Raw genomic sequence first — 61,107 nt, 5'->3', positions numbered from 1 at the left:
TGATTTGTTTTATTTGTTTTTATTTTCTCTTTTTTAAAAAAAAAAAAAAAAAAAAAAAAAAAAAAAAAAAAAAAACCCGAGGCATTCTATAAATGATATAACTTACGACTACTATGTGAGTGTTTGTGAATCAGACTTCAGTCAGACTGTGTCACACATTATTTTTGTAGATTAGTTTCTTTTTTTTTTTGGCTTCATTAATACAAAATCTTTCACTATTACCTGTATGGAAAGGGCAAAATTTTTAAATAAACAGGCAATAAAGAGGTAGGTATGAAACCTATTTTGGGGTTTGATAGAATTTGAGGGGGAGGCTAAGACAAAGAGACAAAGAAAACTATGCAATATCGCAGGAATCCCGACTGAGGTCAGTGTTTCTCTCTTTAGTTCACTCACTCTCGGATAGTTGTCAGTACCTTAAATAGTGTAATATAACATTTCTTCAGTTATTCCGAGAAAGACTCACAGCACGTATTCAAAAGTCGGTTGTTAGTCTTATTTAATAAGCGAACTCCTCGTCCATTTGGAATATTACCGAGTCTCGTTCATAACAAAGAAACACGGAAGGGGGAGCGGCCCCTTTAACGCCGTTTTGGAATAATTAATGACGTCGCGCTGTAAACACGACTGACGCTCAGCTGCGTGGATGAAGCATCCTCAGAGCATCCAAGAGCCCAAGACCGTGCAGGCTGCCTTTGTTTATTTCACTACGGGACTGCTGTCCCTGTTTCTGCTACTGCGACGGGATAAAATAACTGACCCTCACCTCGACTCTCATATGCAGTCTCCAACACCAGCACGGCGGTGGTGTGCTTGTTCTACTAACTGCCATGGCTAGAAACACGGACACCCCATCTCCTTATCCTTACCATGGTGAGTTGGTTCGTCTTTGTTGTGAACGCTGTGGGGGTTTTTTGTACTGTGGAACGCTGTGACAGCGGGACGTAACGATATCCTTTTTTTTTACGCCTAAACTGCAATTGAATGTTACCTGTGCTTTTACGTGATGTTAGCTTATGTTATCAAATGCTAATTAAGAGATTGTAACGGTTGACATCTACTACGTAACGGCAGAATAACGTTTAAAACGCGGATAGTTTCATTGAAGTAGACAAGTAGCGTCTCCTCTCTCTTGCCTGTTTAAACTAGGCATTTAAACAACCGCGTCATTTGTCGCTGTAGTTTTGCACATTTATCCCTTTGTTTTGGTGAAAATTGTCTAGCAAAATATTACTTTCTGAAATTACTGCTTATATTATTTTGGGAAAATCAGTTGGTTATGAACGTCTGTAATTGTGAGACTCATTGATTAATCGATTGCACATAAGCCGAAACAACATTGACTTTAAAATGCACTAGTTAACTCTGGTGCAGCCACCACACCACTTTGCTTCCCTGCATTAAACCAGGGCTATTATTTACCTGATTGTCATAGTAGCTTGCCAAGGTTAAATATTTTCATCCAATTCAATTGAGTTGATTTATGTAAAGTTGGTTCACATTCACAACAAATATAATCTCAAAGCACAACAGATTTGATTAATATTAATTTATAACTATATTTCAGTCTGATAAATGCATTGAAATTCAATTATCTACTGTCCGATTTGATCATAGAACTAATCCAGTTCCTTGGAAAATGTAAATTTTGGTATTCATCAGTAAGAGTTTCATCCAGGTAGTGAGTTTGCAGCAATTTCACATTCCCATCACTGATGACAGTGGAAAGGAACAACTCTTTTAGTAGTATAAAATTTTCAGCAGGGCACCTTGGGCATGACTGGGGGTAGATTAGAACTACAATAAATAAAATATATTAATAAAACAAACAGGGATGTGCTTGTCCTGGGGTACTTTCTGTGGGAACATTTTTTCTGTGTTAAGGGATAAATTGCCTTTAACATGGAAGGACTGAGCCTTAGCACTATCTATGCGATGATGACAAAGAGTGCATATAATTCAAGCCCACAATGGCAACCTCAATTCTGGGCTGCCACCAACGAGTTTTTATTTAATTAATCTATTGATAAATATTGTAATTTCATCATTTTTTCCGAGCTTTTTTTTTTTCCCCATAAAAGCATAAAATTTTTAGTTTGTTTTACATCTCAGTAACATAAAATTTTAACCGATTGTACTTTACGGGATCATTTATGTGAATGAAGTGTTACCACTACAATTATGTATTTGGGGATAAAATGAAAGGCTTTTGAAGGTGTTTTGTGTTCACCACAAAGCAGAATATGTTTAAAAATCATCTTCATCCCATCCTGAAATGTTTCTGCTTGAGCTATTTGTAGTCACATCTGCGATGTGTCCTCCTGCTTCAGGCCCTAAATTGCCTTAAATTCAAGATTTTAATTGTTTCATGATCCTTGCGGAGTCTTGTGCTTCCAATACATATTGCATAAAGAAACATGCAGTGTTGTTTTAGGCTGAGTATAAATACTTCCACGTCATCTGTGTGCTTTCATGGAATTCACCCCACGTTTTCTAGTTGCAAAAGTTGTGATGAAAAGGATACCATTTTTTTTCAGTGGTCACACTTCCATCCAGCTTATTCCCATTAGAAAGTTCAAGAGAGCAATCCATTCTTTGACTACTGATTTTTAGATGGTTCAATACGTTACATCATCAATCATATATGGAATTGCATAATGGAAGTTTTGAAGGGCTGACTCAAAAGATTCCTTTTAAGTCCGAGATGTGCATTTTAAAATCACTTATCTAGTTAAAAAAAAAAATTCAACTATTGACGGACAGATTGTTATATATGTTTTTTACATTTGGTTTAAAATAAAATGTAGAGATTTTATATCTAAATTGAATCTCGAAATGATGATACTTGGCTTTTATCTTTTCATCTCGTAGATCTTACAATGCTAACAATATATTATTTTTCTAAGGATGATGAATGTTGAGGTGGTGTTTCTCTGTTTCTCACCATCTCATTACCATTGTACCCATTTACCTCCTGCATAATGTTTTAATATAATCTCAGTCTTGTTTTCACACCAGAAGAGTAGCAGCCACGTGTCCTATTTGGATTCTTTTTATTTCTTTATTGTCTTAGCACTGCTATCTGTATTGATGGGCAAGACAGTACTTTTTTTTAACACATTCAAAAGCAAAGGATTTATAATCTCTGTAAGTCTGTATTTGCGACTCTTAGCTCACAATGATAGATTTAGATATATTTAGGCCACATGTAGATTTTCTCTCCATTAATACACCTTCATAATTACCCAAGCAATGCAATCTTTTGTTTTTAGGCAGTAGTATCTTTCTAATGAAACCAAGCCAGAATAATTATTTTTTTTATTTTTTCCCAATAGCTGGTTTTCATTAAGTCCCCCTAGTTATGCTTAGGTGTGTCTCACGTGCACCAATATACGATATAGTATCAGCACAGTGATCTAGAGCAATAATTGCTAAATGATTATTGCTGTAACAAGTCTTTCACAGTGAACCTTCTTTCATAATGTAATGCGTCTTAGATTTAGAGTTTTGCTGGAATTTTATAAAGTTTTATTGCCTGTGATGACTGTTTGGGTGGGAAAAGTTTGTGATACACATCTTATGATGCTAGACATGTTTAAAGCACAGAGTATAGTGTTCAGAATCAACCACAGAAGCTCATGCAGAATGAAAAATCTGTGATTTAAAATCTGAATTTATTTGGTTATTTCAGTTAAGGAACAGAAACTAAGTTCATAGATAGCCAGTCCTTTGACGCCACTGATCCTGCTGAATGTACACATTTTTATCAGTAACTGATTTTTTATTTATTTTTTATTTATTTATTTATTTTTATCTATAATGCAACATATATTTGTACATTATTCATAGCAGTGGAAATCAACATGCTTCCCTGCTTAATTATCAAAGACACCAGAATGAGTACAGGATCTTGCAGGAACAAGTGTACGATGGAAAAGTTTAGGCTATCACAAAAACTGCAACATTTAACAGATGCATTGTCAAATCGGCCTCTGACGGATCCCCAGATGGGGATAGCTTCTGTGTCTTCCTGGCACCCACCCCCCAAATCCTGACACAGTTCTCCCCTTAGAGCTCATGACTCCAGCAATCTGCCAGTCAAGACTGCAGACTGTCAGCTGCAGTTGATCCTCTCTGTTCTCTGCAGACATGCAGCTCACCATGGGGGATGTCAGACTCTGTCTCTCCTCTTTCACAAGTTCAGCCTTATTCTCTATAATCTACAATGGATTTGACATTGGAGAACATTGTGTAAACTGTAGGTAAAGTAAGTCGTTACCCCACGGGTCATTTATCGTATGCCTATGTAATATACATTCTTTTTTATTTTATAGTATACATGCCTTACTCTGTCAGACAGGCTGAAGTGCTGCTTTCTAGAAAATGTGGGCGAGAATTTAGCTAGACATTATTATATAGTGCAGTGAAAATATATTTCCCCTAATTTATTCATTTTCTTTCGGTTTTTGCTATTTTGTCACTATTCAATGTTTAGACCATCAAACACATTTTACCGTCAAAGATCATCAGAGTAAATATAAAATGCAGTTTATAGAAACTCTCCAACCCAGCCTACTCTGGTGTGAAAAAGTTATGACCCCATAAACCTAATAAATGACCGTACCACCTATGGCTGTAGCCACTGCCATTAAGCATTACAGTAACTGGCAGTAAATCTTTGACATTGTTGTGGGTGGATTTTGGACTACTGTTCTTTGTGAAATAGTTTTAATTCTGTCATATTGAATAGTTTTGGGGCATGAAGGGCAGATTATGCCATTGGATCTCAGTTAGATTTAAATCTGTTTTTTTTTCTTCTTCTTTTAATTAGGTTTTATTATTATTATTATTCTGAGATGGTCTTACTTGAGATCATTCCCCTGCTGCATAGCTCAAGTGAATTTGTGTTCCAAGTACCTTTTACATCAGTATTTTTTGCTTGACAGGTGAATGCATGGCTCCATCAATAAGTGGTCTTGGTCCTGAAGCAGCACTGTGGTTCACAAGAGTCCCCAAACATAAGAATGGTTGGCTTTGTAACACTTTTCACAATGACAGATATTAGTGACTTGGTTTCTCATTATGCCTTTAGATCAAATAATGTCCTGCTTGTTGAGCCTACTTCTTATTGTCTATTTATGAATAAATAAATAACATACTTTGAGTTTATTTTTTATTAGACCTTTATTTATACAAGTTAAAATTGTGTTATAATGACTTTTGTTGCTTTTATGATCATATCTACACACAAATGATGTTTAAACGCTACATCATGTTGCAGTGTAATTCCCTCATCAAAAACACATACCTGGAGAGTTGTGTCGGAAAGAGAAGGAGCTTTGACACATGCCAATATCGATGGATCAAATGGCGCAAAGTCAGATTTCTTTCACGTTGAGTTTGATATACATTTTTCTAACTGAAGGTAACATATCTACTTGACTATGCTATAAAACAGCACTATGTGCCTTTAAGGTATATAATACTGCTTATAGATTGCCACCTGTAGTTTTAAAACAGTTTTGTTTTAGGACCGGACCACTTTGTCTATAGCCTTTTTATCACCCAGCAGCATGTCAGGGAGGAGCATGGCAGCGTTACTCAAAACTTCATAAAACCAGAGTGAATTCTGCTCACTCTGGCACTTTTCTGGAATCTCCTTAGAATAATTTAAATTGTAGAAATAGCAAGACCAAAAGTTTTTGCTGTTTCAAAAACCATTAAATAATACTTGGATACTCCGAGGGCCTTAGAAGGGGATATGGAACAGAAGCCGTCTGGGTCAGCTGCTTTAAGATTTAAGAAAGTACTAGGGATGATATTTTACTGGTGAAATGAAAGTTAATAATACAGTTGAAAATAATATGGTCTGGTAATTAGATTTTAAGGAATTCATTTCCCCTGCTTTTTTGAGATGGATATTGGAACGTTCACTACAAAGAGTTAACTTTTTAATTGTGGTAAATGTGGGTTATTGCTGCGGAATGATTAGAAAAACCAAAAATAATAATTAGGAGGGCGTTTCAAGGAAGAAAACCAAAAATACGAACAGTGCATCACAACTAGAGAAAGTAGCTGCTAGCCTGTTATTCATATTCAACCGTCATCCACTCCACATCCAGATTTAAATGTACCCCTGAGGGGAGTGTATTATATAACGTTTCTAACTTTGTAGCGAGGGCCCTGTGTGCATATATTGTCCTGGTGGAAATGCTCAGCCAGTCAGAAAAGTAGGAAAGTAGCTCATAATCATTCTGTAGCAGGTTTGTCCAGTGACAATGGAGATATGAGATCCATTCACCTCAGAAGTGTTGAGTTGGGCACCCTGTTAATTAACAAATTTCCCGCATGGGTAGCTTCCCTAAACACTGCATTGACAGGGCGCTGAGAGCAATGGTTTGGTATCGCAGCATTCTTAGTCTTTTACTATGCGTTGCAGTTTTAAAACGTGATGGCTTACAGGCAGAAAGAAGTATTGTTGTTCCCTCCCTTTAATACTACCGTCTCCTGCAAAAATCTTTGTCAGATAAACATTGCCGTGACAGTGATGAGCGAGTTTAGCTGGTAATATCATGTAGTTGTGGATTGGCTGCGTCACCTGCTGGCACACACCAAACCCACGACAGGTAAATGGCATTCTCTCCTAAATATCATCATCGTGCCTGCATTTCAATGGAACGCTTGAGGATATGAGTAGTTCCCCTTTATTTCTGGCATATTTCAATGTGTTTATCATCCTTAGTTTTAGTCTTAATACATCCTGATTTGAGCCATATGAGCCTGTCACTGATCTACTACAGAAGTAGTGGGACTCACTTTGCAAAAACTCAGCGCTATCACTTGCATGCCTGGAGGCTCCCACTGAAGTAACCAAGGTCACAAAGCCCCAGCCACAAAACTACTCTTTCTCAGCTCGGAGCAGAAGGCCTTGCTGTCAGCATTTGACACTGACGGTAATTCCACACTAGGGAGCTGAATCCCAGCCAAGATCCAACAGTCTTGTTATGTGAAGGAACGTCAGTTAACGCCGTATCATTACCACTGTCAGAAAACATGCTCGGGGAAAAAGTCATCATGCTCCAACAGGAGTTAACTGAGGGGGTTACTAAGTCATGTAACACATGAGGATATGAGTAGAACACGTTCATCCACTTTACTGGATCCCAAAGGACTTGGCTAGGTAAAACTACACTGAGATTTGGATGTTGTTGTCTTGTCCTAAAACATAGACAAGCACTTAATGATTGATCTGTCCTCCAGATGGGGGAGATGCACAAAAAGGCAGAAGGACGGAAAGAAGTCTGGACATTAACAAGCGATAGACAAAGGAGAAGGAAGAGAAGGTCTTGTTGCTGGATTGTTTGGGTTTTGATTTTTCCTGTTTGTTTTCAATCTTATGTTTCAGCATCTGGAGAATTTTTTAAATGCTTTAATCAAATAAAGTATAAAAAAATTCAAACTTATGTCCAATTGGGGGGGAGGGGCATTTGTGGTTTGAATGTACTGTTCTAGGATTTTTAGATAATTTAGATGTAGATTATTTATTTATTTATCTATTTATTTTTGTTGTAAGAGTGATTATTTTTATTTGTCTGTGGCCGTGGAGGTACCTAATTGAATCTGAAGCCTGACACTTTAATCACATTTAATATTAAGTAATTGTGTACATTTAGAAAAGGGAAACTTTACTGTTACTTTAATGTTATTCTGACACCTTTATAATATATTACTGGCACTTCCTTCAGGGTGTCTATTCCCATTCCCATAACAAAATAGATATGGTAGCTTGGGGGATAAATAATGAACAAAATAACAAGCAGCCAAAGACACTTAGCCAAGATTTCATTGTATGGTGTTCTGTGTCTCTCACAGGTCAACCAGTCATGCAGAGCTAATAGATAAAAATGGGGTTGTCTGCTTTTTTACAACACATCTTTTCATTGGAAAAAAATAATGCTGAAGTTAAACTTTTGCATGCATGTTTGTTTCATTGAACAATTGGCTGTCTTTTTTACCAGTGAGATGAGAGATTCTTTTCAACTAACTTGATTTGGACTGTCTTCCAAACAGACTTTGATAGCTGAGGATAAAACATCTGGTCCTATAAAGTTAATTTACTTCCATTCCAGAGTTTATTTATACTTAATTTACAATGATTTCACTATTGCCTCCAAATATATCAAGTTCAAAAATACAAAAACAACAGCAAAGAATTCTGTCTAGGGAGTAGTGTATGTAAAATTATCACAGCTAATATTACAAACTAGGGAGTTTTCCCCTTATAAGTTTTATAATAATATCGAAAAGTCTGTTGTATGAAAGTATAGTGAAAATATTCTTTTCCTTTTATTCTCATAGTACACACAGTTTATTGAAATACATTTACAAAGTTTCAAAAATGGATGTTTTATTTATGTATTTTAGAGCAACACTATGGAGTGTCTTGGCTGACCAATCAATATATTTTTAAAGGATTTTAGATAGGAGAGACTACTCACAGTCAAAGAAGGCAGCAAATAATGGAGCAATATTTTTAGGTGCTTTTTTTTCACCCTCTAGTAATTTCTTGTGGGGGATTTAGACGAAATTAACTTGAATCCAATTCTGTGCTTGAACATTAGTAACATGCCAACATTTCTCTACTGAAGCAATAAAAGAAACTTGCAACTATTTTTAGTGTCCATTTGCTGCCCATCTCTTTCCCAGAAGGACTGACTTCTGTGTCTGAACAAATAGAAGGTAAATTCACTTGTCAAAAGTGCCTCAGCTGCATCGTAAGAGCACAATCACCGTAATGTTCCCAAACCACCTTAATGGACAAGCGACCAGACAAAAGCCAGTTTTCAAATGTTCGCTGAAAACCTGCTGGGAGAGTGCTGAGCAGACCTTTTTTTGTTTCATCATGAACACCATTCCTGGAGACAAGCGTAGGGATTGCAGCATCAGAACATTTTTACAATTAAAATGATAAGACTCTGGCAAATTGGGAACCTTATGAATTGATAGAGTTTTGAAAAAGTGTTTGCTTCTTTCAGATTTTTTCTGTATTGCTTCCCTGATAGACTTTAAAGTTTCAGATCTTCGAGCAAATCAGACAGTAAATAGAAATTAAGCATTAAACTGGTGATTTCATTTATTAAAGCAAAGGCTTTCTAAACTAATCCGATACTACATCAGAAATTTGTTCGCTGCCTTAAACCAAATAACTTATTTTGCCACAGTTGACATTCGCGACTCCTGTAATAAGTATTTTATATCGCTGTGGGGGAGTTGTAGCCCACTTTTCTTTACAAAATTGTTTTAATTTAGCCATACTAGAATGTTTTTGAGCATGAACATTAAGGCCACTCGTCTCAATCGGATCCAAATAAAGACTTTGACTTTACGCCTTCAAAACCTTCATTTTGTCTTTTAAGAATTTCAAAAAGGGACTGGTCGGCAGTAGATGCCATTTATGCCTCTCTTTGTTTCACTGGGCTTCTTTTTAACCTTTTCCAATGAGCTGAAAGACGTCACAAATCCTGTTTGTTCTTCATTGTATGATGGGTTTTGATATCCATTAGCCTACTTTAAACTGACATGTTTTATTATAGTAATGTCTTTGTCCTGCAGGTCTGGTAGTCATCAAGCCTGTATACTGGAACGCATCAAAAAAATGTGGCTAATATTAGTTGTGTCATGATTTAGAGATTGGCGTAATTATATTTTCACGTAAGCCCAGGTTGGTCTGGATAGCTGTTTTTCCATAATAAATAAAAAGAGTGTGGAAAAAAGGCAAAGACAGGAAGGAGGAGGTGGGTGAGGGATACTTTCTCTCATCCCCGTAGTTCTGAAAAATGTTCAGTTCAGCGATACTTCACATTTTCTTTATTGTGGAAGTGTATGTAAACATAGTGAGTAGAAGCAACAAAAAACAGTCTTTTTGACCCTTTTGACCCAGGCCTTGCAGAGCACAGTTACTAGCACAGCTAGTAGTTAGTAGCACAGCTACTTGAGCTGTTTGCCTGACTACAGTATGAAAGAGGCCTGTGTTGGACAGTGGACCTCTAGGGGACACTGATGCCCGTGTCTGTGTGTGTGTTTATATATATATATATATATATATATATAAAATTCCCCTCTCACCCTCCGTGGGTGGTCTCTTTCATCCTCTGAGCTCGGGTCCTCTACCAGAGGCCTGGGAGCTTGAGGGTTCCTCCAGTATCTTGGCTGTGCCTAGAACTGCACATTTCTGGACTGAGATGTCTGATGTTGTTCCTGGGATCTGTTTGAGCCACTGCTCCAGCTTGGGGGTGACTGCCCCGAGGGCCCCGATGACCACAGGCACCACTGTGGTCTTCACCTTCCAGGCCTTCTCCAGTTCCTCTCTGAGTCACTGGTATTTCTCCAGTTGCTCCTTTTTCCTGATGTTGTGGTCACTTGGTATTGCTACATCCACCACAACGGCTTTCCTCTGTTCTTTATCCACCACCACAATGTCCGTTTGGTTTGCCATTAACATCTTGTCTGTCTGGATCTGGAAGTCCCACAGGATCTTAGCTCGGTCATTCTCCACCACCTTTGGGGGTGTTCCCCACTTCGATCTCCGGGCTTCCAGTCCATATTCTGCACAGATGTTCCTGTACACTATGCCCGCCACTTGGTTCCATGTATGCTTTCCCTGCCAGCATCTTGCACCCTGCTGTTATGTGCTGGACTGTCTCAGAGGCCTCCTTGCACAACCTACACCTTGGGTCTTGTCTGGTGTGGTAGATCTGAGCCTCTATTGCTCTGGTGTTTAGGGCCTGTTCCTAAATATATATATATATATATAAAATGGATGTGCGAGCATAAAATCAAGCTGGGAAAGGCTAGGAAGTGTGATTGTGGAAGGAGAACAAAGAAAGTGCAGAGCTTGTCAATGGATGGGGCGCTTTATGTTCGTCTGTCTGAATGCCACAAACGAAATAAAAATTTTAAAGATGGTCCGTCTTTCCATCTTCTTTGAGAAAAAATGACTTGAAGTAGTAACCTTTCTATGTTTTAAAGGTAATGAGGATGTTACACAATATAATTACTTTTCCTTTCTACAAAGTATTATTCAATGAAGACAATACTAAGGAATGCTTAGCTAAAAAAAAAAAGTCTTGTGCTGATTCTTCACTGTACACAGCTTTATTATATGAAGCCTTTTGTTTGTCACCATGAATTCTTATGCTTACATTCAGAAAAGGACACAGTGCCGTTGTCCAACTTAATGTCAATAGATTAAATGTTTGTGCTGCTAACAGCGATACTAGCTGTCACAGCGTTGCATGCCTGCCAGGCTTTTTCCGAGCAGTTCTGACTACAGACTCTTGTTCTGCCTGACTACAACCAGCAGCACACATACAGTCCACCCTGCAAAGGCAGACTGCAGTGCAGTCTAAACAGCCGTCATCTAATGCAGTGTCTGCTGGTGGCTCAGCATCGTTGATGATTTTCACCACGAGTTCGCGCTTAGCCCCTCCTTCATGTTCATTTTTTGGGTCAGAGAAAAGTACATCAGGCTTGTCTTAAGTAGTTAAGGTCATGAACAGGAATCGTAGCTTGTGCTAAATTTAGCTTTTAGTTGAATAAGCACCTCTGATTATGACTGTATCCGAGTAATGAGGAGTTGAAGTGATCCAAAATAGTTTGACTGAGTGTGAGTGAAATTTTAAAACTTTCCGCTGCTCAAGATCCCACTTGTAAATTCTTTTTGCAGAGCCACTTGAGTTAAACAGTCTCTTAGTCTGTGCTTTGCCAGTTTGTTCTTTTGATGATTTCTCTGCATTGCAACCTATTGACAAATACCTTATTGACTCATATCTCATACCGAATATTTTGTATTGGCAGCTTAAGTATCTCAAAGCTGCTGAGGAGTTCGGACACCACTGACACGACTGCATCCCCTGACATTTACTGTTCTGCACCACAATCTGTCCTCTCACCACTGGCTCCCCTTGATCTCAGTATGATTCAGCTTCCACTCACCATATGGGCAGATTTCTGTCACAACATTTCCTGAAGTTTGAAGACTGTAATGAGTGTTCAGATGGCTAAGATGACTGAATTTACCTTAAAAATATCCGTTTACAGCTAGCAAATGGCACATTTTGCTCAACCTAGCAATTGTTGTTTTGTTTTGTTTTGTTTTGTTTTTTAAATCATCTCTGGTTTCGGATAATCCAATATAATTGTCTGGTCACGGATCTGTGTCAACGACCAGTTATTAGGACATGGTCTACGGTCCAGAGATAACTTCCTCTTATTAATAAGCAAATGTGCTGAATTTACATAATCAGATTATTAAATGACCTATTTTACCTTGTCTGTGTGGGAAGTAAGGGAAAATACTTGCTTTGCTTTTCTGGAGGGGTATATTTTGACACATATTGTGATTGTTGATGAGTACTTTAAAACACAGGAATATTCTTAAATAAGCTAGTAGTTTTCCTGTTAAAGGAGCATAGATATTTGGGCCAAAACATCTTTCAGTCTGAAGCAGCTTTTCCCCTCTTTCCTATCTTGCCATGTATGTCGCCATGTCTAAAATCACATTTTTGTGGGCCTAAAGTAAGGAAAGTAAGTCTTTTTTTAAGCTAAACTTTTCCATCCAGTTGGGCTATGAAGTCTGTCTGTCCCTTTGATGAAACCCTCGTTTTGCATAGAGCATTCATATTGAAATGAGGGGTGATCTCAGTGTTTTACTCCATCAGGGGAAGATAAATTACTTTTGCCATGATGTCACCGTCTCATTCTTTTTTCCATACTTGTGTGCCAAAAGTTCACTGTTCCCCACACAGTCTGAGTCCCTTCAAGTGATGAAGTTGCTGAATTAATTAGAAAGGAGGTCATATTGTATTTGACATGGTGAGATAAGCGAGTATTCAGCAATGCGGACAAAGCTTTTGTGTAGCATAACATTAACCAATATCATTATTGGGTCATTACTAACACATTTGGAGTCACTTGTGTAAGTTTAGTCGCAGTGGTTCTATACATTTCATTGTGACACTCTGTCATGTCAAAAACATCCTTTGCATCCTGGCTTAGCTGCTAGCTAAAATTCCATAGGAAGGTGATGCAGGAGCACTGATTCCCCAAGGCACCATTTCTATGCTATTGAAACACAAAACAGGTGCACAATAGTTTGATGGGAAATTCGATATATAATGTGGCTACAGTAAATACACAATACCACCCTTTTAACAGGGCACATTTCAAATTTTTCCTCACAAATTGAAACTCAATACATCACCTGCAGTGCTTTAAGAAGGTGTTCTCAGTAACTTGTAACTTTTAATGCCTCCGTTAAGAGTGAGTCGAAGCAAAAAGAGAACAATGCTGCAAGTATATTTTTGGCCATGTGTTTTTCTTTTGTTGCTGACTGTGCAGCTGAAGGGCACCCCTTAAATTTAAAATAGCTGCTGAGCAGAGTTTTCGCACACCTGCTGAAGCACCCTGTTTTACTGTTGACCCATGTATTTAAAATTTCTGCCATTCATAGTTACTGCTTTAGATGCAGTTAAAGGTTATAGAAAGTGTTTGAAAGGCCACAACTAATGTTCACCGTATTGCAGCTGGTAGTTTTGTAGGTATAACTAACAGTCAGGCTTTGCCGGTCTTAGAAAATTATTGATAAATGTTGTTGATACACTCACAAGTCCTAATAAAAGCATTACATTATGAGCAAAAAGTAAATTTAGTTTAGCAGTTCCTTTAAGAAAACAAAAACTCTATATTATTTACAGTTTCTAAGAAACAGAATTGTGTCTTTCTTTGCTGTATGAAAATGAACAGAAATAAATTATTTAAGAATGTCTCTGTGTGTAATAAATGTTTCACTTTTGAGTTGAATTGCTGAAATAAACCTTCCAGTAATATCCATTCAACTGAGGTTGCTGCTATGTATAAGGGAATTTTATTGTAAGTTCCTTTATTCATTTAGAATACAGGTGTTTTAGAAGTCTGAACCAACAACCGAATTTTGCATTTCTCAGATTTTTTTTTCCCAATCAAATTTGATTTGTACATACACTGATTTGGGAATTGGGCAGATGGGAGAGACCCAGTCATGATGCCCCTAAGTCTGCCTCAGCTGCTCAGAAATATCACACCCCATGTGCAACGATTAATAAGGCATCAGAAACACGTCATATGTACTGTCAACTGCAGTTGAGACTGTTTTGGGACTAAAGAAGCAGTGATTAAATGCAAGTACATGTGCTCTGTTGCATTTGAAAGTGCGCACGTTAAAGAACTTAAGAGTTCTTTGGAAGTTGACTGGTGCTCATACACAGTAATGAGATGTTTTTCCAGCATCCCATCAGATCGATTTTTGAAGAAAAAGTTAACCCCCAGGGGCCCAAGAGAAACGTCTTTGTCGTCCAACGCTGTTGTTTGCGGATGTCGCTTTTGCATTAGATTTGTGCGTGTCAGTAACACGCGAATGATGTTCTGGGGCTGCGTTAACATTTTCAGCGTGTTAAAGTCGATGTAATTAATTAATAAAGATTAATGTGTTTGAACAGCACAGCGGCAGAGTTAGTAGTGCTGTTGCTTTCCAGCAAGAAGGTCTTGGATTCATGTCCTGGCCTCGGGTCTTTTTGAATGCAGTTTGCATGTTCTCCCTGTGCATGAGTAGCTTCTCTTCAGGTACTCCAGCTTCCTCCCAACGTCTAAAAACATGAGTGTCAGGTTAATTGAGCTCTCTAATTTTTCCTTAGGTGTGGGTGTGTGTGTGCGCATGATTGTTTGCCCTGTCTGTCTCTGCGTTACCCTGATATGGGCTTGGTGCAGGCGTCTACCGCTTCTCGCCCAATAACCGCTGGAGGCATCAGACCCCCTCACAACACTGCAACGATAAGGGTGTTCGAATAATGGATGGACGGATGGATGGAAATTAATGGCTTGGAGTTCCGGCCTTTGTTATTTATCATATTGATTAATTGTGATTGTATTTATTAATCCATGTCGCTGTTCTCTCTACAGGTGAACCAATCAAGTTTGACCCAAACTTCAGAGGGCCTGTTCAGAACAGGTAGATACTAATCTTTACCTAACCTGACATTCAACACGTGCACATTCTACAAAATATTAATACTCACTGGATATGATTTATATCAGAAACATGTATTTCCGTTGCACTTTATTGCAAAATAAGAAAAACTCTTTTTTTTTTCTTTTTCTTTTTGTAATTTAGACGACCTGACCCACTGCGTCTGAACCCTACTTGTGTATTGATTGTCCCTGTTGTGCTATCATTTTGGCACATACTTCTGTCACATTGTGATACATGGATTATTTTTCATGCAACAATAATGATAACTACTCTGGTCATACAACCACAGGGAATTATGGGCATAACAACATAGTGACAGTTTCAACAAATATGTAAAAAAAATATATATATATATAAAATTGTTATATACTGCAGCTTTAAACATCAAAAAAATAAACATAGGCCCACTTAGAGGAGCATAAAGAACATTCAATTATTTATAGTAGGGGTAAATAAAACAAAGTCTTGAAATTAATTTTACATTTAATAGTGGTTTGATTTCTTCTTAATTTTATTTGAATAAAGTACACTTTGCAATAGTCTTTGAGGTTTTCATCCTCCACTTTTCTTTATGAGTTAGTCTTTTCCTTTTCTTACCTGACCAATTTTCCCCTTTGACCAATCTTATCTTTTATCTTTAGTGCCAGTTTGGCAGGTTGCTGTGCAGGCATTTTCCAGTCCTGTTGTTTCTCTGAGTCCAACCCTCCACATTACACATCACTGCGATGTGGCTGCTTGGAGGAGCAGAGCACACTTTGATGTTGTTCTGACCCACAGGCTTTTCTTAATGAGAGCACGGAGAAGAGTAACTCAGCGGTTGTCTTTCTTTTTTTTTTTTTTTTTTTTTTTTTCCAACCCGGCTGAATATGGTAACTTATGCAGTTACTATAAGTTATTTATAGGTTAGATGTTGTAAATGTTTACCATTTTAAACATATAAAATCAAAACGACACAGCAGTGAACAGCGCCCTATTCTGTGTGTCACCGAGTCTTAAATGTAGATTTTAAACATAAATCAAACTGTCTTTTTCATCACTCTTTTTCTTCTTTCAAAGTGTTGTATTTGGTGATACAGCTGCCCTGAGCGGCTGCCACTCATGGATTTTTTTTAAGCATGTAAAATATCCCTTATTTGAGCAAATCTTTCTTTTTTTTTTTTTGCTCAAATGATTTTGACAAAGCTGGGACAATCTGGCAGATTCCAGCCACAATGGCTCCCCACTATCCTGTTAAAAACCTGCCATCTGTGTCACTTTGGCTCCCGCAGATAACCAGCCCTTCACACACGATGCACACTCCAAAGTTTGCCACTTCACTCGCGATGCTTCAAGTATTTATACATTTAGTTTTTTTTGTTTTTTTTGTTTGTTTGTTTTGTTTGCTTTTTGTCCTTTTTAGTTTTCAAGCAGAATTCCTGCCAACAGGAAGTAGGAGAACGCTTTTGTTGATCTCTGTGCAAGTGACATCTGAGCAGATCTGAAGTTTGGGAGTGCAGCCATGTTGGAATCTACTTGAGATATAACAGAGCAAAGCAGAACTGTTTCACTCTCCTCTTTTTATCAGCCTTCCTCCAGCACACTGACCTTTATTTGTTTCAAAGGTGACTTTGTTTTAACACTCTAGTGCTGTGCTTGCTTTTTTTCCTTAAAAAATGCAGTCCTGTCTAAATGTGGAGATGAAACAGACAAGAAATTCATGGAAACAAGACAGGAGAGGCACTTTCACCTGAGGATGCTTAGCTTTTAGATCTTCTCGCTGTAATTTACCTCTGATGTTTAAGAGTGATATCTTAGCTATTTACCATCCAGGATGGAGATGGATTTTAAAATTAGGAATGATATACTTTCCATAGGAACCCAGACATTTATTTTTTGAAAAAAAGAATGAAACGAGTGACACTTTGCTTTACTACCTTCTTTTTAAGACTCATAATCTTGAAACTCTTTGGTAATAGAGAAGCATATTGTCATTATAAACCTTATATTCTGTGTCTGTGGCTGACATAAACATACATAGCAGTGACCAATTTTGACACCGTTTTTTTTCTTTTATGCCTAGATAAAATGGTTGATATCACAAGATAAAAAAAAAACAACTAATAATGTAATTGGATGCTATTTCAGAAGTCAAAATGTTGTACAAATTCAAAAACAAATGTTATGTTGGAAAATAATATGCTTGACCATATTATATATAGTATTATAGTCATATACAGTTATATGTTTAGGTATTAAATAATATTCTTCCTTTAAGATCAAGGATTTTTTACATCTTTATATTTACTTTTATTGGACCATAAATATAATTTATTACATCCAAAAGCACATGTAAACAAAGTCAAACCGTTGATCTATAAAGTTAAAGTAAGTATACAATTAGCAGTATTTTACTCATGTTATTATAAATTGCGTATTTCAGCTTTTATTCTTCTCCACATGGGTTTCTCCACTGCTGTTATCTCTGCTAATTCATTGTGAGGTGCAATAGAGTCTTTGTGCAGCGATGTAGTCCTCCTGCAGAAAAAAAAAAAGACAATTCATTGCCCAATAGAGACTCAAAAGAAGTACTGTTGCATCTTTCAGCTTAGGCCTCCTATTGACCTTGGCTTTGAAAAGTGGAGGGGATGAGAGCCTCAAGTCAATTTCCCAAGCAGACGGCACCATGGGAAGGTTTTGAATTGTCCTTCGCTTGAATGGTGCCACTTGACACAGTGGGCTGGACTTTCCTTCATTTGTGGATGGGTGTGCTCCTTCCGAGCATCTGAATGGTTTTAAAATGAGCTAGCTGCACAGCCCCTCACTGTGCAGGAGGGAGGGGAAGACGGCTTGTTATGCAGCAAGCCTATAAAAGAGTGAAAAAAGACTTAGAGAGGATGCATTTCTTTTTCATCCCTCTTTTTTTGTTTTGTTTTATATACATTTTATTTTTGGCAGACTGCTGTGAAAATCTTCAAATATCTGTCTCTGTGCCAGTGGGACAGTTAACCCTTTGGGGAATTGGATTCTCATCAGGAAGTTGGTTGAGAACTACAGCAGTCCTTTTGAAAATGCAGTACAGAGATAATCCTCCCTCCAAAATGTGTACATCATATATTTTGTAGAGCTGTAATTCACCTGCCATAAACCTACTACTGTGTAACACAGTTATTATCTATAAATCCAGAGGCGCGTAATTTGGTTTTCTTTCGCTCTTCAAACATAACAGCAAATTGTCGGTTCACTGTAAAACTAAACTCCCTGTTTCGGGTTTCTATGTCCCTCTCTGTTATTTATGCTTGTGTTCTAATTTACAGGAAGTGCACTGATGTGATTTGCTGCATTATCTTTCTCATTGTTATCCTGGGCTACATCGCCCTGGGTACTGTCGGTGAGTTTCCTACATTGCCGGTGATTACATCACAAAAGCCCTGAATTAACAAGCTTGTTAATAACCCAAATATCTGGTTGTTTGGAGTGTAGCAAATTTAAATAAAACACCTTCACTCAAAGAATGCGCTCTGTTCTGGCCATGTCTTTACCTTGGGAAAAAAAATCACAAAATAATGGTGTGCTGTTTCAGTCAAGTATTTAGCTTTGTAATTATTTGTTTAAAGAAATGATTTTATTTCTTTAACAGAGACTGTGTGGTACATTTTCTTTCTGATTTGTCAGACTTATACTCTCCTAATCTGTACCTTTTTGACATTTAATGAAAAGTGTTTTGATAGGTGGTGCTGTTATTATACTTCAAAATATGACCCTGACTAATCCAAGCATTCTTCCTTGTCATCGTGACAAGATTGCCCAAATGTTTGCATCATCTACCAATCTAGCACTTTTCTTGAATGTACAGACTTATTCAGTAAAAATAAAATATTATTTAAAAGTTAATTTATTTCAGCAACTAAATTGGCTAAGTGAAATAAATTCTAAAGACTGATGCTTTAATGCCTTTATTTCTGCTAATTGTGACAATTTTCTGCCATGAGCTAGGGAAAGCACATTTAAAATAAAATCATCACATTAGACCAATAAAATAACTTTTACACCGAAATGTGAAATTTGGCCCCGCCGTAGCTCTTTATGTGGCCCTCTAAACTCCAAATTACAACAATAACTCTCTCCAGTTTTTCGCAAATCTGCAAAATTCACACACAAAAAAAATCATCAACAGATCCCCATATTTTTTCTGATTTTATTGACAATTTTTCTCAAAATTGGCCAAAAACCATTAGGCTTAAGTGACTGCTGCCTCAACTTCATTTGATGTCAAGTGATCATCTGTTACCGATACAGTGAATAATAAAAATTTACATTTAACGTCACACATTAATTCCTTCCAAATATTTCTTAATTAGCACCACAGAATCTGTGATTTTGATTGCAAAAAACCCCCACAAAATCACAGAATCCTGGATGGACTGACCAGTTTGAAAAGATGTTCAATATTATTAAATTTTAACACTATAGAAGCTATTTATTGATATTTTAGCAAAATTACTACATTCTGGCACAACCCTTCTAAGAACATTCAGATTTTTGATATGACCCAAAATGAAAATGAGTTTGACACCCCTGGTTTAGATTATATAATATGACAACAGTCCCTAGCAGTAATGTCAGCAACTGTGTAGGACTTACTTTAATCTTTTTTAACTGTCATGCAATTTGTTGCTTTCTAGCTTTCGAAAAGGCGGGTAGTGATCTTACCAGTGGCATTTCAAATGAAAAGCTGTTTTTTGTTTGTTTTGTTTTTTTCCTAGCCTGGTTCCACGGAGACCCCAGGAAAATCATCTCTCCAACTGACAGCCAGGGTCAGTTTTGTGGCCAGAAGGACACCTCGAATTCGTGAGTTACAATACATTTGCCTTCAAAAACTGACATTACAGTGAAATAATTATGATGTCCATGTTGTCTGTCAGCTTTCCCATTGTTATCTTTACGCTCTAAATAGGCTTTGTCTGCAGCACCAGTACACGAGAGATGATTTGTGATTAATCCTGACAAGTCTTAATTCACAGAGCACAGCATGTGTTTGTTTTTCTGTGTGTATGTGTGCCTAAGGACTTGCTCATAAATTGTCTCTCTGCAATAGAATTTTAGATCTCTCTAATCTAAAGCCCTTCTTTGTCTGTTGTATCTTCTTTGTTTGTAGAAATAAAAATATATTATTCTACTTCAACATGCTGAAATGTGCCAGTCCTGCAGTTTTAATTAACCTCCAGTGCCCTACAACTCAGGTACGAGACTGAAGACAGCCCTGTCCAGTAGAGCATTGTGCAAAAAAAACAAAGCATTTTTCTCAATCTTTCCTTCAAAACTGGTGAAATTCATCCTCAAGAGATGTGTTTTCTCCCTCAGCTCTGTGTCTCCAAGTGCCCTGACAGATTTGCCACGCTATCCAACGTTTCAGCTGACAACAGCTGGGAATATTACAGGCAATTCTGCAAGCCTGGCTTTGAGTTTGGAAGTAAGGTAGGAAATGGTGACGGATGTTTGTTGTATTCTTCGAACAAACTGATTTATAGTTGAAAACAAACAATTTATTTTCCACCTACAGTCTCTTTCTGTAGGCCTTTTTTAGCGTAAAAACATTATTATTTTTTTTTAATATAATTTAGGTTGATAAAGATCCATGTCTGCAGTTATTTAGTAATTAACTTAATGTACATAGCTTTGATAGACAAGGGAAGAGAGTCGGCCTTTACTCATACTCACCTCAGCCATCTTCTCTCGACTGACAGCAGCTCAGTGCTAATGACGTTAGCATGACGCGGCGTAAGGTGTTGTGTGGGAGCAAAAGACACCACACTCATACTGTTCGGAACTGAATCATCATTTTCCTTCCCAAATCATTTCAAGTGTGTATATTGTTCAATTCTGACAGCACTGAACTTCAGGTTTCATTCAGGATAAATTATGATGGCAAAACCTGTTGGCCTTTTTAGTGTTGAAAGTTTCTAGACGGCATCCAAAGAGATTTTGTTTAACAATGAGCCCTTGAAAATTATAGTAGCACTTTTCTCTCTTTTAAACAACCGATTGGTCGATGACTGTTGCGTATTTTGAGTTGTATATAACATTGTCTCGTCTGTTGCTCTTTCAGTCAGTTGCAGAGGTCATTCGAGATGAAGATTGCCCTCTAATGCTTGTGCCAAGCAAACCAAGTAAGTGGAAAAAATAAGTACTTGTCTGCCAAATAATGGCTAAGTCAAAAGTTATACCCTTGGCAAATTTGGACTTAAAATTCAATTTTAATGTCACTAACACCTTTTTTTCTGACTGGAATTATTATTAGAGGGGACATATTGCACATATGTCTCTTTTTTAACAAGTCGTTTTGAAAAACCACAATGGGCGGACTCTTCCCCTCACCTAAAGCAACCCCAAAATAATGGATGGATGAAAAGTGTTTTGTTCCTCACTGCAGTTACGGAGAACAGAGCTGCATGGCTTCACTTTATTTTTATTTTTATGCACAATTTGAAGTATCGCACTAGAAAAGCTTGACGGAAACAGCAAAATTCAAACTAACAATTTCTGTTTCTCAATAGGTTTTACACTCGCCTCAGGTGATCTTTGCATTTTCTGAAAAACGTTTGTTCTCTAAACTCTAAAGGTGGAAACGCATTTCCCAAATAAATCGTGATGTGGAGAATGATCCCATCCAGTTTCGGTTTGTCTGAATCACTTCACAACAGACTTTTTTTTTTGAAAACTACTGACAGTACACGGCAACGCCAGCCGACAGACTTCGACCGAAAGAAAGTTTTGTTTATACTGTTTATTGCAAATATGCAAATTAAACATGATTACCTCTCAGAAGCTGCTTGCTGTCTCCTTGATGGCCTGGATACAGCAAGCAGCTGGACTTGGGGTCAAAGATGTACAGTTGTACAATTGTATGTCTTTTTGCAGTCATTTTCACGTCAGCACAGATTGTTGGCTTGGTCATCACCATGCTGTTTGCATAACAGTGGTGTAGCTCTAAAACAACTCATTCTCAAAGGAGCTCAAAATAGGCAGAACCAAGCAGGTGAAATCTCATCTGAGGATCATTTTCTGCAAAACATGTAACATTTTGCTTTCTTTTTATGTTGTTCTGGGATAGTCTTGTTTTCTACTAAAAAATAAACTTCTTGATTGAATGAAAATGATTTTAAAACTAAATCTTCACAGGAATATGACACGTTTTGGACATAACAGCAAATACAAATGTCTAACGTTTCCTTTCCAAATTTCCTTCAGTACTACAGCGGTGCTTTCCGGAGTTCACATCAAAGGAGGGATTATTAACTGTTGCAAATCAGACCACCTTCAGAGACCATCACAACAACACGTGGACTGTCAACGATCTCAGAGATGCTGCAATGTAAGACCTGCTTCCTGCCAGCCTGAATCTTTGCCTTTTCTTTCAGAAAACTAGATTATAGTTTAAGGTTAAATTTCACTTTTATTCATAAAATTTGCTAAATGTTGATGAGGGGGGGAAGGGTGTTTTATAGGTTTGAGTCTGCAACACAAAGTAACTTACATTGACTACTCTGTGTTTGTGAAGACACTCTGTTTACGCTCCGTCACACTCTGCTTGGTCATTAAGTTAAAAATAAAAATTCTTATTTTTCTGAAGTCTTTTTTTTTTTGTTACTTTCATACCCCGGGCTATACTTTTTAAATAATGGGAAAGGGTTTAGTGCCCCCTGCTGGTCATTCTTTGCAACTCTTCAACATTTAAAAATCTTCTAGTACAATGTGTTTACTTTTGATGTTATTATATAACATGGGATTTTAATTCTAAAAGTTACATCTGAAACCAGGTATGCACAGTACATACTCTATAAAAATGACATAACTTTTATAAGTATTTAGTTTTCACTTGGACGTTTGTTTTCATTTTCGGAGTGTGCTGCATATTTTCCATCAAAATATATAAAATCTGTGGGAAACAATTCTTCTTCTTGACTATGGCTGTGTCTTTCTGTGGTGTTAATACTTGTGAACAGTTATTTTAACTGGCCTTTCATTTGTTTTGTTGGCCTTTTCCAAATAGGTTAAAGTCAAGGTAGTATGAGTGTATGTAAACTTCTCCTGATAAAAAACAATCCCTAAAGCTACATAGTAAATTACATACAACAAATACTAGCAAACTAGTAATACACAGGTTGCAAACCTGATCTTCATATGTGTTTATTGTCTCCTCTCTCTCTCTCTCTCTCTCTCTCTCTCTCTCTCTCTCTCTCTCAAACACTGTTACTTTACAACAGGGGAATAGCCAGTCTGCTGAATGCCAAAGAAATTGGCATAAAGATCTTGGAGGATTATGCAAATTCCTGGGTATGGATATTAATGTAAGTACAGTAGTATGTTCTATGTGACAGTTTCTTGTAAATTCTTCAAAAAAAAAAGAAAAGTTTTTACTGTTCACTTGTCAAATATTTGGACATATTCTGATCTACACAGTGACCTATCTATATACAGTGACTTGCAAAAGTATGTGTGTACTGTGCTTTGGACAGGCGAAGATGTAATCCCATCTGAAAAGGCTGCCACAGATGACTGGCAGCCTCTGGCGTAGTGTTTGCTTTTTCTCATGCCATCCTGTCTCTGTGTTGCCACAGAGGCCTGGGAATGACCATGGTGTTCAGTCTGAGCTTCATCCTTCTGATGCGCTACATTGCTTGTGTGGTACTGTGGCTCATGATTTGTGGTATCATCATTGCAGCCGGCTATGGTGAGCGTGCACAACTCGAACGCATCTTAAACAGTTTTACTCCTAGTTCTTCTCTTATGAGAAACGATCTTACGATGGCTTCGGGGGTTTTTTTTGTTTGTTTGTTTTTTTTTTGTAATTTTCAGGTGGCTGGCGGTGTTACAAAGAGTACGTTCTTCTGTTGGATAAACCGGATACAAACGTCGCCATCTCTGATATTGGCTTCCAGACAGATCTCAGCATTTACCTTGAGATGAGCCAGACGTGGCTCGTTTTGAGTACGTTGCAAAACAACTCCCATTATTGGCGGCGCATGCGTTGGCACCAAAGTTGGTAACAGAGACCAGATGAAAGTGTCTTTTTTTGTTGTTTGTGTTTTAGTGATCGTGCTTATTTTGATTGTGATCGTCATCGTTCTTATGCTGATTTTTCTGAGAAAGAATCTAAGCATCGCTTTTGCACTAATGAAGGAAGGAAGCAGGTGAGTGTGACTGTAAGCTTTAACCAGTAAGCTGTATATGTCCACCTTTTTTCATACAATGTTTGATCTTGTTTCTAGGGCCATCTTTTACATCATATGTACTCTCTTCTACCCGATCGTCACCTTTTTTCTTCTGGCCATCTGTATAGCCTACTCTGCTGTCACAGCAGTGTATCCTTTATTTTTGCATGTTATATATATATATGAAATTAATTAACTTTTCAGATGTATTAAAAAAATTTCAGATGCCCCTGTTATTTAGCTTTGTGTGGTAGTTATAATTTAGTTGAGAGTTATTGGGTTTGCTGCCTTATCTGGTGATCCCTCAGCTTCTTGGCCTCTTCAGGTAACGCCATCTACAAGGTGACATCCCCTGATGATAAGTGCATTCACAGAAACCTCACGTGTAGTCCAAAGGTTAGACCCACACACTCACACCACATCACATTAGCAGTGTGAGAAATGAATTGTTTGTGCGTCAATAGGTTTTACGGTGCCTTTCTACCGTGCAATAGTTTTTATTTGAAAGGATTCCTACGCAACTTGGTCAAACAGTGTTTAGTAAATACGTGATTACTTCAGATGCACACTGATACTACTCACAAATCTTCACTAAATACCAAATTCTCGTGTGTTTCTATGCTTTAGACCTTCGATCAGACCAACATAGCCAAAGAGTGCCCTGGAGCACAGTGCATGTTCGCATTCTACGGTGGAGAGACTATATACCACAACTACATCGTCCTCCTCCATGTTTGTAACCTGTTTGTGTTCCTCTGGCTGGTCAACTTTGTCCTGGCCTTGGGAAAGTGCACTCTAGCAGGGGCATTCGCCTCCTACTACTGGGCCAAGAGGAAGCCGAAAGACATCCCCACCTGCCCTGTTTACGCTTCGTTCAGCAGAGCCATGCGGTAGGTCTCAGACGCACTTTAAAGTAAGCTAATAACATTGTGTATAAATCCGTATTCATGTGGGGTAAAGAGTAGCAAATGGTAAAATAAAAATCTCAAAAGCGGGGAAATGATTAGTGGTTTAGGATTTCTGCTGCTTACAAAATCCTAGTATTTTACTGTCAGTAAAACATAGAATGAGATGAGTCGTCTCATGAGAAACTGCTTGGTTTTGATCATTTCTGATCCAGTGTTAAAATTAATCACAGCTAAATGTTTTTTTTTTTGTTTTGTTTTGTTTTGTTTTGTTTTGTTTTGTTTTGTTTTCTTTCTGCACAGTTACCACACGGGTTCTCTAGCCTTTGGTTCTCTACTCCTTGCTATGGTGCAGATGATCCGAATTGTTCTGGAGAACCTTCATCTCAAATTGAAACGCAAGTTTGAACTCTTTAACAGACTGGCATTCTTACTCTGAACAAAATGAACAGTTATTTCAAATAAAGTGATGATGTTGGCTTCCCAGATTCTCAAAGTTGTATGAGTCGGTTCCTGCTTCACTGCCTCAAGTGCTGCTTCTGGTGCCTGGAAAGGTTCATCAAATTTCTTAACACAAATGCATACATTATGGTAGGTCATTTCCATGAATTCATTTGGTTTATAGCTGTTGTTTGGCCACGCTTGCACCCTTGTGCCTAACTATCTCCGTACTTTGTCACCAACAGATAGCAATATACGGGCACAGCTTTTGCAAATCTTCCAGGGACGCTTTTGATCTCTTGATGAGGAATATTTTGCGGTGTGTACCTGCGTTAGCTTTCTATTTGCTCCAGCTCTCTAAAAGCCAATCTACTCGTCAACAAAATACAGTGGCTTGCAAAACACTTTTGCACACCGCACTTTTCATTTTTTTGTCTTTGTAAAAACAAAAAGAAATGTTTTGAATCGTGTATAATTTTCTCTCTACGTCACAATTGTACACCACTTTGTGTTGGTCTTTCACATAACATTCCAATGAAATGCACGTATGTTTGTGATTGTAGGTGTCACAGTTCCTTTTAAGTTGGATCTTTTTTCTTTTCAGGCAGCTACATTTAAAAAAAAAAAAAACTTATTGGAAACTATATTGGTTTAACGATAATGTAAAGACACCAGTTAAATATTCAAGAGATTGCGCAACTTTTGCAGTTTGCATCCTCACTAATGTAATGGTGCTAAGAGTAGCAAATCTGTTTTGAAAAGTCCTCTCCATCGCTTTGATATCTTTGTTCTTACTTTTCTTCTGAAGGGTGGTTGTCTTAGATAACCTCATCACGTTTCTGCTGTTCATAGGAAAACTGGTCATTTCAGGAGGAATTGGTAAGTTTTCCTTTCATTTGACTTCTGTAAATAGTAGCATGTCAAAATCTGCTTCAAATTCCTGTTCTGCCTTTGTTCTTTTAAAGACATCGTTTCACTTTGAGGGTAATTTTATCCAGTTCAGTTTGATACTTGTAATCAAACATAAATCACATTTATTTTGGCCCAGATTAAGTACCTCTACATAGAATGCCTTGCAAAACGTATATGTGCATCATATTGTCCAAAAACAAACTTCAGTGTAATTGTCAGCTGAATTGTATGTGATAAACCAGCACAAAATAGTTCACAACTTTAAATGGAAGGAAAATGTCCCTTGCTTTCTTTTTTTTTTTTCTTACAGATAAAAATCGGAAAGGTTTGGCATGAATTTTACTTAGTCTCTTATATCCCTAAATGAATTGTATTGTATTCTGGATTTTGCTTGACAATCTTAAGACTGAGGTTCTCCCTTATTCTGGTGCACCTTTTCTTGTCACATTTCTTCTTTCCACTTAATTTTCTGATAATATGCTTGGATACAGAACTGTGTGAACGAACAGCTTCCTCAGCAATTACCTTTTTGGGGATTACCATCCTTGTGAAGGGTGTTGATAATTTTCCTCAGCAAAATACAAGTAAAGCCAGTCAGAGTTGAAGGAAAGAAAACCTGACAGCAAAAAGACTTTTTGCTGTCAGACGTTCACAGCTAAATTCAACTGGGAACCTGTAGTAAAACTTGAAAGTTGTTGTTCGCAGAGGCTTCCCGTCTTATCTGACTGAGCTGCAAAGAAGAGGGGAAAAAACGTTGGGTTCTGGCCGTACTAATCAATTAGTGTTATTGAGCCTGTATCTTTTTAACACATTCTGTAGACTTTATCCTTTAGAAATAAAATATGACATACAATTGGACAAATTTACATGTTTGTTTTTTCAGGGGTCCTTGCATTTCTCTTCTTCTCCAAAAGAATACCGATTGTTCAAGATATGGTACCTCAACTCAACTTCAATTGGGTCCCCCTTCTGGTAAGAAGATGAAACGTCATTGTAATGTAAATGAATGCAGTTTAACTCCCGCTGATTAAAGCTGTCGGCTTAGAATGAGACATTTTTCAAATTTTAACTTGGCAAAAGGAATTATTTGCATGAATATTAGCTGAACTTAAAAATAACACATTACATTTCATTCAGCGTATGCATGTGCATATGAATTCTGGAATGACTGAATGTAGTGTGAAGTGCTTTGGGGTCCTTTGGACTTGATAAGACCCTAAACAAGTACAGGTCATTTCATTGGCATTAGGGTGCGCTGCTGAATGTAGTTTTCTTAAGGTACACAGATATTATACCCCAACCAAAGTGTATGCAGGGCAGTGTTAATATGTTGCTCCGATACGGCATCGGCTGCTGTAAGGTTCTGACAGCACATCAACCCGAAACATCCGTAACGTCTTTATTTGTTGTTTAGATGTTATCTAACTGTAGAATTGACTCTATTCGCAGAGACAGTTTTCAGTAAACTACCGTCTTGCTCCTTCTGTTTGTGTTTACAGTTTGTTGAAGAGTTAGGCTAAGGCTAGACTATTTAGTCTCTGTTTTATTAGTTTGTAAATTTGGCTCGTAATGTATTATACAGGGAAAAAAAGCTGAAAAAAAACAAAATGTAATTCAAACATTGGGTAACAATACGTGGACACACAGGAAGTCGAAGCAACCAATGCAGTCCCTCTTAGCAAATCATTGTAAAGTAAAACTCTCTTATATAATATAAACAAATTATGTAATCAAAATATTGTGCATAACCTATGACAGTTTTGCAATCTGTGAACACAGTTTACTTGTGATTTTAAATCATTGGCTGCACAATACATGGTAGTGTGTCTGATGTAACAACAACTGACATGGAGAGCTGAATTTAGTCAGGAACTCGGTAATCAACGAGGGCCCCATTCTGACCCGTTCTGTTGTTTGTTGCATAAAAACAAAATGATATGCAGACTAAACATCTTTTGATTTTTTTTTTTTTTTTCCCCAGACGCTGATAATTGGGTCGTTCATGATCACAAGTGGCTTTTTTAATGTTTATGCCATGTGTGTGGACACGCTGTTCCTATGCTTTTGTAAGTATGCGGTATTTTTATAAACTTCTCAGCGTATCAGTTGTAGATTATGTGTGGGGATGCGGGAGTCCTGCAAAGCTACCTCTAAATGACTAAAGGGCATTCCTAGTTATTCACAGTTTCCTATTCTGCTTTTGTTTACTTTCTCCACTAAGCCTTTACCTTTCTTTCCCCTTCCGTCTCTCTTGCACCGCTCACCTGCCTCTGCCGTTTTCCTTCTGTGCTGCGATACGGTCTCAGGTGAGGACCTGGAGAGGAACGATGGCTCTTCTTCCAGGCCCTACTTCGTATCTCCAGGCCTGCACAAGATCCTCCGCAAAGGAGAGGAACGTGCTAAATCGAGTGCTTCCTCCTGAGCAATGTGCAGCTGTTTTTTTTTTTTGTTTTTTTTTTTTGTTTTTTTTTTAACTTTTGATTCTGACTCACTTCTCCATATCTGCTTTGTGTGTGGAGGCTCTGCAAGTTCTCGAGGGCTAAACATCTAAACTGGATGCAGGGATGACCTGAACATGAAAGGACATGTACACAGTTCTGGTCCCAAAGCACAGTGGACCGAAAAACAAAAAACAAAAAAAAACAAAAAAAAACAAAAAAACACTTGGCTTCACTTCCTCTCATGAGCCAGTTCAGATACTTGCCTTTTTGTCTGCTATGCTTTTCTTCATGTTTCTCTGTATTTTCTGCTGACCTCTGCCTTACTTTGAGGATGCACATCAATGTACAGGATGGATGCACAAGCGGAGACGCATTGTTTTTGTTTTGTTTTGTTTTGTTTTGTTTTTAAACCCAAACAAACATGGGGACCTTAAATTGTACAGATGCCACTGATGGACTATGATGTAAAGCATCACCCTGAACAGTGTTGGACTTCTGGGGCACTTTCTTATCGCACTTTGGTCTTTTGGTGTGAAATCATGATCTGTTTGATTCACCTTACAGTAAAGGAATCGTGTGTTTTATTTACTGCCTGCAGCATGATTTGCTGTTTCCCCACTTTTTTTTTTTTTTTAGGTGATTTTCATCCTTGATAATTGTAAAAACAAATCTGAATATGATTTGAACACTACACCCAGCTAAACTTTTATTTTCAGTTCACCACACAATCATTTCATTTCAGTTAATACTCCCCCCCCCCCTTGTACGTACTGTAACACAAAGACTTTGTGGGAGGTTAAGACTTTAACATAAATTTTATGGTTATTGCTTAAAATCTGGACAGAGCCTGAGTATCTTCAGGACATGTGATTGCAGCCGCTAGTTTATGTGCCTAGTTGTCAAAAAAAAAAAAAGGAATAAAAAAATTGTTCCTCCTTCTGTAATTTTAGACTTAAACACCAGGAGTTTTTGGGATAAAGTTTATAAAAGGATTTCAAAGCCATTTTTGGTATTCTTTTTATTTGTATTATTATAATTATTGGATGTTCAGATGTTGTGCTGTTTTAATATTCAGTATAATACACACGTCTGTCTGGAGGTTAATCTGTGTTTCAGTTTTGTACAGGACTTCTTTTTTTTTTTTTTTAACTAAATGAATCAGATTGAAAATGTGATCGTTTCTTTTTGAATAAACATAAATGGATGACGTGTCACCATGTGCATTTTGTAGAGGTTTTGATTTTTTAAGGCGTCACATAATCACAAATGTCTTTAACGTTGTCTCGCCGTAGTGTGCGATCTGGAGGTGAACAACGGCTCGCCGAGCAAGCCCTACCACATGACCCCAAACCTGATGAAGATCTTCCAGAAAAGAACGATTGTAGAAGTACTGGAAAGACCGTCGACGCCATTGCGCGTAGTTACAAGAAGGAGAAGATGAGGCGGTAAACTGTCAAATGTCAGTTTAACTGGCATGAGCTTTTCTAAAAAAATAATAATAATAATTTGATTCAGACTCTGCAAGTTTACACCAAGTTTAAACCCTTTAAATAGATGGCTGTCCTTGGCCGCCTGCTGTCAAATTGTTATTAATAATCATATTATTTACAGTTGCAGTCAAGTTTCACCGAAGGTTTCTTGTGGTACAACACATTTCTTTATTGGGACTGCAGTAACTTCTGCTTTTGTTGCACTTTGAGCTCCTGTAGTTTCCAGTTTTTGCCATGTGAGGGAGCCAGTCATTTTTCCATGCCGTATTCTGTATGTACTGCTGGTGAACGATAATGCACTGCTGACCTTATAGCTCAAAATATGTCATAATATTCTCAGAAGAATGTGTGAGGTGACGTTTTTATAAATGGCATTGTTTACATTTTTTAATGATTGTTTTATCTTGTCCTATTTTATTGCTTTTTTTCCTGGTGCTGATATGAAGGTATGCAAATGTGTGAACTAGAGGAGAAATATATTAAAGTTAATGAATGTTAACTATTATGGGCTGTAGAAGATGCTAGAAATTATTAAAGATTGCACAAAGGCTTATTTTTTCTTTTTTTTTTTTTTTTTATGAGGTGGCGTGGCTTTTCTCAGCTAAACTGACATCCTTACCAAACTGATGCCACTTTAAAAATCAGTCAAATGCTGTAAGGCGCTTGCAGTACAACCGACCCTTTTTTATTGCGACTGCAGTAAATTATATCTCAAACTGTGAATATTTTACACAACTTTTCAAAGTCCGATACTGTTCTTTCACTGCATCCTAAAAAGAGCTGCTGACTTACTCTTGTAGGAGTTCTGAGCCCAGTTCAAAGCAGTTTCCTCCCACCTATGTGCTAGATGTAGTTGGAAGTTTGTTCGTTTAACTGTGTTTGATTGTAAAACCCAGTAAGATGCATCCTTTTATGTCTTTACCCTTTGAGACTAATTCTAGAGTAGAGAATAAGATGTAAAGTTTTATGTCCGTTATTTTTTTTTATTTATTTATTTATTTATTTTTTTGGAAAAACGTTGAATAAATGAGCATCTTAGCTGTCCTCTGAGTCTCAAAACACTCTGTTCTGCTTAATTTCTTTCTTATCCAGGGTGGACTTATGCATCTGTTATTTAAATGATTTTAATCTCTCTGACTCTTTAAAGTCAACTCACGTTTGTGAGTCTTTCCCTTGAGCGTGTGTGTGTGTGTGTGTGTGTGTGTGTGTGTGTGTGTGTGTGTGTGTGTGTGTGTGTCACACATGAGAGCCTGCCCTCATGGTACCTCAGAGTGACAGCGCTGCCAGACTTTACACACACCCACGGCATCCGTTTGAGCTGAACACGCCGGGACATGAAGCCGTTCAGTAAAGAGCACAACAACAGTTCTTGTGGATGAGGAACAGGACAAACGAAGCATGCAGCGCCTCAGTGGGGCATGGCGCACATGTGACATGTTGTCATTTTCGGTGTTGCGCTGAATAGCGGCTGCGCTCCCAGTTGAATCGTACATCTCTCCTCGTTGTTGTGCGTGTAGCTGGGACCTAGTCTCATTCCCACCGGGGGGGGGGGAATACTTCAGATCTGATAACTGTGGTAAAACTTTGTTTTTATATGCCCTCCGCTCCCTCCCATGTCTGAAAATAAGATTCTTTTGGTCAACCACAGTCTGCAAGTAGACACAAGTAAATCCTCCCTGCTAGTAAGATTGGACTCCGTTTTCTTTCAGAATCTCTTCAGAATTAAAAAAAAAAAAAAAAAATTGTGAAGATGCATAGCTCTGAGCTGTCAGACGTGAAAACGAGTTTAAATGTTTGTAATGTGCAGGACTGAAAATCTAGAATTGCATGTGGAAAATGTTCTTGTAGGATCCATAAGCTAATATGTTTTGTAAAACAATAAAATGCCGTGCTGTGCAGAGATGTCAACACAATTTGTAGGTTTTCAATCATTTCCTTGAGGTTTGTGAAATTAGTTCTTTATTCTTGAAACAGAAACTTCACATACAATAAATTAAATTGCAACATTTATACAAAACAAATTCGGGTTCACCTTCATACGGAGTTTTAGAGCCTTTCGGCTTTCACATGGAGTAACACAGTCAGACATCGTCAACAACAACATAAACAAGTATACTGCCATGTGTCACAGCTCTATGAGGTACACTGAAAACTTTGCATTTCCACATTATACAGTACACAGAGGACTGTAAGTCATGGTCTTCAACAGTGTTTTTTTTTTGTTTGTTTGTTTGTTTTATGTTTTTTTTTTTAATACCAACATGGAAGGATGAATTTGTTGAAGTTTAAATGAAATGATGAGATGAAACGATGAACATCAAATCAGATTTACCTTGAGCATCAAAATACTGCATCTGGTTATGGAGAAGAAACGCTGGTGAGGTCTGAAGCTGTGTGTGTGTGTGTGTGTGTGTGTGAGAGAGAGCGAGAGAGCAGCTAGGCGTGAGACACAGGCAAGGAGGTCATGGCGTGGGCAGGCAGCAGCGGCTGAAACATGGAGGGAGGAGAGTGTACTGCAAACACACAGAAAACGGAGTCCGAGTTATTACTACTGTCACATCATTAAGGTGCAGGTTTGTTTGTGAAGTAATAATAATAAAAAACACAATCATAATTCAAACCTGTTTTAATCTAAGGTTTTTGGGGCAAGAGTATTAATATATCTATAATAATACATCAACAATTTGCTTCATTTGCTTGGGTGATTTAATTCGAAAAGGAAAAAATATCTTCAGTTTCATTATACATGGTGAGATTGCTCATTTATTTCTTATTGTTTTGATAATTATGGCGTACAGCAGATGAAAACTCAGGTATCCATATCAGACTAGTCAAAGTGGTAACACTTTATTTGGAGGGGGTTGAATAAGACTGTCATGACACTGTCATAAACATGACATAACACCTGTCATGAACATGAATAAGCCTTCATGAATATTTATGACTGTTGTCATAAAGCGTCATTCGGTAAATCATGACACTTTTAATACAAAGTTGACATTATTCAAAATGTATTTGTTATGACAACTTGACATTAGCCAGGAAATCATAACTGTTTGCACTTTAAAAATTAGGTAACTTTATGTTATTAAAGGTAAAGTTTAATCAATAATACTTTTATAACAAATTTATATCAGTAATGATTTCCTGGTTAATGTCAAGTTGTCATAACAAAGACATTTTGAATAATGTCAACTTTGTATTAAAAGTGTCATAATTTACCGAATGACGCTTTATGACAACAGTCATAAATATTCATGAAGGCTTATTCAGGTTCATGACATGTGTTATGTCATGTTTATGACAGTGTCATGTCAGTCTTATTCAACCCCCTTCAAATAAAGTGTTACCGTAAAAGTTTGGTCATGGCGAACACAATCATGGAGACAACTGCTGACATGCCAGAGGTCAGTTACACTATTGTGTGTGGCAAGCCACAAGGGTCATTTCTACAAAAGCTGGTTGCTAACAGAGGGCTGTATCCAAGCATAACATTGGAAAGTTGAGTGGAGGGAAAAAAACAATAGGCACAACAGGGATGACTACAACCTCGAAAGAATTGTGGAGCAAAGCCCACAAAAGTTAAAGAACAAAATCTTAACAGACAAGACAGAAAGTAGTGCTGCTCAAGGACCTGGAATCAATTTTTAGATACAATGAAAGTTTTACATTTAATTTAGATCCCAATGTTTTGGCGGAACAGTGGAGTAGTCACTTGTGAGCCACTTTGACGTTTCCATAATCAGTTATGAGCCGAGTCACCTTCTGGTAGGCTCCCTGTGCTTTATTAAGGTCTGTGCTTCATGCAGTTGGAAGTTTTAGAGGATTTCATGTTTACCTCTGCTGACAAGCCTCAATAGATCCTGATTTCCTTTTTCTGCAGGACTTAGATCTTGCCTACACTGCTAAAATAGCCATGCATGGCATGACTGTGCTCAACTGACCAGCAAACTGGCTTGATCTGAAGTCCAGGGAGAATCTATGGAGTATTGTCAGGAGGAAGATCGGAGACACCAACATGCCAGACGAGCTGAGTGCCGCTGTTAAGGCAACACAGACTCATCGTCTCCGTGTCGCCAAGGACTGACGCAGTAATTCATGGTGAAGTACTGAGTGTATAGACTGTTCAGTTCAGTTGGCCAGCTGTAAAATTGAAGCTATTGTTATATCTGAGAAACAAAATGACCTGTATGCCATAATTATCATAATGAACATTGACATCTGATCTGATGTTTGTTTATTTACTTCTATTAGATGTGTCTCCCCTTCCACAATGTTTAGCTTTTTTTTTCTTACCTAAGGTTAAGCTTGCATTTTTCCTTTTTACAAGCATTCTTGTTTTCTGAGTTTTCACAACCAGCAGATAAACAGAGGTGCATATTTTAGTAGAAATAGAATAGTATAATGTCAAATTATTATTATTATTATTATTATTATTATTATTATTATTATTAGTAGTAGTAGTAGTAGTAGTAGTAGTAGTAGTAGTGCTGCTAACACTAGCAATACTAATACAATTGATTTTATTTTTTCCTAAGATAACCCCATTATTTGACTATTGAGTGCCATCAATGAGAGATATTTAAAATATTTATCTGTAATAAATACAAAAATCACCCTTTACCATAATCATAAAACACATAAAAAGTGTACTAGTTAAAAAAAAATTCAGTTTTTGGTCAAATGTTTAAAGTTTGTTTAAAAAAAGGGGGTGGGGGGGGGGTTAAGCCTTGTTCTCACTGTCAATGAAGGAGTGTAGCGCTGAGAGCATTGAGCCTTCTGGGCCGCCGTAGGCCGTGTACTGCAGCTCTTCAGGGGTCGGGGTGGGCTGGGGCAGGCGGCCGGTCTGCAGGGAGGCCATGGGGGTGCTGGAGGTGTGATTGGGGCTCACGTGCTTTTTGTGGCGAGCTCGGCAGTTCTGGAACCAGACCTGCATTACAATTCACATTGATAATAAAAATAATAACCGCATTATAACCAGAAATAGAACCACTAAGTGACAAAGACCAGCATCCCTGGCATCTAACAATAACAGAACAATAATTTTGGAAAAAAAAAAATCACTAAAATGTCTATGCAGAAAGGGAAAAACACTCTAAAAAAGATTCAACACAAACAAATCTGACTGAGATAGATTTAAATCATCTTATCCGGCACACAGCTGGAGAACACATAGTTTCCAGTCAGAGAGTAAAAAGTAACACTAACCAAGCAGCCATGCAAATATAAATCCACTCGACACACAATGCACCGTCACCGAGCTCACTAGCCACACGTTTCTACCAACCAATATCTTGCGATCACGCGTGACGTGTTTTGTCTTTGTGCACCAACCTGTATGACTCTTCGACTGAGGCCAGTCTGCTCCGCCAGCTTCTGCAGAGTTTGAGCATCAGGGTTGTTGTCCTGAGCGAACTGAGCCTGCATCACCTGCATGTAAACAAGCGGAGGAAAGTCACTTCTTGTGTGGCCCGACAGAGCCGTGCTGCTGTGTGTGGCGGAAGCCTTCTTCAGCTGACTCCACTTGTCTTGCATGCATCGCAAACAGAAGGAAAATCGATAAAAGAATTACCGTTGAGCTTATGTTGGGTGAGGAATAGATGTTTTTATGTAATTTGTGGTAACTTGTTGCGCTACATAAATGTTTGAAACACTTGGTTCATTCATAACAATCTAAAAATGTCCAGGGTGAAAGCTGGCTAACGGTGAATATCTCTGCTGTTTTAATAATCAGTACTGAAAACAATTATCAATACCTGTCTTTGGTATTAACAGTCATTCTGTTCATATGTTCCTCTTTTAATTTTTTATACAGGATCTATTTTTTTTTTCCACTACACTGACTGGGTCATTCCTTTTATGTCTGTCCTGTTGACAATTCATTTTTATTTCTGACTACTATGAAGAGCCAAAACGTCATTAGGTGTGAACGTTTTGAATTTAACAGAGAAAGAAGAAATTATTATGGTGTAAGCACCAAAGCATATGTCCCCACATCTGAAATATATAGGGATTTTGAATTTTTCTGTGAAATTCAAAAAAGGGGGCATCAAAACTAAAACCATGGTGTGCAGGAGGTTAGGTTTTGGGTTTGATGCATTTAAGGAACAGGAAAAACCTATTTCTTTTAGATTTGATTTGCTAATTAAAGGAATAATTTCATATTCCGATCTCTTGACCAATATTTTTGGTGCCTCTCTAACATAAACATTTGTCAGTCAGAAGCTTTGACTCATAAAATGTAAAACGGTCAGTTAAATAAAAATAAAAGGGATCTGAAGCAGGCCTCCCACTTTAGCCATAGTTGTACAAAGAAGTAAACCTCGGATTATTTACTTTATTATTTTTAATTAGGCTGAAGATATCAATTTGCTTATTTTTCTCAACAAAATAAAAGAGCAAACCTGAAATCTTCCTGTAATAGCAACAGGGAGGAAAAAGGCTGCTTAAATATTACCTGAACGAATATTTTGAATGAATTTGTTCAGCAAATAAAACAATGAATCGAATTATTATTTATTATTTGTTGTAGTCTTACAAACCTGCAGCTGGTCGGCTGTGAAGCTGGTGCGAGCTCTCTTGGATGGTTTCGGCTGATTGATTTCTTGTTCCGTTGGCACGGCTCCCTCCATATTAACACTGTTTCCTGCAGCAGAAGGCTCTCATTAAGACCATCCAAATAAGACTACATTATCCAATTACGTTAATCAACTTTTTCCTTCTTCTTCTTTTTTTTTTTTTTTTTTTTTTTTCCTGGGGGGATAAAAAAAAAATAAATAATTCAGCAGAGCTTTCCCTTTTTGGTTGGAAGCATCGCGCTGCGCTGCGGCCCGCTCACCTTTTTCCACGGCCCTCTTGAGGTTGTCCAGCATGCAGTCGTAATGGACCCTGCAGAGCACTTTGCCCTCCACCAGGGCGAACTCCTCCCCGGTGGAGAGCTGCCTCTTGCAGGAGAAGCAGGCGAAGCAGGCCAGGTGATAGACGTTGCCCTTGGCCCTGCGGACCCAGTCTGTGGAGTGGATGTTCCTGCCGCAGCACGCGCACCAGGTGCCGTAACGTCTGCAAAAGAAGAGCTCGAGTCACTCACAGCTCCAAACAACAGCAGGATCTTTTTTTTTAGTGTGACAGTTTTCTGAATATAATTTTCTATTATTATTTCTGCAAAATAACACGATGTGATAATAAGAGTCGAATTCTGCATCCGTACAAGACATTTATTTATTTATTTATTTATTTATTTATTTATTTATTTATTTATTTATTTATTTATTTATTTATTTATTTTAATAATTTAAATTGTGAACACATTTATTGAGATTTTAGATTTATTAAAAATGCAAACAAATAAAAATATTTCACCATTATTATTATTATTATTATTATTATTATTATTATTATTATTATTATTATTATTATACAAAGACAAGGTAAGGTGCAAATTCTCTATGTAACATGGACTACATGCCGGATTTTTGTCAATGTTTTTTGTTTTTTTTTTTAATAATTAGGATTTTACCCAACTGTACAAGGAAATCTACAACAGTAAAAGATGCGCGCGCATACCTGAAGTAATCCAGTTTGCAGAAAACCTCCTTCTCCTTGATGTAGCAGCTCGCGTGGCTGCCAAGCGAGGTCTGGCACACGCTGCAGGAGAGACAGCGCACATGCCAGCACAAGTCGTTAACCTAAAGCAAAGATGCGATGAATTAGGAGGAGACGTGCTGTCTGAATTTGTAGATAAACGCCGCCGCAAAGCAGCAAAAGCAATGAGGACAAAAAAAATGCAAAGGCGGATATGAAACCTCGAGAAAAGTTTTTTGCTCTTGTTGTTTTTTTGTTTGTTTGTTTGTTTGTTTGTTGGTTTGTTTTACCTTTAATAAATATTTATCCACTATCTCCTCGTTGCAGTTGGCGCACACACTTCTGCCCAGCAGAGGCGCAGAGGCCATCGCCGGCGGAGATGAAGTCTCTTCATCCAAAACTTCCACTGGCGCGCCCTGAGGGAGATCATCACAACACCGGTTAGGAAAATTACGCACAGGAACGCTGCAGCCCAACCAGCTCCTGAAAACTTTTACATTTATTTTAGATTTTGTATCTTTTCTTTCTCTTGCTCGAGGCTGTGACCAATCTCAGACTCTAAACCTGCACATCGTTTTTATCATCCTGAATCGGAGTGCGTCTTCCAGCCTACCATCATGTCCCTCCCGTCCTCGGCGCACTTGTCCGGCAGCTCTCCGTCTCCCTTGCAGTCCTCACACATGACGAGAAGCTGCGCGACAAGAGGAGGATGTCGGCGTGTGAGCCTTAAATGCCCCTCGCACCTTCCCATAAATATCATGCCTTTCACCTTTTCACCATGACAACGCGCGCGGCGATTACAGAAAACCACAATGACATTTAGAAGAGAAAGATAGCCATTACTTACAAAAACAGACTACACTTAAGCCGGCACTTATCGCCCGTGCATTTATGTTCTTGAGTTTCAGAATTTGTGATTCGGCAATAATAATAATAATAATCTAAAAAAAGAAAGAGAGAGAGAGAGAGCGAGAGAGAAAGAAAGAAAAAAAGAAAGAGCTGCAGGTTAAGCCAACCAACAGACGCGTTTCACGCGTCAATCAGGAAACCAGCGCGAAGTCTGGCAGAAAAAAAAGGGAGGACTGATTTTTTTAATAACAGCAATTAAAAGGAGCTTAAGTTCGCCACAAACGTTCTACCCGGAGCAACCAAAAGGTGAAGACGTCTCATTAACTACTTGAGTTTTAATTGCAGAATACAAGGGCGGGGTAATTTTCTTTGACATTTCTTCAAATTGTGAAAATACCGAGCTGTCAGCTCCAGTGGAAGGCCGGGCTCCATAATGACACACCAGAGCTCATTCTGGATTAATTGGGCAGAGCAATTTCCACTAATATTTATTCCGCGACACCCGACCGCAGCGAAACAGAGGGAGAGAAGTAAGTCCTGCGCTCACCTCGCCGTTGGACAGCAGAGATCCGCTCTCGCTGTCGTTCACGGCGCAGCATTCCACTTTGACTTCACTTTTCCAGCGCATGTCTGCGTCCAGCACGGAAAAAGAAAAAGAAGAAAAAAAAAAAAGTCCCGCTTCCCAAAGTTAGGAACGTTCTCTTCTTTATTCCTTTTTTCCCCCTTTCTTTTTTCTTTTCCTCTTTGCGTCTTTCTTTCTTTGTTCCTTACTCTCTTCCTTTCTTGCCTTTGTTTCTTTCCTTCCTCCCTTCTTTCTCTCTGTCCTGCCGGTCTCCTGTGTGTTTCAGTCTGTCACTCAGTCTGCTCCGAGCAGTTTGTGGAGGGCGGATCATAATTCATATTTGCTCCTGGCCGCGCCTCCATTTCGGAAATAAGCTCCTTGTGTGGTTTTTGATGTTTCCGTGGAAGGAGCAAAAAACACCGACACCTTTTGGAGTCCAGCCGACTCCAAAGTCCAGTCTTCTGGACCAGGTTTTCATCTCGGAACCAATCCCATCAACTCTGCTGAAAGGAAGCATGCCCACAGCACGATGCTGCCACCACCATGTTTTGTACGGTATGGATGGTGTTTTCAGTCTTTGTTTTCCCACCACCCAGTACATTTTGTGTGCAGATCAAAAAAATTCCTTTTTATCCTCCCCTGAGCAGATCCTCTTCTTCCACATGCCAGCTGTTCACCAGTGATGGGTGTATCAAAAGATTCCCCCTGCTGAGCTGTGACTCTTTACAGCTCCTCCAGAGTTACCATGAGCCTCTTGGCTTGGCTGCATCCCTCACTTGTCATGTCTCGAGCGGTTGCGTTATGGTCGCGTTATTCTTTTTTCTCCATTTTCAGATAAACTGAACGTGGCTTAGACCGTATCCACAATGGCCTCCAGCATCTATCTGCTGTATTTCTCAGCATTCCTTATGTTAGTTGTTCTTATTGTTCTCTAAACCACTGATAGTTAGTGGCAATGGATTTTATTTCGGGAGATCAAAATTTAGGGGGCCAAATATAAATCCACACCATGTTTCCCCCCCTCCCCCCATGTTTACTTGTAGAAAGTTGTGAAATCTATGTATTGTTTCTCTCCAATGCACAGTCTCGTGTTACTTTGTGAGTCAAATGTCATCCGTGGATCTAACAGAGCAAAGGTTTGAGGAATACTTTTGGAAGGCACTGAACATCTATGCAATAACATTCCTAGACGTTGAATGTTAAGATGCTGTAAGTTTCTGAGGTACTTTTATATTTATTTCAAAGAATTTCACAGTAAGTTATATATGATCACAGGCTTATTCTCACAGTGAGTCGTATGGAAAACATCTAATTATCAAATAACTGGTAGACTCATATACATTAAGTTACTCACAGCAGTTCATTTGTTTCAACAACACACTTTAAATGAGGCCTTTATTTCTTCTGATGTGAAAAGGGGAAACATCTGAATGAGGATGAAGAAAATGGTTTAAGCTGATTAAATTGTCTTACACACCAACATCTTCATTAAGACTACTTTCATGGTTGCAGCTTCACCTTTGCTAGTGGCTTTTTTTTTTTTTTTTTTAATGAAGCTCAATTTGTCTTTCGTTTTTTTTTCGATCCCACAAAATCCCAACAAAATGCATTGAAGTTTGTGGCTGTAAAATCCGGTGATGTGAATAAAAGGTTATACTGGAATCAGACATTTTGACAAAACACTGTATTTCATACTCCTGACTGTGGCTGTACCTTCAAATAGTATTTTTTTTTTAATGTATTTCTGTTTTCAAGAACATCGACCGCATTGTTAACAAGTAAATTTCTGTGTATTTGCCACAACGTATGAAAACATAAAACAACAAAAGAAAGCAAAAAGAAAGAAAGAAAGAAAGAAAGAAAGAAAGAAAATCTCTTAACAAGAGCTTACTTTAAGTGATCTACAACCACTCATTATCGCCCCAGTCAGTAATCAGTAGTTAAAACCCGATCACCATCATTAAACACCAAACACCCTGAGGTCATAATTAGCTCAGTCCCTCTGAGTATTTAGATGTTAGATGGTTTGAGAGACGGAGGAACTTCTCCATCCCTGTTGGCGGTGAAATACATAACGTGAAAATGTGCAACAAAAACGTTCTCAGCGGGGCGGGGGTTGTTTGCGATTTGCCGTTTAGTTCAAAATAGTTGGATCACCTGCTTTGGGGTTGTATGCAAATCATATGAATCCATCAGGAGACAGCAGACAGCGTATTGTTTGCAATCGGAGCTGATTTACAGAAATCAAAAGGATGCCACCCCCACCCCTGCAGCCCCCTGGGTTTCTCGTTTAGGTTTTCATTCTTTTATTCACCCATTTAACTCTTTTCAAACCCGTCGTCTGATTGATTATTACCTCCCCTTCATTTTCCCTACAGCCACTACTCACAGTCAGGCAGAAGTGTTTTTTTCCCTCTCTCTCTCTCTCTCTCTCTCTCTCTCTTTCTCTGTCCACAGCTGCTTTGTTGTGGCTGGATAACAGACGGACCTGCAGCAGCATGAGCCCAGATCGTATCGCACCATCTCACCGGGATAAAGGAGTTAGCGTGCCTCCATCCGAATGTGTCCTGTTCCACCCAGTGGAGATGAATACTCTCCATCTGATAGCATTGCTCAAGCACAGCTCGCTGCAGAACACCTCCAACCACCGAGTCGTCCACACCGGAGGACGCTCCGACCGCTGCGGGACAAAAATCCAAGCGGCAGCTCACGGTTCTCAGCTCTGAGGGACGAAAGTCCACCAGAGCGAAGGGGGTCTCTAACGTTTTCAAGGGCTTATCTCGGAGACAAGTCAAAGTCTTTCTCACTTCAATTCGCCACGAGCTGATACGAGTGTAGATGTTGGAAGAGATGGGAATCGTGCTGTGTAACAGTTTAGTGTTTTGACTTTTTGAGTCCTGCTTGGCTAACTCTTCAGACGGGTTGCGTGATGTGGATCAGACAAAAAACAACATCTCATCCATCAACATGAGAACAAACTTGTTTTACCGCCTAACTGTTTTACGTCTAACGTTGCGAGAATGTGGAACATACAGTTCATGGTCTATTAGTGCTCCGTCGTTGTTTCTTCTTAGGCGGAAAACAAGCCACTGATTGCAGGCGTCAAAGATAACATAAATATATTCAGCTGAACTTTTATTTTGTCGTGTCGTGGAAGATACATGAGCCACGTTCAATTCCTGCTTCATAATTCAGCTAATTCAATTCAGATTTTTTAAATATATATTACCAAAGGGAAATGTGGTATTATCCAAGCTTCTTTAGGTTTTTGCAGTTGGTGATGGAAGGATCTCCTGTAGCAGTCAGTATTGCAGCATATCTGAAAATGCCTCTGACTGAACACAGAGGCATTTTCACTAATCAGGATACTAAATCTGTAGTACCACTGGCAGGTTTAGATTTAAGGCGGTCTTAATTTTACCAACATTTTATATCTAAAAGGAATTAATTCTTGGAGTTGTCCATCTGTTTGGTACTCATAGTAATTCTGTGGCTTTCCAGCCTCAATGATTTGGAGTTTATCACCAAAGAGGAGTTTCAGAATAGCAATGGAGACATCCAAAGAGCTGGTTAGCAATTGCTTCAAAATTTTTGATTGCTTTGACACAACAAATCAAGATATAAAAACATTAAAAAAAGACTGTCTGCTTTGTCTTCTGCATTTTGCAATTCTGATATGTAAATATTTTCAGAATCAAACTTCTTGGTTGAATAAAAAATAAAAAACATGCCAGGGTAAAAATCATTTTTGGGCTTTGCTGTGCATTTTAAAAAATACCTATGTCAGATTATTAGCAGTTTTACCACAATCTGGTAAAACAAAGATTGGAAAAATCTCTGAAATTGCAAGAGACCTTTTCAAATCACTTGAATTCTTGTTTGTGAAGGAAGAAACAAAAAGGACTACTCTCATCAGTCCAACTTTTTAACAATTTAAAAATAGAGCAGTAACTGTTTCTATTGTCACTCATATGCCATGTTTGCAGACACCAACTTTCATCCTTTTTATATCAGAATCTAGATTCTCTCCATTTTTTTAGAATAAACGACCCAAAATGTTTAAGAAATAGCTGAATAAATCCCAGATAAATCAGACCACATCTCTCAGGAATTTTGAATGCAGTTTTTGAAGTAAAGTTTAGATTTCTTCATCCAAAAATGTATTTTTAATGTTCCAACTGATTATTGTTTCTCCAGCAGTGGTGTATGTTCATGACAAATATAAAAAGCAAAAACAAAAACAGATTTAAAAATTACATAATGTATTACAACAAATAAATAATCAATTTACATGGGAAAAAGTTTTATCTGACTTTCATTTTAAAATGTATTTTTAATTCTTGCCACCTTTTGAATTCTTTAAAATACCAAGAAGTGTTTTAACTGTACCCTATTTGACATGAAAATTCTCCTTACATTTATGATCCAGCTGTGAATAATGTGAACTAATTATGTATAATATTGATTTATTATATTTAAGCACAGAAGCAATAAAAAAATTATATTATGATTAATTTATTGTATCCACTTAGTTTTTTTAATGGAAAAAGCAAAACAAAAAAAATATCTCAGCCTTCCAGATCTTAAATCATGAGGGGGTATGAATACTTTTGGACTTAAATGCATCCCAGCTTTTTGCTACGTTTACACTCTGCAAACTTTTAACTTTTCTCTGTTTTTGTCTCTCGTCTAACTTGTGAAAAGTGCTGCTGGCATCCAAGCCTGGATTGATTAAACTTTCTGATTTAATATTTCTCATTTGATCGAAGATGTGTCATAATATAAGACTTAATTATAATGTTTGTTTTATATTTCAACCTGGAGGCGGTGAGTCACGCATGCGGATTTTGACTGATTTACGATATTGTCTCATAAAAACTCAGCATTATTAAATGAAAGAATGTGGGGGAGATTTTAGTTCAGCAAGGTGAAAAAACTCTGCCACTTCCACGTGGACCTTTGCTTTCTTAGGGGGCTGCACCCAACTCATTTCTTTCATTGAAATCAGCCGGATTTGAGGTGGTTTACAATTGACCCAACGAGTTTAACGTGACCTTTTCTCCTTGCTGTAAATGGGCACTCATTGAATCTAAAGGGAGGAGGTGGGAGGCTGGATGAGGAGGTGGGAGGCTGGATGAGGAGGTGGGAGGCGAGGGGGGGGAGGGGGGTTGTGATAGTTGGGTGGAGGATCGAGGCGGCTGGCGAAGGGGGGGGGCTTTGGTGGAAATCACAGCAGTGAAAATGGCAGTGCGGTGAAAGAGGGCCCTGATTGCATTGGGACAGCATGCGAGACTGAGCAGCATGCGCAGCCCAATCAGAGCGGCATAAGGAAAAAGTGCTCTTATCAACGAGTAATGGCCCACTTGACAATCACACAGGCACAAAACTGCTCTATTTAACGCTGATTGCAAAAACTGCTACCCCCCACCCACCCCCTCACCCCAATCTGAGAACGACAGGACTCCCCCCCCCCCCGCCCCTTGATATTGCCCCACAGCCGAGACCTTTTCCTGAATGGAATTTATAATCACCCCTCCTCCATTTCCACGCTAATTGTTATTTTAAGACTTGCGTTGCGTGTGTGTGTGCGCGCGCGCGCGTGTGTGTGTGTGTCAGGTATTTAGTGCTGGTGAAAATATCTGCCTTGATTGCTGTTTACTGTCAGGGATGAAGGTGCATCTACCTCGACTCCAGCAGCTCCACAAGAGTTTGCGTCTCGCCTACCTGGCGGGTCTCCAGTAGGACGGAGTGCGAGGGGTCTGCAGCGGTGCACATCTGGACACGCAGAGGCCATTGTTGAGGCGGCACAAAGCAGCCTGTGCTTCAGCATCACTCTGTGCTTTTCAATATTGTCCAAAAACAATTTAGACCTTTAACAAGCACTTATAAGCAGTTGTTAATCACTGACATATTGTTTAAAACAGAAATCAACCTGCAGCTCAGCCTGCTTTTCTTGTACCGAGAAGATAGTTATTAATTTCGAAAGTTATGCTGATTTATTGTCTTAGAAAGGAGCAACACTTTTAAAATTGTTTTTGTGTGTAAGTTTCAGTAAAGTCGGAATTTAGTTTTACTTTGTAAAGGTCCATTTCAGTTGTTCTGTTTCATGTTTAAATTCCTGTGTTGAAAGAAAAGCTTTTGGTTGTATTCCTTATGGTGCAACTCTTATGTCCTTTCTTCTTTCTTTTACATTTTACAGGAAATGTCATCCATACTGAAAGGGACTAACTTATTGTGGAGCTGTTCTTAATAAATAAGGTGCCAGCATTTACAATATATGAAAATCTTTATTTCTGCACCGTATTCATATTTATTTAATTATTTTAGGAAGTCACTTTGCGTTTCTAATTCTATAAGTATTATTTTAATTTTAATTTTAACATTTCAAATGTCTCCTGTGTTGCACTCAGAATCATTGCATGTCCAGGTGACGCCCAAATTTTGATTTACTTTCATAAGTGGAGCATTACAGCTTTTGTCATTGATACTTTAATTAGAAATTTCTTTGGGTTTATTTAAAGTGCAATGGACTCAGAGACGGAATAGACAGGAAAAGGTTGGGAAAATGTTTAAAAGAAAAGGAGAAAGGAGTAGAACAGAAAAATAAGCACAGAATGAGAGAACACAAGTCTCACACCTCTGCAGTCTGCCTCTCGATCTGCGGAAAGAGAAAAAACAAAACCGAGAAACAACAACGATGCTTAATACTCATAATTACAACAGCATGGAAAGCACACAATACGACATAATACAAGATGCACTAGAAACTGCAGCCCAACTGAGAGTGTATCTGACAAACGACAAACACTTGAATCTGAGGCGTCAACGATGTCAACACAAAATACATTTTTGTCACACTGAATATAATAATTGTGTTCATTTATTTCACTGGCATTTTTATATTAAGTATACATTTGAGGGTAAAATGATTTATTACTCTGAATTTGAAATTGTTCTAATGTAACTAAGACGTCTGTTTTTGATTGAAATGACATGGGTATCTCTAAATAGATAGGATAATATCTAAGGTGTATCACTTTGAAATAGAAATAATTTAAGTTTCTGTTTACATTTGCAAATGTCGCATTGAAAAATATTAATATTTGTCACAATAATCAGTGGAAAGTGTTGATTGACATTATAGAAATCACACACTTCTGTTCACAAGCGTTTTGCACAGTTATTACATCTCTCAGTTGTTCTCCAATTGTTGATTTTTGTGCTATGTTGCCAGTGGATTCAGCCAATTTCTGAAATGAGCTAACCTTTTGACTATATGAAGTTAAATAAAGTAAGTCTATTCAAATCTATGGCCACAAAGATGGTAAGGAAGTAGGATTACTTTTTTTTTTTTTTACTTCTCCACAAGAGGGCAACAGAGGACCTGCAGTCGTAACGCTTTTTGTCCAGGTTTCCATGCATTACACATCATAAAATAAATGCTGCTCTGATGTTACTGAGTGGATCAGTGCCAACATATTTCCTGTTTTAGATAACAGTAAATCACTGCAAAGGGAGGTAAAAGTGCACTGAAATGCAACAAGGCAGAAATCCTTTATTATTATTATTGTTTTCACACTAAGTCCAATTCATCAAACAAACTTACACATAGAAAACAAAATGCAGCAGCCATTTCATTTGTCAGCAGCCAGTAAGACATAAATCACCAGGGATGCCATAGTATCAATATAGTAACTATAAAATCCTTCCAGTTCTGTATTCATTAACCTTCCATTAAGCTCGAATCATTTTATGTTTAAGACCAGTTAGGTCAAGCAAAATCATTTCTATGTGCACAACATTACAGCAATGACGGATTTTGAAGATTCTGTTTGAAGGTGGAAGCAAAAGTGCTTTGACACGAGTCCTGCACCGACATGGCCTGAAAGGCCACTCAGACACAACATAAAAGGTCAGGGTTTTTTTTTTTTTGGCCAACATGTACCAAGATGGAGGCCTACAATCACGTTTGTAGGCCTCCATGTTGGATTCAGGGATTCAGTTGCACCAGTTCTGTCCACCCTAAGCCACTAATCTATTGTGAGTCCATTGTGCAAAGAAACTTGAATGTTTAGCCCAAGTACTATAGCTTAAAATTTACCCAATACTAACATTAATAATGGCATAATACTGAATATATAATGTTGGTGTGTTTTTTACAGACCTAAAGCAGATCTACTTTACTGCTTTAGTGAGAATTTTAAAAATGCTACATAGTTGTTATGCATCTAAACGCATAACAACTTTATTTCACAAGTGATTTCACAAGTGATGCTAATGGTGAAACACTGCGCTATTACTGTACATTTTTATTGCTTTAAAGGCTATTTGACCTCAGTCCATTTTTAATCTTCAGTAAGTTGTTTAAGGTATAAAAACAAATTTTCATGATAAAATAACACAAATCATATTATGAAACCTTCACCTCTGCATTGTTTTATTTTTGTGTCTCAACACGTACTCTAAAAATTAAGTTTTGACACCAGAAGATGTTGCTCTTACACACAAGCTAGCCTTGTTGAGTTTGTCTGTCAGTCGGACGCTGAAACTGGAAACCAGCCCGGTCACGTGATCTCCCATGGCAACCGGTGAGGGTGGTTAGTTACTCGGTGGTGAGCGGTGCAGCTCCTGTGATGGTCCGTATCTTTGCTCATAAATCTAACGCTGCACTTTCTAACTAACACCGCTCTGACCTGACGCTGTTCCTGGACTTCTTCTAGCGGGAGGCAGAGCAACATATCTCAACCTTTTAAACTTTTGATACTGCGGGACCTTTATTTAAAAAAAAAAAAAAAAAAGAGAGAGACTACGGGCTGAAAACCATGAAACACTTCACCACAGGGTAGGAGCAGTTTAATTTTTCCATATTCAGCACTGGAGGGAGCCTGAGGCGTCAGATTAAACTGTAGTGCGACCACCCTTAGCATGATTAGTTGCTCTGCGGCTTCTTGTTTCGATTTCTGCTTTACTTAGTAGAAAAAAACAACAAAACATTAACTTCATTTTGCTGTAAAGGCTGTGAAAGGATCAACGGTTTAGTTAACTTTTGGGAAATTAATTTGCCAAAAGTACAATAATAATAATAATAATAATAATAATAATAATAATAATAATTTAATTGTCTTATAAGTTAATACATTTTTTGATAGTTAAAAGTTCTAAATATAGTTTTTGTTTCAAACTATCTCAAACTTTGTTTCTTCAAAGCTGTATTCTTTCAACAGCATAAAAGATAATTTGCAGATTTAAAAAAAAAAATTCTCAATATTTTTGTCTTCAAAGAAGAAGTAATTGCAGTACTCACTCTGTGCACAGTGATATTACGATTATGGCAAATTTATTACCACATATTCCTAATTGACACAGTGGTTTAAAACGTAGAAAAATAAATATGATTTTTTTTTTTTATGAAATTTCCAATTATACACTTAGTAGTACAGTTATCAATTCCCATATAATAAACCAAGCTGTGATTCTTAAATTTTTTAAGTGAATCATTATCAAGCAGCTCTTATCTAGTGTGTTATGACTTTCTGTTTTCCTATTGTGTAAAAATTACTAGACAAATAGGTCCGTTTCTCTTTGTCTTCAAAATGGGAAAGACAAACGAACATGTGAAAGTAAGCAGATGTGCACAGAGTCCAGAAATATGTGCAAGAAAATAGCTACTGATATGTCAACAGTCAGGGTAATTATTTAGCATAAAACAGTTGAAGTTCTGTTAAGTAGTTCCATAGCATGTCTCCATAACAACCCTGTGGTGGAAAGCATGCCAAAAAAATGCTTTTTTGTCCCTCCTACTATCACAAATAAAATGTTGGTAGTATGGGAGTTTGCTGAAATTTTACCTCAACTTGAACAATGGGCAATTTCCAAGTCTCCTGTTAAGTATGGTGAGGTCTATGTGGTTTCCTGGGCCTGTTTTCTTTTCAAAAGGCTTGTGCATTTCATCGTGGATTTTAACATATTGCCTGCTTTTACCAGTTTTAATAAAGTTCTGTTGTTGGGAAAGGCATAAACACTCCTATGTGTGGTAGGTCACTCAGGCCTTGGGTGTATTACTCAGTGAAATCACACTGATCAACTGAATGCAATTTATGCTGGAATAGACAGATTGGAATGGATCCTTTCTACAAAACAAAACTGTTAATGCTGCCCAGGCAGCTAGTGAATAATATAAAGCGGATAGTATGAGGGAGGCCAGATACACGCTTGACAAGTCACCAATCCATCACAGGCCAACACAGAGGCACACAGGACAACCAACCATGCGCACAGTCAACTAAGGGCAGTTTAAAAAGACCAATTAACCTGGCAGTCATGTTTTCGGACTGTAGGAGGAAGTCAGAGTACCTGGAGAGAACCCACGCATACACACTCGATGTAGAAAAGACACAGGTCGGGAATCGTCCCTACGACCGTCTGACTATAAAATTACATTGACTACATCACATTATTGTGTCTGTGAAAAACAACATTTAAAAGGAGTTTGGCCGATTTCACAGTAAAGTAGCTTTAACGTTCTCATCAAATCTAACAAAGCACAATTTAGCTCGATCCAGTTCACTAAGGTATATTTGTGTTTACGCAATTCAGCCTCATTTTAAGACCATGTTGCTATGAGGCCATATGCCCACGACAACGAAACCTACCAAGTCGAGTGTGTAACTGGGATTACGCTGAACAAGTCCTGACAAGCAAAAACGGCCAACCAGAAATAACAGTTCCTTCATTATTAACACATATAACACGCTGTCTAAACTTAACATTTGTGGGGGTTTTTTAAGCCTGAGTTGGTACTTAGAGCCAGGGTTTCAGGCAGAAAGCTGTACCCAGCGCTGAACGGTACCAAAGGCAGACATAAGCCAGGTGCACAAAGAGCAGGCCGCCAAGGTCAAGTGTGCCAAGCCCTTTAATTTATGTGTGTAATCAAACACCTGTAAGCGACCCTATACACAAATGCTGGTGGAAATCAAATCTTCTCTGGAAGGGAAAAAAAGAGGTGCCTTCCTTCCTTCCTCCTTTCAGATTTGCCGCACTGTGGAAGAGCTGATTTCTTGTTAATGAGGACAAGAGGACAACAGCCAGTAAACAAACACAGAGCGGTGCACAAGTAAAGCATTTGATTAGCTGTAATCAAGACGAGGTTTAATGTCTGAGGCTTCCTCGTTAAGTCTGACTGTGCTCAGGCTCTCGTTGGGTTTGGTTTTGTCTCTGCAGGTTTTTGCCAGCCTACAACAGCCTCACCGACAAACATCTCGCGGATTACTTCAGCAACAGTCGAATCAGGAAACACCTGCTGAGAGCAGGACTGGTACGTCACTGTGCATTTTTTCAGGCATGTGATGAGTCGAAGGGCTCGTATTGTCTGTCTGAGAGCACTTGTTGTGATCAGATCACCAGGAGTGGGCGAATTGTTCCAGAAAAGGAGTATAGACATAAACTGATCCAGACAGCCAACCAGAACCATGTCCAAGAGTGCCTGGCCCAAGCCATTGTCCACAAGGTGCTGGAGAGAGAGGTGAGAAAAATGGGAGGAAAACAGGGGAAAAAAAAGAAAAATCATCTCATTTGTAAATCTTTTCATTCAGTAAGTAAGGCTAATTGTTCTTGCTGCTCGGCCACGCAGCACTACCACCAAATCGATGTCAAAAGGAAACAGGTGGAGTTTGAAAAGAAGCAACGAGTGCAAAGGTATAAGGTACGTCATTTACATTTAAACAGCCGTCCTGCTTTTTCCAAATTTGACTCTTTTCAAATATAAATGTCTGAAGAGCCTCAAAAGCATCCGTCCATTTTTAGAAATATAAAGTGAAATACTTTAGTGATGAAGATGGAACCTTTTTGGATGGCACTTTTTATATGCGGCAACATATAAAGTTGTAATAAATGTTCTTGTTTGGAAGGTGGAGCGCTGTAAAAAGTATGAGGAAGAGATGATCCGCGCCCTGACTCCGTGCCCCCCGACGACATCCAAGTCCATCTGGGAACAGCTCTCGGGTCCACTGGGGAAACACTTTGCACCCTGTAACATCGTGAGTTAAAACATGCCGGTGCACCAGCACAGAATCCTCAGTAAGATGACGTTCAGCATGTTGCAGACATTAGACATTTCTGATATTTTATAATAGTTGCTAAATCATACAAAGTCTAATAATGCCTTTATTTTTTGTAAACTTTAGTCCGTTTTATGATAAATAGATGAAACCCGTTCAGGTTTTTTTTTTTTTTTTTTGTTAGATGAAATTGTTTGCTTGTCTCTGAATCCTTCAAAAATAATCTCTTTTATTTTACAAAAAAAAATAATGTAATAATAAATATGTTTTTTTTGTTGTTTTTTTTTAAATGTGCACAAAACAACACCCACTACATTGGCTGTATTGATGAGTGATTGTTGATTTCTTTTAGAAATAATCTGTCCTGTTGTTTCCGTTGGTCTCACATGCTTAAGTGCAGTTTTAAACATTTCAGGAATTTTAATTTCACTTGCAATACCATAATCACAAAAAAAAATGCTTTTTAAAAAAAACATGGTGGTAAGGATGACCTGCTAGCATCAGTTGTTTAAAATAACTTAATCAGATATTTATATAAGAAATAGTATCACTTTTATTTAGCAATTAAAATAAAAACCGTATCAGTCTAGACTGCAGACAAATGAACAGGATGATCCGCTGAGCTGTAGATCTTTAACATTTTAATCACTTCTTTTTCCTTACAGAATTTCTGTCAAACATAAAAAAGGATTTCCTCTTTTCGCTGACAGCTGGCATGTTAGAATCAACACTGATACTTAAGTCTGGATATCAGCGTTTGTTTGCTCTGCTTGCAGACTTGTGTTCTGTGTGAAGCTGAGGATTAGCTGTGTGCTGTCTTTTACAGCCTTAAAAGTCACGAGGCCTGATGCCAGAACAAACAGCAGCAGTAATCCTGTCATTGATCTGTGCGCTTACCGTATGAAATCCCCCTCTTCTCAAGTCTGCAAACATCTCACAGCTCAGCAGGTCGGGCCTTGTCTGAAGTGCAGCAGAGCTGATGTGCATGGGGAAATGAAAAGATGCAGAACCAAACAGCACTACGACGACATCATTCCCGCCACCTTTATTTACTGTTAATTTGTATGGATCCCATTTCAGAAACTAGATTGAATTATCAGATCAAAATTAAACAATAAATTTGAGACAGTCAAATTTGTACAGTGCCTTGCGAAAAGTATTCATACCCAAGGGAACTTTTCACATTCTATCATCTTATAGCTACAAACTACATCTATGGTATAATGTCATTTAAGGTGATAATATTGCATAATATATCTGGAAAATCTGACATGGTTTTCAACAGTTTTAACTAATTAAATCCTGTTCACTGTTCAAAAGTCTAACCACCCTAAACAAATCCAGGGGTAAGGAATTGCCTCCAGAAGTCACAGATTATCAAAAAGTGTGTCCGCCTGTATTTAATCTGTTCTCAGTATAAATCCAGCTGTTATGTGGAGACCTCTGAGGTTTGCTAGAGAAGATTAGTGAATTTTAGTGAAGGCTAAGAAACACAGCAGACAGGCCAGGGATGCAACCGTAGAGACGTTTGAAACTGGGTGAGGTTAGAAAACTAGCCTGTATGGCTAACTCTGGGACATTTTGTATGCGCATACTTCCCTTTGAAAAAAATAAATAACAACAACTTTAAACATCTCGTAGAGGATTTTCAATCCAGTATCAAAAAAACAGAGTATGGCACCACTCCAAAGCTATTAAGATATGGCCCTCCACATAAACTGATAAGACCACGAGGAAAGCTTTAATCAGAGAAGAAACCAGCTGAGACCTAAAGCACAGCTCTAATGCATGGGAAAATATTTCTATTTTTTTTTTTTTAAATGAAAACCTTGTCTCATTAAGCTCACAATTATGCTCTATTTTGTGTTGATTTGTCACAAAAATAAATCCTGTAAAATGCTTTGAATATTTTGGGTGTACTGTGATGAAATGCCAAAACAGATTCAGTGGGTGTGAATGCTTTTGTGAGGCACAGTAAATGAAACGGAATGGATTATGTAGTTCAAGTATTCAGTGACTGTGCAACAACTCTGATGGAAACTCTGTGGCTGAACTAGCCGAGCTTGACTCGACCAAGCACGGCTCCGGGAAAGATGCAGAGGCCGGTGCGCCTAAAGCCCATCCACAGGAGAAGCAGCACAGCTTTACCCAGGCACATCTCACCTTACCGAAAAAGTTTGTCCTTTCTGGAGAGCCAGCCGTACAACTGCCTTGTGAGTGTCTGATCTGCACTGAAACCAAGCACGGTGTTATCAGCACCTACTGAGACTTCCACAACTTCCCACTCAGGCGAACTTCAAGTCCCGCAGACGTTTTACCACAAAAGACATCTACCCTGGTCTCGACAGCTTCTGCCTCCCAGTCACCAAGAACTTTATAATACCAACGCCCCCAGCGGTACCCCCAACAGGCGCCCCCAGCAGCACCATCAGAGGCCGCAGGCTGCGCCCCAGCACTTCTTCCAGTGGAGTTGAGGTCAGTGCTTTCTGCTCTTCTGTGATTAGATGAGTTAAAATCACTAGTCCATCCAATCAACAATGCGCATTTCATACCAGCCCATATCGTCAAATATTGTTTTACTTGTTACGTATGGCTAATGTTTGGTATTTCTACACATTATTCTTTGCCTTACTGTCATAAAGTTGTGCCCATCCATCCATTTTGATAAAATGACATCAGCCGACCATCTTTTATTCTCTTCAGTATCCCTCTCGGCTAAAGGGCTCAATTCACCAGAGCCGAGTGCGAGTGACCATGGTGTACTTTGGCAAACTGGTTCATCTCTCTGACCACCCATCCGTTATAAGGGATGAAATCAAAGTGCTTCAGCAGCACTGCGGAGGAGAAAACTTGTGTGTGTACCAGGGAAAACTCCGCGAGGGAGGTTGGTGCTTGCAGAGCGAGACAAAATATCCTCATATATCACACCTAATTTATGATTCTCTTCTTTTTTTCTTCGATCTTCCCTCCCCTTAGATGTTTTCCAGTTCCTTTCAAGGCGCCACAGAGGCTATCCCTTCAGCTTGACCTTCTACCAGAACGGGTTGCTAGTGGAGCGGCTGAGTTCCTGCTGTGAATATAAACACAGTAAAGGCTCCCGAATCGGAGGAAGGAATGGACTCTTTGGCTTCTCCAGCATGGAGGGGGCGACTCCTTGTTACAAGTGAGAGTTTTATATTTGAAATGTGCAAAAACAAAGAGATTGTTATATGAACGATTCACATGTCAGTAATTCCCACTACATCTTATAGAGTAGATGATCATGGGCATTAGGGGTTATCATGGATAACAAGGGGCAAGAAGGAAGGTGCAAGCAGGACCCAGGTCAGTATTTAATTGCAACCAAATGTTTTTGTTTTTTGGGGGATTGTTCTTTTAGGTGCATCGTAGCAATGGGCGTGGACAAACTGCCCATTCCTCCTCCAAAGAAAGTCAATGGAGATCTGTCACGAAAACTGTCAGCCGCTAGTCTTAAAGATGAACCTGGGAAGGAATCAGATGCAAGTGAGGTGGAAGCTGCATCAGACCAGAAATACGAGAGCTGTCGAACACCTGAAATGGTCTCAACAGTCAGAAAACAGTCAGCCACTAGCCTTAAAGACGAAAATGAGATGGAGGCAGATACAACTGAGGAAGTAGCTGTCTCAAAACAGGAGTACGAGAGCTACCGATCCCCTGAAATGGACACAACAGCCATAGAGCAGACAGCGTCTGTGGAGAGCAACATCATAAATGGTATAGTACCTAAAACAATTGAGTAAAAACTAAACAATGGCTGGCTCCTGATTGAAAGATACATGTGGTTCATTTTTGGTTTTCTCATCCTCAGATTATGAAGAAGACTTTGAAGCAGATAATGAAAGTTCGATGGAAGAAACAACGCCACAAGAAATGAAATCCCAGATTCAGGGCGAGGAGGCAGAAGCCTGTGAGGTTGAGGAAGAGGAGGTCTATAGCGGTAGGGGAACCTCCTCACTCGACATTACAAAAGCAGATGATCCTTTAACTTGGTCACATTTGCTGCACCAACACAAACTCAATATTTCACTTGATAAATCAACAAAAGGTCCATAGTTTTGGTGTGAATGTAAAATGATTCATGGTTTTCGACATTTTCCACAAAGAAAAATCCTACAAGACAACTCAATAGTTTATTGAATCATCTGTTGCTGATGATGTGTTGTGTCAGATTTCACCACATCAATTATATTTCATGGCATCCACAAAAAAAAAAAAAAAAAAAACGTCTGATTTGGTCTTATCCGAGCAGAACATTGTCTTCTACCCGTTTCTTGTGTCCCTTACACCGCTAACGTAACTTCTTATACCTTTTTGTAGAGTGAGTGTCTAATACAGAATCAACAGACTCTTCCACCTTAACTGTGAATCTCTGCATCTCCTCCAGAGTTCCCACGGCTACTGACTCTCTCCTTTAGATGATGTTTAGTAATGTTCTCTAACGGACATCTGAGGGCGAACGACTAGATTTATGCTGAGATTAAATGACACGAAAGTTGATTTTTATTTGCATAAGAAATCATTTGTGTTGGTCTATCACATAAAACCCCAATAAATCCCATGGAATTAACTTTAAGTAAAAAAAAAAATAAGAGGTATTACAACATGTATAGAGCAATGCTTTCATATTAAATTAGAAAGCACTTTTATTGGCTCATGTGTTGGGAGAAAATCATCACCACATTTTGGTATTCATGTTTACATTTGGGGTTTGAAGCAGAGAAATTAAAACACTCCATCTTTTTTTTTTTTCTTTTTTCTTTTTTTGCTCAGAAGAGAACAGGTCTCATTCGGTCTCCGTCATGTCAGGTAGATATAAGGAGACTAGTGGTGAAACCACAATACCCTCAGAAGATGAGGAGAGAGAAGATAATACTAAAGAGGACAACCAAGCAGAAGATGCTGCTCCTGTAAGTAAAAAAGTCAAATGGATAAACGAAGAAACCACTCCCGGCATAGACGAGGCCGCTTCGGTCAATAACCCAGAGTTACTGGACAGCGCCATGGACAGCACAGGGATTGAAATTGCTGACACCGGCGTCCTCCTGGGCAATGAAAGCCCCTCAGAAGGCAAATATGTAGGGGATTCTGAATCTGAGATCAAAACTGAGGATGAACTAGAGAGGGGTGAGTGCAACGCACAAGATGGAACTGAAGATATTTGAGCTAAATAAAAAGACTAGCTTCATCTTGTGTGCTGTTTTTTTTTATTATTGTAGCATCATTCTTGTTAGTGTTTTAGATTAAAACTGTTATCTTTTGTTTATTTTCTTAAATCAGCAGTACTTAGGGAACATCGTCTATTGAGTACATACAAAAAAAAAACATTGCTCAAAGCTCAAGAAACAAAAAGAAGAGCTCTTAGAAGTGGTGAAATTGCAATCAGAAAAGAGGAAGGAAGCAGTCACTTAGAGGAAAAATGCATACATTTGCATGTGGCATAATCTTTCAGTATGCTTAAAATATGCAGCTTTGAAGAGCTGCTTTATATTCATGCGGTGCGTACCTAAACAAATCAAGCAGCTTTTCACTCTCTGTCAATATTTCACTCATGCATTCTACAAAGATAGGATGTATAAGTAAATAAAGCTGTCTACACTGTATAGCAAGCCTTTTGAACACCGTAAGCCAAACTTAAGAGACTTTCTTTTTGGCCTAATTTCAAGTTGCCTTAAAATTTAAAAGACAGACTAAGTGTTTTGTTTGAGTTGTGGATTTATGTCTGCATGTGCAAGTTCCAACATTTTGTGCATGCTGTGCAGTTTTCTTGTGTTTGCCAAGAGTGATTAAATAATTGCTTTCATAGTTGGGTGTGCTTTTCTTGAGTTCTTCTCTTTCTTTCTCTTTATGTGCTCAAGCATTGATATATTCTGATTAGTCACATTCACCATGTCTCCTTGCCCTTCCTAAGCCAAATCTGTGCAGGAGAAGCTGGCAGAAGCCATCCTGAAAGAGTCTCAGAGCAGCTCTGAGCCTGAACCGAGTGACACTAGTACTGAAGAAGAGGAGGTACCTGTGGATAAAGCCCCTGACAAAGAAAACAAAGGTACCAAACTTTTAACTCTTGTAATAAAGCGTCCTGAGAAAAAGTTTGATTTGTTTCTGCAACTGAAAATGGGATTGATTTGAACAGAATTTTGTACCTATTTGGATTAAATTTAACCAGATGTGAATTGGACCAACTTGTTTTGCAAAGTATCTGAAAATGACAGTTGATGTAATTAGGTGTTATACATTATGCATTTCAAAGGTAATCACAACCACTGATCTTTTTCATGTCTGTCAACCACGAAACTTTATTGTATTTGATTTGGGATTTATGTAAACCAACACCAGGTAGGGCAGACCTGAGAAGTGGGAGAAAAAGAAAATGTGATTTTCAAAATCTGGAAATTGCCCGCACTGTAAACAACCATCCTTCACTGCGAAGAGAGAAGTGCCGATCCGAGCGAGGCGGCTGTTGGTTTCCTTTTAGGATGTATTTCACACCTTTAGGATTTTTGTTTGGACAAAGTTTTGGAAAGCATGTATCCTTTTCCTTTACTTCACAACAACAATGACTTGTGTTGGTCCATCACATAAAACACAAATACCGTACATTAAAGTCTGTCGGTTTAAAATGCCAAAATGCAAAACTGTAGGTATGAATATATTTGCAAGTCATTTTAAATGGACTTAGTTAGATTGCATTCAGTTGAATGTCCTAAGTTGCTTTTTCCGTTTTTAGAACATCTGAAGGCTTTGGTAGAAGAGACGAATTGTGAAGAAAATGTTGTCAATGAAGTCGTAGAGGAACAAAAAGTGTTTACAGAAGCAGAAGAAGAGGAGGTCAAGGTGTCGGACCATGGTGACAACACCCAAGAAGAGCGAGTTGGTGAGGATAGAAAGCTCACACAGGATGAAGCCAGAACACAGGGGGATAAATCAGAGGAACCAGGTGAAGCCCACCTCCCTGTAGATGGAGACGTGGCACAAGACGACAAGATAGAGGATCCCTTTGAAAGAAATGAATTGGCTGACGTTGAGGCTTCCCATAGCGATGAAGAAAAAGTGGAAAAAGGTTCAGCGAAACCTGACAGTCAGCATGATGAGTCAGGGCAAAGGGCAAACAGCAGAGAAGAGGATGAGTCATCAGTATTAGAGCCAAGCGAGAAGGTCGATGAGCCAGAAGTGCCAGATATTGCTGAGGCAGAGGCTAGAAGCGAGACGATGGAGACAAAAGCAGAATCCTCAGAGGAACAAGAGGCCCTCGGCCGTGAAGAGGCACCTGAAACTGGCACAGACAAGATGCAGGAAGACAGCGAGGAAGCTCAAGTCACAGCGGAGAATTCAAGCAGATCACCAGAGGAGTGTGGGGACTCCACAGCTGAGGAAACAGTAGACGTGCATGTGGAAGCTGTGAAAACCCAGAGCATTAATGACGAGACTCATACAGAAACAAAACAGCAATTGGCAAGAGGTAAAGGAGGACAGGATGACAGTCAAGAGGAAAACTGCGGTGTAAAAGAAGAATCTGTGGAAGTGCATGAAACAGCAGAGAGGCAAAGCCTTACACATTTAGAGGAGATAACAGAAGCTGAAAATAAAGCAGAAGAAATTAATGATGAAAGCAAGGTTGATGAAAGTAATGAGCAAACTAAAAACCCACCAGAGGGGACAGAATGTGAAGAAATTCAAGATGAGGAGCATAAAGACAAAATTAGAGAGACTGAGAAAGATGCAAAAGATGAAGAAGATGAGGGTAAAGTCAGCTGGGGCGAACCTGAAGCAAAAAGAGATGATAAAGGTCAAACAAGTGAAGAAGGGAGTGAGACAAAGAAAGTTTTACGAGAAAAAGATGATGAAGCAGGAATGTCAGAAAATGGTGAGAAGGAAAAAGTTGAAGGGAATAAAACCGATGAAGAATATGAACATATAACCAATAACAGTGTAGCAGAGGAAATAGAGGCATCTGAGACCACAGAAGTACCTGAGAAAAGTCAAGTTGTTGACTTGGATACACAAAAAATGAAAACAAGTTCTGAAAAGATTGTTGGGTCAGAGAAAGTCAGTGAAAGTAAAGCAGCAGAAGGGACTGAAATGCATCAGCCAAATCTGGCTGTTTCAGAAGCCGAGACTGGTGAAAGAGAAGCAGAGAAGCAAAGTGAAACAGGAGAAATAGACGCTGAAAATGGGGAGAGTTCTTTCGCAGCTGAGCGAGAACCTCAAGAGGATGAGGGAAATGCTGTAACATCTGAAGAGAAAAGACAAACGGATGAGCCAGATGAAGAAATTGAGAGCACAGAGGTAAAAGGAGTAGTTACAAAGTCTGGAGACGATGCCGAAAAGCAAGAGGACAGCTTGACAGATCAGGTCCCAGAGACTGGTGTACCGGAAAGTGATGCCGAGGAAGCGGATGGCAGCATGGTGAAGCATGATGAAGCTGCTAGCACGGTCTCAGAGCCAGAGACATTTGGAGCAGAAATACAAAAAGAGAGAAATGCCAATGAGGAAGTAGAGGAAGTTGAAAATGAGAACAAGGTGTACAATTTGATCCTAGGCAACAATAAGAGCGATATCGGTGAGGTGTCTCCTTTAAGCGAAATCTCTTCACCTGGTGATGTGGAGGAAACAGCTGAGCAAAAAGATGAAGGGATGTCTAGATCTATTACTGACAAACCACTAGAAACCGGAGAGAATGGAGAGGACACAGAGGAGGTAAGCAAGGCATCAGAGGAGGGAGCAAGTGTGCTGCTCAAACCTCTAGATCCAAACACAGACGGAGAAGATGTTGTCGGTGAAGAAAACCCAGAGGCTTTAGCAAAAGATGACAATACGGATATGGTCACAAACTGGATACAAATGCACCAAACGTCAAAGTTTTTTGAGACATTTGTTGAGCCCTTAGAAGATCTGAAGGATGAGATCTCAGATGCACAGGCATTCAACCCAAATGGTGAAGAAAAAGAATCTGCCGAGCTACTAAGACCAGAGAGCCCAACAAAGATGGGAAGGATCTCAGAGGATGGAGACATAGAGGACTCAAGAAATGAGACTCAAACTGAAGCTAATGAAGGTGGAATACAAGGCAGTGAGGAGGCCGGTAAGAAAAGCCCTGAAACAAATAAAGAGACTGACCAACATGACAGTAGGGGATCACAAGAAGATGACAAAGAAAATCAAGAGGGAAACACTCCTTTTACAACTGAAGTGGAGACTTTCTCAAGTTCTCTCCAAGCCAAAAGTGATTTTGAGAACCAAAGTAGTGGAAATGCGAACAGTGGTCCAGGTCTGATTGTGAAGCAAACAGCCACAGACCCTTCATTCAAACCAGAACAATCAAACTCCCTGAACGGGCAGGGCGACACAGACGTCACATTCAACCCCATCAGCAGAGACGGGCGTCAAACTACGCAAATAACGAAGCTCACAACATCTCACTCAGCTGAGAGCCCCATGATGACGATGTCCAAACTAAAATGTTAGAGCGACGCCTCAGTGGAGAGACAAGAGACATCAAAGACATCAAACACACCCTGAGCAAAGAGCGCCTGAGCACTTTCTCGTTGTTTGGTCACACCTCTTATCCTTTACTGACCACTTCAGGGTCTGATGGTG

At 38.6% G+C, this 61,107-nt stretch overlaps 3 protein-coding genes across 6 annotated transcripts in view; 2 read left to right on the top strand and 1 right to left on the bottom strand.

Moving 5' to 3' along the window:
• The first annotated feature begins 613 nt into the window (after positions 1–613).
• slc44a5b (solute carrier family 44 member 5b) lies at positions 614–30,447 on the top strand. The gene is made up of 22 exons (XM_015058673.1): positions 614–873; positions 14,995–15,043; positions 18,358–18,431; positions 19,807–19,891; positions 20,199–20,283; positions 20,405–20,518; positions 21,150–21,210; positions 22,292–22,415; positions 23,308–23,391; positions 23,662–23,774; positions 23,900–24,031; positions 24,135–24,234; positions 24,313–24,405; positions 24,564–24,651; positions 24,883–25,145; positions 25,464–25,558; positions 25,648–25,751; positions 25,847–25,920; positions 26,410–26,480; positions 27,397–27,485; positions 28,495–28,579; positions 30,247–30,447. The coding sequence occupies exons 1-22, from the start codon at positions 831–833 to the stop codon at positions 30,393–30,395; spliced, it is 2,175 nt and encodes a 724-aa protein (XP_014914159.1). The 5' UTR covers positions 614–830; the 3' UTR covers positions 30,396–30,447.
• Positions 30,448–31,022: 575 nt separating this feature from the next.
• On the bottom strand, positions 31,023–39,769 carry LOC106963653 (LIM/homeobox protein Lhx8). Of its 3 annotated transcripts, none has more exons than XM_015058694.1 (9): positions 39,422–39,769; positions 38,639–38,716; positions 38,316–38,441; positions 38,008–38,129; positions 37,283–37,503; positions 36,987–37,090; positions 35,779–35,874; positions 35,185–35,362; positions 31,023–32,957 (listed from the first exon to the last, which is right to left on the bottom strand). In XM_015058694.1, exons 1-9 carry the CDS (start codon positions 39,500–39,502, stop codon positions 32,881–32,883), a joined length of 1,083 nt encoding a protein of 360 aa, XP_014914180.1. In that variant the 5' UTR covers positions 39,503–39,769; the 3' UTR covers positions 31,023–32,880. The 3 variants fall into 3 exon arrangements, with proteins under 3 accessions (XP_014914180.1, XP_014914170.1, XP_014914186.1); XM_015058684.1 differs by having other exon boundaries at positions 35,185–35,374; positions 39,422–39,767; XM_015058700.1 differs by lacking the exon at positions 38,639–38,716 and having other exon boundaries at positions 35,185–35,374.
• An 8,246-nt stretch (positions 39,770–48,015) lies between these two features.
• Positions 48,016–61,107, top strand: part of erich3 (glutamate-rich 3) — a 13,788-nt gene continuing 696 nt past the window's right edge. Inside the window, exons 1-14 of one of the 2 annotated variants that reach the window (XM_015058584.1) lie at positions 48,016–48,278; positions 50,657–50,750; positions 50,832–50,957; positions 51,066–51,137; positions 51,343–51,471; positions 53,550–53,705; positions 53,782–53,967; positions 54,196–54,376; positions 54,469–54,655; positions 54,872–55,227; positions 55,322–55,450; positions 56,284–56,637; positions 57,422–57,556; positions 58,238–61,107. The exon at positions 58,238–61,107 is cut by the window's right edge and continues 695 nt beyond it. In XM_015058584.1, coding sequence (XP_014914070.1) covers positions 48,259–48,278; positions 50,657–50,750; positions 50,832–50,957; positions 51,066–51,137; positions 51,343–51,471; positions 53,550–53,705; positions 53,782–53,967; positions 54,196–54,376; positions 54,469–54,655; positions 54,872–55,227; positions 55,322–55,450; positions 56,284–56,637; positions 57,422–57,556; positions 58,238–60,975 — 4,863 coding nt within the window. In that variant the 5' untranslated portion in view covers positions 48,016–48,258 and the 3' untranslated portion in view covers positions 60,976–61,107. Of the gene's footprint in view, positions 48,279–50,453; positions 50,550–50,656; positions 50,751–50,831; positions 50,958–51,065; positions 51,138–51,342; positions 51,472–53,549; positions 53,706–53,781; positions 53,968–54,195; positions 54,377–54,468; positions 54,656–54,871; positions 55,228–55,321; positions 55,451–56,283; positions 56,638–57,421; positions 57,557–58,237 lie in introns of those variants that run through there. The other variant, XM_015058575.1, reaches the window with a different exon arrangement.

The sequence above is a fragment of the Poecilia latipinna genome, unplaced genomic scaffold (assembly GCF_001443285.1).
Source record: "Poecilia latipinna isolate Pla-1442-1.1 unplaced genomic scaffold, P_latipinna-1.0 Scaffold64, whole genome shotgun sequence".
Lineage (NCBI taxonomy): Eukaryota > Metazoa > Chordata > Actinopteri > Cyprinodontiformes > Poeciliidae > Poecilia > Poecilia latipinna.
This window is presented reverse-complemented; position numbering and strand designations above follow the sequence as displayed.

Excerpts from the sequence above, each read along its gene's own strand:
- slc44a5b (XM_015058673.1), top strand. The coding sequence starts at position 831 with ATGGCTAGAAACACGGACACCCCATCTCCTTATCCTTACCATG. Across the intron at positions 24,652-24,882 it reads ACCTCACGTGTAGTCCAAAG|ACCTTCGATCAGACCAACAT; the intron begins GTTAGACCCACA and ends TCTATGCTTTAG. Across the intron at positions 26,481-27,396 it reads GGTCATTTCAGGAGGAATTG|GGGTCCTTGCATTTCTCTTC; the intron begins GTAAGTTTTCCT and ends TTGTTTTTTCAG.
- LOC106963653 (XM_015058684.1), bottom strand. The coding sequence starts at position 39,502 with ATGCGCTGGAAAAGTGAAGTCAAAGTGGAATGCTGCGCCGTGAACGAC. Across the intron at positions 38,717-39,421 it reads CTCTGCTGTCCAACGGCGAG|CTTCTCGTCATGTGTGAGGA; the intron begins GTGAGCGCAGGA and ends CTTGTCGCGCAG. Across the intron at positions 38,442-38,638 it reads AGGACGGGAGGGACATGATG|GGCGCGCCAGTGGAAGTTTT; the intron begins GTAGGCTGGAAG and ends GATCTCCCTCAG.